This window comes from Triticum aestivum, chromosome 5D (genome assembly GCF_018294505.1).
Source record: "Triticum aestivum cultivar Chinese Spring chromosome 5D, IWGSC CS RefSeq v2.1, whole genome shotgun sequence".
Lineage (NCBI taxonomy): Eukaryota > Viridiplantae > Streptophyta > Magnoliopsida > Poales > Poaceae > Triticum > Triticum aestivum.
Window position 1 is genome coordinate 31,326,865 of NC_057808.1, and position 72,089 is coordinate 31,398,953.

Here is a 72,089-nt window from a genome sequence, read left to right on the forward strand (position 1 = left end):
GGGAAGACGCGGGAGTACATGGGTTGACTACTTCGGCTGCGGTGTGAGGCTGTCGTCGCCGGAGAATAACATGCGGTGTGGGTGAGTATAGAGGGATGACATGGCCAACGGTGGCAGCATAGCCGGACACGGGAGGCAGGAGCAGGCGGCACGACCGGCGTAGGTTTGGGCGGCTGGAGCAAGAAGACCAGAGGTTGAAGAAACACGACGGTCGTTGGATGGACATCGTACGGTCACTGCAGCTAGAATCGTTTATATTGACTAAGTTGACAAAGCCCTTGGTACGCGTCAACTTAGTAGGCCCACAGGTCAGCCTCCGAAACGGTGTTCCCCAGATGTCAGGGGGAGGGATCATTTTTTTGGCGGCTGAAGCAAGAATATCCGAGATTGAAGAAGAAGCACGACATCCGTTGGATGGACATCCAACAGCCACTACTGCTAGAACCGTGTGTCGACTATAAGTTGATAAAGCCTTGCATACGCGTCAACTTAGTTTTTTAGGGGACACGTCAACTTAGAAGGCCCACAAGTGTGTGGCAGTGAACATATAGCCCATTTGCAATTTGTAAGAATGTACAACCCATTTTTGAATTCTAATGGAATTTACTATAGCCCATTTACAGTTTGTTAAAAGTACAGCCCATTTTCTAGCTAGGACAACGATTAATAATTTCAACCAACCGCTCAAAGAAGAATTCAATAAAATTTCCCACATTTTGATGGGATCCGAAATATTTTTATCCCGAAATTTCTAGTCAGATTAAATATAATTTCAAAATAAAGTTGTATTACGTAAAAATCCAACGAAATATTGCGCGCGCAATAAGTAATGAAATTAAAATTTTGAAATTCCAAAAATAATATATTTTTAAACTAATTACCCATTTGGTGCATTTTTTTATAGTTACTACCCAGTTATTATAATTACATCCCATTTATTATTTCTTAAAGCCCATTTTCTTGTTAAGCCTAGTGCATCCCTCCTAGGAAAGATTTGCAGCCCAGCGGGGCGGAGAATAACAAGTTGACCCGGATATTGTGTACAACTGTCGGCCCAGTTGCATTGCTGATGTTGAAAAAAAGGCCTGTGTAGTACAGTACAACCTTACATGGCTACTCAGCCAACATTCAGCGACGCCGGGAAGGCCCAAACAAGGCTTCTGTACAACTTTTTGAAGTCACTGAGCTCAATTAATAACTTAAGAAAAAAGTTAGAGTACAGTGGAACCTAATTAAAAGCTGTCATGAGCAAAGAAATAATTCAATGGGTCCCACTTGTGCGTGTGTGCGTGTGTGTGTGTGTGAGAGAGAGACCCATCGGTCGATGCTCGTAAATACATCCACTACTGCAGGATGCTGCTAACACGACACTACGATCAGAGACCCTTTGAGAAACTGTGTGCGATGCAATAATCGCAAACGGTGGTGTATGAAAACCATCAAAAAGGTGAAAAAGTTTGCGATGGAGGATGCATCAAACACAGTTCAGATTTTAGTTGCGTGTGCGATGAAGGGCATACGGTTCAGTTCAATTAACTGTTTGCGGTGCGGAGGAACAAAAGAAACGGGCAGCCAGATGAAGGCGTGTGCGATACACAACATACAGTTCACTCGGATGAACTTTTTGTGATTATGCAACACAAAAGAAACGGGTAGCCAGATGAAGGTGTGTGCAATATACAGCATACGATTCACTCGCATGAACTGTTTGTGATTAGGCAACACAAAAGAAACGGTTAGCCAGATCAAGGTGTGTGCGATATACGGCATGCGGTTCACTCGGATGAACTGTTTGCGTTGACACAAGAGAACAAAAATGGTTCAACTTAACAAGACGTGTGTGTTGTGCGATGGGATTGCATGCGGTTCACTCGGCCCTTGTCGTAAGTGTGTGACCTCTGTGGCAACTGTTCGCTCCCCAGGCGCCTCTTCGTGTACCCTGGCAACCGTTCACCGACTCTTCGCCTTTCCCTCTCGATTTGGAACTGCTGTCGCACGCTAGCTCTTCCTCCCTCCTTAATTTGCCTTCACCCTTCCTTCTGTCATTGTTTGATCGTCTTCTCCATTGAGGGAACAAGCCGGAAACGACCCCGTTATTTTTGCTCCGATCTGAATGATGACGCGGTGGAGGTACTCATTGATCGGTGCGACGTCATCACCTCGGCTAGCATGGCAGGTTCGTTCAAGACCATTCTCAAGTCAACTAATAACATCATTACCAGGAACCCAAGGGTCCAGGAGCGGTTTGATCTCCCCTATCTTCTTCGCCGTGACCCTGCTGACTGGCGCGGAGACAAGGGAAGCCTCGCCTTGTGTAAGTTGATGCTGCTTGATAATGATACGTATGATGTTAAGATGCCATCGCTTGAGGGCAAGGCTTGGGCAGGCGCAAATGGAGATTGGGTACAACTGCGAGTGAGAACTAGTGAATGTGTACACTCATCACCGGGTTCCACTTCGAAAAATCTCAGATGACTGCCCAGAGGTTGAGTACACCAGTATTCTACATGAGTTCAAATACGATCATGCTGACTGTCGTCTACGGAAGATAGCAATTTGTCGAGTTCCCAACCGCTCTTGGGGTTATAGGAATGCTTATGTTGTCGCTATCTTGGACAACCTTGTTGCCGTCCTTCATGGTTCGACTCGATGGTATTGCTCAAAAATCAGTTTCTATACACGGATGAGTACTGTGATGCAATTCAATATGAGGGTCTTGTGTTTGCTGCCACCACTCGTGGCACTGTTTTTGCATGGAATCCTTCTGATTTCGGTACGTTTGTGTAACATTCCAATTTTTTTCAATTTGGAATGTTATACATAGGTCATCATATGCATATCATATTTTATTTGCATTTCGTTTGCGATCCAAGAAATTCTAAGCAACTCAATGACCCACGGAGAGAGTTAGGGATTTCATTCATTTTCATATTTGAATTTTCTCAAATATTGAAAAGAGGATCATTTTGGTTTTAATTATTTTTCTCTCCAAATAATATTTCCCATAATAAAAATAAAAGAGAGGAGATAATATGACTTCTCCAAAATAAAAGAAATATTGAAGGAAAAATATTAAAATCAAATAAATTATTTTATTTGGATTTTATTGCTATTTTATTTGAATTAGAAAAAACATGCAGTTTTCAAAATTGCATTTTTAGGCCAAGAAAATGTTCACTATGTTCTAAATATCTTATTTAGACGGTGAAAATTGTTTTTGGTATTTTTAGAATTTTTTTATATATTTCTTTAGGATTTTTCTTTCGGTGGAATTATTTAAAAAAAAAAGCTTCCCGGACTGCACTGGGCCGAAGGCCCAGCCGGCCCACTCGCGCCGCCGCCTCCCGCACCGGCTCGGGACCGGACTCCTGCGCCGCCGCCGCCATGTCCGAGCGGGGCACGCCTCCCGAGGCCGGCCCTCCCCAAGTCAACGCCGCCCCCGCCCCCTCTTAAATAGCCGCCACCCCCGCCGCTTCTCCCCTCACCCCGCACCACCGCCGCCCGCACCACCCCGCGCTGCTCGCAGCAGCGCAGCAGCAGCAGCCGCCGTCGCCGCCCGCACCACCCCGCGCCGCCCGCAGCCCCGTGCCGCTCGCCGGAGCCGCTCGCGCCCGCCGGATCGCGCCGTCCCACCACCGCCGTTGACCCCTCGTCGCCGCCGGTCTTTTTTTGGTTTTAGGTATAAAACCACCGGTTTTGTTTAAAACCCTAGAATGGTTTTTTTAGATCGGTTCGGTTTTTCCTCGGTTTTCTTCGGTTTAGCCTTTTCCACGAACGTTCGTTCGTTCGTTTTAACGAACGAATCCGTTCGTTAGTCTCTGCTAGCGGACGTTCGTCCGATAGATTTTTCTTTTTCTTTTTTATTTTCGCCAGGGACCTATCCGCGATTATCATTATCGCAAATTAGCCCCTGATCTTCAGACCCTCGTAACTTTTTAACCGTTTGTCCAAATCCAGTGAAACCAACGCCAAAATCTTCGTCTCGAACCCCTCTTTCTGTTTAAATAACTTGAACATGGTTTTGAGAATTTAAAATTTGGTTTCAAGCATATTTGAATTCGAAGCTCTTTTGATCGTAGTTTCAGTTCCTTAGCTCTGATTGATTGATTCTTTTTGCAAATCGAAGCTCTTCAGTGGAGTTTTCAGATTTGATCTTCTTATTTGAGTTTTACCCTTGCATCTATGCTGGAGTGCTTATGTATGCTATTGTTTGTTTGCGATAGAGTTCTCACAGTGTGAAGCGTGCTACTACGAGTCTCTAGGGTTTGCGGATCGTCAGCAAGGCAAGTAACACATTGATCATACTCTTTTCATACCAAGTTTTTATGCATTAGTTACAATCCTCAAACACTGCATGATTAGGTTGTGATTAACTTGTGGGATCTGGGAAGTAGATGATGAGGTAGAACCTATTGCCTTTTTATTATCAAACCCTGGGAGTTACTCTACGTTATGCTCTCGTTGCTATGTTATGCTCGTAGACGTGGATTGGGTTTAAGTGTATCCATGACAGATGTGAGATTATTAATTAATGGTTAACTTAAGGTGGCTACTTAAATACACATCTGGGTGGATTGGTTGCGGGCACCTGGGGATATACCAGTGCTGTCCTTTTTGGTTCGCCACCCAGGCTCAAAGGGATCATAAGATTATTCATGCTAGAAACTTTCGTGTGCAGCCACAAGCTATTATGGGCTCTAGCATAGTTGAGTAGGTTGCATGACCTCTTTCAGTGGTGGGCTAGTAGATGTAGGGGAAAGTAGGTGTAACTGTCCACCCAGAATAAAGAGTTAATGCTTCTGAAAGACTGTGTCTCGGTCATCCGTTTCTCAAACGCCATGTAGTGCGAGAAATCCAACAGAGGAGATCGAGTCTTGTGGGAAAAAGTGCGCAAACCTATGCATAGTGTATAAACTAATCATGGTTAGCCGTGTCCCCGATTATGGACATCTTGAGTATCTGGTACTTGAATTACTGATTTGATCTCATCACTCTATAATTTGTTGGGTTGTTAATTACTTCTTAATTGGGATTGAGATGGGGATTTACCTTTTCAATGTTTTCAACCACCACGATAGTTAAATAAAATTTATTCCTTTGTTGTAGGGAAAAATTGGCTTTTCGCAAAACATTATAACCATAGAGCTTCCACCAGCCATATATGCATGTAGTGATGGCATTTACCTGTTCATTGCTCTATTGTGTTATATTGCCAGCATATTCCATGTGCTGACCCGTTTCCGGGCTGCAACATATCATGTTGCAGACTTTTCAGACGAACAGTAAGGTGCGTTAGGTCGTTTGTCGTGCACTCAGCTATGCCGTTGGAGTTGATGGACTCACTTTATCTTCCAAGCCTTCCGCTGTTATCTTATTTAGATGGCCTGTAATAAGTTCTCTTTTGAGACATTCGATTTAATAAGGGTGTGATTGCACTCTGTTATAAATCCTTCAAGTACTATGTGTGTCAGCATTACCGATCCAGGGATGACACTTGTACACAGAGATTTGACCGCCTGAGGTCAGATCGCTACAGTTTGTCTTCCACCATAATTATAATTGTTTCATCCACATGCATGCGGGTTAGCTAGTTTCCCTTTACTAATTAACCTTCTTGTGTTTCCAAGGTCCTGTGAACATTCCACCACCTATACTTGAAAATTTTATTCACGAGCATGAGGACGAGCAGGACCCATATACTCAGTGGCGCCTGGCAACTTATTCCGATGGATCACCTCTTCTTGTCTGTATACGGGGCACTGCTGATGTTGCTAAGGAAGCAGGTGTTGTCTCGTAGGGTCGCACTCTCCGGACCTATTCCAACATCCGTTGCAGGGTATTCGGGATGGATACTAGTGTACTAGCGCCAACACCTTCTCCTTGGTTCAGTATTGAAAGTCTTGGAGGAAACTCGCTCTTCCTTGCACAAAACTATCCAATGATGGTGGAAGGCGATCCAGCTGCTGTTGACACAACGTTACTACCATTTATGAGAAGCAACTGTATATATACCTCGGACATTACTATGCTTCCCTACTGTCCCAATATGGGTCCTGACATAGGCCGCTTCAGCCTCGATGATCAGTCCTGCGTTGGTCTCGAGATTGAAAGTAGATGGCCCTTCCCAGAGAATCACTTCTAGTTCAAAGCAAGCGTTTCCAACGCCGACGAGTATTTGATCTGAAGTTCATTTCATCGCTTTGTTATTTGTTGTGTGAGAAAAACTTTACTAGAATGTTTTGTTGGAAATGATCTATAATCCAACGTGTATCCTCATTGTCGTTGTGGGTTGATGACTTGTTGTATGTAATCAATGGTACATTTGCATATGCGTCCATGAACTCACGCCTGCTAGTGGTGTCCATATGAACAGTGCTAGTGATTTTAGTTGCAAAAATTAGATAGTGCTAGTGATTTGTAGCTGCATATTTTGACAAATCGCAGTGTTACAAGGTTGACAAATGGCAATGTTACTAGATAAACAAATGTCAATCTTTCCAGTTTGAGAAATGGCAACATACCCAAAATGACAGATATGCAAATCTTACCCAATTGTTTGTACGTGGTTGCACACGGGTCATGCAAAACAACCGTTTGCCTTGAAGGGATGCAGAAATCCTGCTCGGCACATTTTCCCTTGGCTTCCTGGGGAAGCTGTCGGTTTGCATACGGGTGTTCTAACTAAAACGTTTGCGATGAGTGTTTTATATTTAAAAACCGTTGATGTTTTTTAAAAGAAAATCATTTGATAAGTCTGTACATTAAGAGAGAAAAACACAAGTTTGTTCAAACCATATCTTTCATTCAGTCACACTGCGAATTTACATTCATATGATCGAGAATTCGAGATACAGTATTAAACCCCAAAAAAATATTTCCGGCGGCGGCGGAGGCGGCGTGCCGCGCCGTCGTTGTCATTGTCGTACTCCGGGACGCCGTTGTTGAAGTCTTCAAGGCAGCACAAAATGTTCTTCACATGTAAATCAAACATCATGTCGTCGCGCGATCGACGGGCAGGGCATGGGAGGACGGCAACTGGCGCCATTGAGAGGTAGCGGTCGACAGCAACGTCCCATGCCGCTGAGGGGGGCGCACGGGCATGGGCACGGGCGCGGCGGGTGCAGCCAAATGCACGGGGACCGGCGCCGCGGTGGGTGGAGGGGCGCACACGGGCGCGGCGGGTACAGCCAAACGCACGGGGGCCGGCGCCACGGTGGGTGGAGGGGCGCGCACGGGCACGGGCGCTGGCACTGGCATGTACACGAGCTCGTGCGGGTCCGCGGAGACCTCGCTGACGCCCGCGGCTTCTAGCTCGCCGATAGTGCTCGGCGACCAGCCCATCAATGCTACGGGGATGGTCGCTGGCACGGTCGCGGGGATGGGAGCTGGGACGGAAGCGGGGGCAGCAACCGCCGCGGCCAGCTCGTTCTGGGCCATGTCCATGAGGCCCCATTCCTCCTTATTTTCTATCTCCTCCGGCTTGGAGTCAACTTCACCAAACTTGAAGACTAGTGGCAGATGATCATTCTGCGCCATGGCGGTGGAGGTCTGCGGGGGGGAGGGGAATGGGAGGCGAACAGTAAGGCCGCCCGTATTAAACAGCGGCTCGGGCGCCATTAACGGAGAGGAAGGCGGGCGGCCATGGAAGTCAAAGGGCTCGCTTCCCAGTGAGCCTGCACAGCGTACAGCTCGCACGCTTCCCGGTGAGCCTACGCATTGGAGGACAGCTTGCACACCTCTCGGTCAGACTGCGCTCGCACGCCTCCCGTTCAGTCAAGGTCAAGCAGCTGTCCGCACGACACCTCCTACAACCATTAAAACCAAGACACGTGGCATCACGTGAATGGTTAACAGAACGCACATGTTTTGAATTATACAAACGTTTGAGATATTAAAGTGGCAGCTATTTTTTCAAAATGCCTTTGCTGGCTATCATTATTTGAGTGCGCCTTCTCTCAAAATGGACACGAAAAATACCACATCATGTCGGGTGCCATTCCATGATAGCATGCCAAGTTTCATGAATTTCAGACGAGTTTTGGATTTACTAGAATTTAAAAACCAGGCATCTCAATGTTTTGTCGGCAATCAACGGTGCCTTGGTGTTTGAAATTAATTCCGATTTGTTGCATGGGACCTAAGCATGCACCCAAGGACACAGATTTGATTTTTCAACCAATATATATGCACTGGAGCATGTGCATGTAGTTCAAATTTGAATTATGCACATAAATGCATTGAAAACTCAGTTAATGCATAAAAATGTCCAAAAGAACCCCGAACTATCACAAAAATTGACACAACACTCCTGTTGTTCTATGTTGACACGAGAAACATTTTGGAAGCAATAAGAGGCAGTGGATATCGTTTCGTCCCCAAAGGTCGGACGTTCCCTACCGAAACCATGATGCTTGTTGTGAGAAGCTCTTGTTTGTGAGAAGCATATACCCAAACCTGCCCCAAACGGGACAAAAAATTTACCACGACATGTTGATGCCGCTCCATGAAAGCATGCCAAGTTTCTTGAATTTCAGACGAGTTTTTGATTTACTAGAATTTAAAAACCAGGCATCTCAATGTTTTGCCGGCAATCAACGGTGCCCTGGTGCTTGAAATTCGTTTCCATTTCTTGCATGGGACCTAAGCATGCACCCAAGGACACAGATTTGATTTTTCAACCAATTTATATGCACTGGAGCATGTGCATGTAGTTCAAATTTGAATTATGCACATAAAATGCATAGAAAACCCAGTTAATGCATAAAAATGTCCAAACGAACCCCGAAAAATCACAAAAATTGACACAACACTCCTCTTGTTCTATGTTGACACGAGAAATTTTTTGAAAGCAATAAGAGGCAATGGATATCATTTCGTCCCCAAAGGTGGGACGTTCCCTATCGAAACCATCATGCTTGTTGTGAGAAGCTCTGGGTTGTGAGAAGCTTATACCCGAACCTACCCCAAATGGGACAAATTTTTTACCATGGCATGTTGATGCCGCTCCATGATAGCATGCCAAGTTTCATGAATTTCAGACGAGTTTTGGATTTACTAGAATTTAAAAACCAAGCATCTCAACGTTTTGCCGGCAATCAACAGTGCCCTGGTGTTTGAATTTCATTCCCATCTCTTGCATGGGACCTAGAAATTCACCCAAGGACACACATGCGATTTTTCAACCGACCTTAGTGCATTGGAGCATGTGCTTGTAATTCAAATTTGATTTATGCACATAAAATGCCTAGAAAACCCAGTTAATGTATAAAAAAGGCCAAACGAACCCCGAAAAATTCCAAGATTGAACAAAACACTCATGTTGTTCTATGTTGACACTAGAATTTTTTTGAAAGCAATAAGAGGCAATTGATATCGTCCCGTCACCAAAGGTGGTACGTTCCCTATCGAAACCATCATGCTTGTTGTGAGAAGCTCTGGTTTGTGAGAAGCTTATACCCGAACTTGCCCCAAATGGGATAAAATTTTCATCACAGCATGTTGATGCCGCTCCATGACAGCATGCCAAGTTTCATGAATTTCAGACGAGTTTTGGATTTACTAGAATTTAAAAACCAGGCATCTCAACGTTTTGCCGGCAATCAACTGTGCCATGATGTTTGAATTTCATTCCCATCTCTTGCATGGGACCTAGAAATTCACCCAAGGACACACATGTGAATTTTCAACCAACTTTGGTGCACTGGAGCATGTGCTTGTAGTTCAAATTTGAATTATGCACATAAAATGCCTAGAAAACCCAGTTAATGTATAAAAAAGGCCAAACAAACCCCGAAAAATTCCAAGATTGAACACAACACTCTTGTTGTTCTATGTTGACACTAGAAATTTTTTGAAAGCAATAAGAGGCAACGGATATCGTCTCATCCTCAAAGGTGGTATGTTCCCTATCGAAACCATCATGCTTGTTGTGGGAAGCCCTGGTTTGTGAGAAGCTTATATCCAAACCTGCCCCAACTGGGACAAAATTTTCACCACGTCATGTTGATGCCGCTCCATGATAGCATGCCAAGTGTCATGAATTTCAGACGAGTTTTGGATTTACTAGAATTTAAAAACCAGGTATCTCAACGTTTTGCCGGCAATCAACAGTGCCATGGTGTTTGAAATTCATTCCCATCTCTTGCATGGAACCTAGAAATTCACCCAAGGACACACATGTGATTTTTCAACCAACTTTAGTGCATTAGAGCATGTGCTTGTAGTTCAAATTTGAATTATGCACATAAAATGCCTAGAAACCCAGTTAATGTATAAAAAAGGCCAAACGAACCCCAAAAAATTCCAAGATCGAACACAACACTCTTGTTGTTCTATGTTGACACTAGAAATTTTTTGAAAGCAATAATAGGCAACGGATATCGTCTCGTCCTCAAAGGTGGTACGTTCCCTATCGAAACCATCATGCTTGTTTTGGGAAGCTCTGGTTTGTGAGAAGCTTATACCCAAACCTGCCCCAAATGGGACAAAATTTTCACCACGTCATGTTGATGCCGCTCCATGATAGCATGCCAAGTGTCATGAATTTCAGACGAGTTTTGGATTTACTAGAATTTAAAAACCAGGTATCTCAACGTTTTGCCGGCAATCAACAGTGCCATGGTGTTTGAAATTCATTCCCATCTCTTGCATGGAACCTAGAAATTCACCCAAGGACACACATGTGATTTTTCAACCAACTTTAGTGCATTGGAGCATGTGCTTGTAGTTCAAATTTGAATTATGCACATAAAATGCCTAGAAAACCCAGTTAATGTATAAAAAAGGCCAAACGAACCCCGAAAAATTCATTCCCATTTCTTCCATGGGACCTAAGCATGCACTGAAGGACACAGATTTGATTTTTCAACCAATTTGTATGCACCGGAGCATGTGCATGTAGTTTAATTTTGAATTGTGCACCTGAAATGGCTAGAAAACCATCTTAATGTATGAAATGTCCAAATGAACCCTGAATAATTCCAATTCTTTTACGACACACATACAGTTGCATGTTCACTGCAGATAAAAGGTCTAGCAATTCAAACACCATCCATTGCCGCTGTGACCCCATTTTGTAATTCAAATCAAGTAGATCCCACACAGTTTATTCTCACCAACCGTGTGAGATGTAGTACAAAATATCTTGGAGCACCATCGGTGTATAGTACGCCTATGGCTTACGCAAGAAGGTGCATCGGCTATAGTCCACAGCCGGCGTGTCAAGCACACTAGCTCGCTCCCCAAAACTCCTGCCTCTGCATCCCTCGCAATCTCGAAAATATCTACCGCCTGGAAGGTTTTAATGTTTGATAGCACACGATTAGTATGTCCGGACCGTGTGCGATGTCTGTTACTCCCGCTCTGCTTCAGTCCCTTGATTCAAATTTTCAGTAGCCCCGACATTTTACTCCTGCCTCTGCATCCCTCGCAATCTCAAAAATATCTGCTCGCCCTTGATCGAAATTTGCAGTAGCCCTGCCTTGTTACTCCCGCCTAGTAAATTTTTCAGTTGCCGCAGTATTTCCTCAAACACAACCTCTACTCACACATACACACACAACCCTCAAAACAATTGGTAGGTCGCCGCCATCGCCGGCGCCTCCTTCCTCAACCTCTGCCTGTGTGCCGGGGAGCTCTAGTAGCCAATGGCCAAAAAGAGGTTTATCGCGGCCTTTTCGCCCGACGCCGGCGAGGTGGCTGCCGAGGTGTCCCCGTCATCCTCCGCGGGCCCGATCCGCCGTCGCTGGTCCCCCGATCCGCCCGCCGCCGCGCCCCTACGCCAGTTTGAGGACTTCCCTGTCCTCCCCCGGACCCGGCAGCCGACGAAGTCCTACCTCGGGGTTCAGTAGCGGTGCTGGGGGACGTGGATCGCTGAGATTACAGATCGAGAGACCCACACCCGCTAGTGGCTCGGTAGCTTCCACACGGTCGAGCTCGCGGCCATGGAGTACGACCGCTGGTAGGTCCACTACCACGGCGCGGCGGCTAGGCTCAACTTCCTCTTCGGCACACGTCCGGTCCACCTCGTTCCGCCGGAGCCAGGGGTGGTGAGCTCAGCTATGGCGCGGGAGGACCACGAGGCGTGGGAGTGTCTCAAGGCCGAGGCCGTTGACGGTGTCCTGGACTAGGGGGTACTCACCACGTCCTCTCCCGATCTCTAGATTGGGCCGAGGACCCCCATGGCCGTATACTCATGGGCCAGTTCGGACAGTTGCCGCATACAAGGAAGATTCCACAAGACTTGGTGATCAAGACAAGGACTCCTCCCCACCGGCGTATTCGGCTAGGACTCTTGTTATCCTAGGCCTCTGGTGCATTATATAAACCAGGGCCAGGCTAGTCGATAGATAATGACAACAATCATAATCATAGGCTAGCTTCTAGGGTTTAGCCTCTATGATCTCGTGGTAGATCAACTCTTGTAATACTCATATCATCAAGATCAATCAACCAGGAAGTAGGGTATTACCTCCATCGAGAGGGCCCGAACCTGGGTAAACATTGTGTCCCCCGCCTCCTGTTACCATTAGCCTTAGACGCACAGTTCGGGACCCCCTACCCGAGATCCGCCGGTTTTGACACCGACATTGGTGCTTTCATTGGGAGTTCCACTGTGTCATCACTATAAGGCCTGATGGATCCTTTAATCATCTGCAATAAGGCGATCCAGGGTGAGGTTTCCCCCTGGACAGATCTTCGTATTCGGCGGCTTCGCACTGCGGGCCAACTCGCTTGGCCATCTAGAGCAGATCGATAGCTACGCCCCTGGCCATCAGGTCAGGTTTGGAAGCCTGAACTACACCGCCGACATCCGCGGAGACTTGATCTTCGACGGATTCGAGCCCATGACAGGTGTGCCGAACAGTCACGAGGAGCATGACTTAGATCTGCCATCGGACGGCATTCGGGAGATCACGCCTACGGTTGCCCCGACTCTTCATCCGGAGTGCATCGTGCCATCCGAGGAGGGTGGATGGACCCCGCCACGGAGGCCGCACACTCTGCGGCGATAGAGCCGAACACAGACTTCGCCTCCAATGAGTCTGTGCCATCGGACCCTCGGACTCGTCTCCGGCCATAGGCTCCGAACCACGTGCATCCGTGCCTATAGAATCTGATTGGGCACCGATCATGGAGTTCACCTCCGCGGATATCTTTCAGCACTCGCCCTTGGGCGACGTGCTAAATTCATTGAAATCTCTCTCCCTGTCAGGAGACTCGTGGCCGAACTATGTCCGGCTCGAGTGGGAAGCGGACGACGAAGAAATTCAACACCTCGGCTGACATGGCAGCTGCAACAACTCCGCACCGACCTGCTCTGTCACCTCGGCTAGACCGGGGACTTGGCTATTTTCTTCATCAACATACTCCGGCGACTTCGACGTCACCAGCCGACCAGCTTCGCCACGTTAGCTGGACCGAGGGCTTTGCCTCGGCAAGCCAACCTTTGCCAGTTTTGCCATGCCGTCGCTTTATCGCCCATCAGGCAATGGGTGTGTGGATCGATTCCCAATTTTGGGAGTCGCTTTTCTTTGGACTGCTACAACAAATAAACCAGGTGCTATTAATCCTAACAATTTTTGCTTGTTGGGTTTATTTTTCTTAAGGAATTATTACTCTGGTTTGTTCTATCATCTGTACACAGGTCTATCAAATGGCGGCCACATTAAAGCCGGTCGTGCGGTGGTTCGGCCGGTTTCCGTACATAGTTCGGCGAACGCCGCATCCGGAACCCGGATCACCCTGCAAATTCAGGCTTTGTCACGCCTTCACTGTGTCACGCCGACGCCCTGCATCGACATTGGCTTCGGCGCCAGGCCACATCCATTTTATTTTACGTAAATTATTTATGCAAGGATTTTTATATATTTATATTATTATTGTTGGCCTGCACTATTTTACATGTGCAGGTAATGGACTTTGACTGCGTCACGTGGTCTCTTCGACGTCACTCTGCCGGCCTACATTGGCCGTGCTATGGCACCACTTTGGAGTGCCGAGCTCTTCGCTCCGCCACCTTGGGACCGGCTTGGGGGATGGAACCTTGTACTGCATCAAGCTCAGACCACGTCATCAATACCGAACGCATTAACCAGCTAAGTCGCTTTCATGCTCAAAGCTTTAAATTTTTAACCTGCGTTCAGTTCGACCAAGCATTATACCTTTTTGAAAAAAGTTGTTTGTGAAAAAATTCCTTGTCATTACTTTGTTTGTGACACACATACTCAAATACCCTTTTTATTTGGGGGCTTCCTTCATGGAGCTTTTCTTCTTGCACATGATTATACTTGTACGGCTTCGTTCCTTGTTCGTGTATTACACCATAATATGCACCATATTGACCTAAGCGATTTGCAAGCTGGGTTGCCTCGCTCCTGTGTTTACCCCTACGTTCCCGATTGTTCGGCTAGGGAGTAAAGGGAGCACCTCTGCGATTGTCACGATCGGGTCATCCGAGCCGAACCTCAGACTGGGTGAAGCCGAAAGCTAGCGCTCTTACTGTTTTCAATAATGGTCGGCACACAGCGGAACTCATGAGTACAAAAAATCTATTGCACAAGTCTCATAGTAATAATGAGCAACCGAAGAAAGGTATCGGTGGGGGTACTATTTTCTTCGAAGATGCTTCTTACACTTTGTCAGTAATATAGCATAAGTTCCCTGAGCGCGCTTTGTCTGTTACAGCCTTATGGCCTGATTGCCTGGTTATCGAAAACACTGTCGATATTCTCGACAGGGGGAGTACATAACACTTTTCGGTCCTTGACCGAAGAGGGAGAAACCGATGGTCGGTTAAGACGCGTATAAAGTTCGGGTGAACACATATACGATATAAGTACTTCGGTACATACAATCATTATACATAAAATCCTTTTACCCAAGTTAATTGGGGGCTCTAAATTTATACGAGCTGTTTATAGTAAATGTGTTTTCTTCTTGGTCGTTGCAAAGTCTTTCTCTACCGCTCCTTTTCTGACTCGAAGTCTTGAGATTGGATGTGTCATGTTAAAGCACGACAGAAGCACATTTTTTCCAATTCTAGGATTGGCACCGAACACTTGATCTTGTTCGGACGTCATGTTTTTACTGACGTTTTTTGGTTTTCCAAGCTTTTGGCACTTCTAAACTATTTGTGCGTTTCCAGCATAAGTCTCGCAGTGCAACGCCGGACATCTTTAGAGATTCGGCAAAAACATTCTCGGATGTTGCTATATATGCAACGGTCTCGAATTGTGTCTTCGGTCAATAGTTGGGTTGCCCGGCTCCTGTGCTTGACTCCTATGTTCCGCTTTGTTCGGCTAGGTGTGCAACGGGAGAACCACTGCGATTGTGCTTCCAGCTCGCATGGTTAAGCACCTCAGTGGAGAAAGCCGAAAACTGACTGTCACAATAAGCGCAAACTGGTCGGCGATCCGATGACCGTGTTAAATGATGGGCCGTTCATAACATTGGCCGAAGTGTTTACGGCTTGACCTCAGCTGTCGCCGAACACTAACCGGGGGCTCGTAGCTAGCTTCCCCAGTTTAAAGCTCCTATGACTAAGTGAAAGTTATAAAGCCAAGATATCTGATTGCCTCGTTTCCGCTAACACAACCGCCTCCGGGCACCGAGACGTCGGCTAAGGGTTGTCTGGTTATTGCAGAAACACCCTGCGTAGTATCTACAAAGGGGTAGAAGCCGACGATGGGCCACTTTCAACTGATAAACAGTCGCAATGGAGTCAAAATAAGTATATATCATCAGCATTTGTATTCATTATACAAGCACTGCCTTCCGTGATTATCGTTATAAAGCTATAAATATGCATCAATTTGACTTAAGATTTTGGCCAAGCTAGGTTGCCTGGCTCCTGTGCTTACCCCTATGTTCCCGATTGTTCGGCTAGGCGGTAAAGGGAGCACCTCAGTGATTGTTACTACCGGATCATCCGAGTTAGTACCTCAGACTGGGTGAAGCCGAAAGCTAGCAATCTTAAAGGACCACATTGGTCGGCAATGACGGAAATGAAAATTTTGGTTCATTAATACCATAGAGTTCGGGAACCTTCCCCGAACTAAATCCTCAATATTTTCCTCCCACATTGATCAGAGTTGAGGTTTCATGATCATGCTTAGCATGACAACCCAAAGAAAGGAACCGATAGCGGGACTATTTTCTCTGGAAGATGTTTCTTACGTTAAAAAGTAATATAACATATCTCTCCGTGTACCTTTGTTTATAAAACCGTATGGCTGGATTGCCTTGTTTGCCGTAAGTCTTTGCCCTTATAAAGGCTTTATAAAGTAGGACAAACACTCCTCAGCTTCTGCCCGAGGAGGTGGAAGCCGATGGTCGGTCAACGAAGTTCTGTACAATGCGGATCCGAGCATTAATGATGTAAAGTACTTGGATACATAGAATCATTACACATACTTTGTGATTTTACTCTGGATATCGATCCTTAATTCGGCCACCCGTGCCCACATTAAGGCTCGGGGGCTACTGGGCTTCGTGCTTATCTTTTACAACTATTAAAGGGGTACATCGATCCCCTGATCTGGTGTTGCCACCCGATCAGTGTCTCGGGGGCTACTGCATTGCCTATTCAATGCAGAAAATTCAAAGTGCTCAGTGTTTGGCTCGACCGAACGATGCGCAAATGCGTCTTCGAACAACAATAGGTATCATCTGGACCTATATAGCGTCAAGCTAATATATTGCGGCAACTTCTCAAGACCCTCTCTCAAGGGCCCGTTCGCCGATCACTATTATCTCTAATATATTACACTGCGTCTATTTCTACGTATGCTGCCGAGCTAGGAGTTGATCCTCAGGCCGATTTCGCGCATCGACCTGAGTCTCTAGGGCTACTAGGATCAGCGGTTTCATGTTTTCCTTCAGGTGCATCTCGGATATTAGGCCAACACGCACCTTGCGGGCTACTGGCTATACATCTCATCAGAGATTACATTGCACAATTCGGAATTAAATTCATAAAAATCAGCCCATGGCCAAGGTGGTGCACCACCTCGGAAGCAGTCCGGCATAAAGCTCGGGCACCAGTGGCTGGCTCCATAGAGGGCATTTCCGGTATTAAGCTTAGCCAAACTCTTTCAACTTTTTGAACCAAGGTGATCTATGAAACCTCGGATATAATCCGGCATTGGAGCTCGGATACATTCCGGCGTTGGAGCTCGGAAGCAGTCCGGCGTTGGTGCTCGGCTGCAAAAGACACCTCAAATGCAGTTCGGCGTTGGAGCTCGGACGCAAGAGGACACTGCCGCCCAGGAACAACTTCAAACCCGAGGTGTGGCATAAAAATAACAAGGCATTGATAAAGGCCGAGAACTTAAAGGGGCTCCTCGGATACCCGACGTGTAAACTCTTCGGATTTACTTTGGCGATCCTCAAGATCGAAGACGAGCAGATTTGTTGAACCAGTTTTCAAGACGACGGCCGAAGATGAAGAACAGTTCGGAAGAATCGAGGAGCGTCCCCAACTTGAAGACCGGTTCAGGGGGCTACTGGCGGTGCCCTGGACTAGGGGGTACTCACCACGTCGTCTCCCGATATGTTAGATTGGGCCGAGGACCCCCATGGCCGTATACTCATGGGCCAGTTCGGACAGTTGCCGCATACAAGGAAGATTCCACAAGACTTGGTGATCAAGACAAGGACTCCTCCCCACCGGCGTATCCGGCTAGGACTCTTGTTGTCCTAGGCCTCTGGTACATTATATAAACCAGGGCCAGGCTAGTCGATAGATAAGGACAACAATCATAATCATAGGCTAGCTTCTAGGGTTTAGCCTCTACGATCTCGTGGTAGATCAACTCTTGTAATACTCATATCATCAAGATCAATCAAGCAGGAAGTATGGTATTACCTCCATCGAGAGGGCCCGAACCTGGGTAAACATTGTCTCCCCCGCCTCCTGTTACCATTAGCCTTAGATGCACAGTTCGGGACCCCCTACCCGAGATCCGCCGGTTTTGACACCGACAGCCGCCGATGAGGCCTACATGCAAGAGCTCCGCCGGCAGCACCCGGAGCTCGTGGAGGCGGAGCGGGCGATCTTTGCCGGCGCAGAGGGCGGCGAGGTTATCACGCTCTCCTTTGATGATGAGGTCAAAGGCGGCGAGGACGGCGGCGCGGAGGGCGGCGAGGTTATCGCACTCTCCTCTGATGACGAGGTCGAAGGCGGCAGCGACGGCGGCGCGGAGGGCGTCGAGGTGGGCCCCGAGGACGAGGAGATCGACGTTGGTGAGTGGAGGAGTGCCTTCCCCAACGACCCCGACGACGGTACTGGCCCGGACCTGGCTCGCGGCACACCGTACATGACGAGGAAGGATTGGCTCGACCTCTACTTCGACCGAAAGTAGTTTAGCTTAGTTTAAATTTATGTTTTATGTTAGGTTATGCAAAACTATCTATGTTTATGTTTGAATGCATGCTACTTTCGGTTGAACCTGCTTTGAACTTCATCAAATTGAAGTTTACAACCTTAAGTTTAGGGGATCGAGTAGAAAAGGCAAAATTTTGCTGGAGTATATATATATAGACACACACACACATAAACACTATTCTGATCACGGGATCAGAATATTATTCTGATCACAACATGAACTTCCCGAGTAACGTGCCTGACCTTCCCCGAGTACTAGGTTGAACTTCAGCTAAAAAGTGTCCAAATGGGGCTTGCGATATACGGTTGGAAAGCAATGGACACGACTATCATGACCCAAGTTGAATTTTTGGCAAAATGTAAGTGGTTTAAGAGCTGTTTTGAAAACCGTTTTTCCTTCATACAAAAAACGTGAATCGTATTTTTGATCGCATGTCTAAACAGTTTATTGGAATGAGGCAAATAATATGGTGTTGGAAAGCTGCAGCAAAACCGCTCCTTCCACATGTTGATAGGTTTCTGTAATTCCTTATGGTTAAAGCGTAATTTGGAAAATCATAAAATTTTGTAAACCGAACAGTCGAGTTCGTATTTTCGATGACGGCTAATCCAATTGAAGCAAATGATATGGCGTTGGAAAGCTTATGAAAATGCGCTACTTTTTCATGTTGAAAGTTTTTTCTAATTTTCAACGGTTTAAAAGAAATTTAGAAAACAACACAAGTTCTAGCGAATTTGTATTTTCAAGCTAATCTTTTAACCGTTTGTCCGAATGCAGCAAACGATATGGCGTTGGAGAGCTTGAAGAAATGCGAAACTGTTTTGTATCTATTATTTCTCCCAATTCCTTATGGTTTTAAGTCAATTTTTAAAATGATTAAAAACGTATTTTTGTCGTAATTTCTACAAACTTTATTAGATTGGGGCAAATAATATACCCTTGAAAAGCTACGGAAAATGCGAAACTTTTTCATGTTGATGGTTTTCTCGGATTCCTTGCCTTTTTCAAGTAATTTCAAAAACGGCGAGATCATTCGTTCTGCCTCTATCGCGAAACAGATTCTTCGAAAATGCACCGCGTGAAGAACTTGAACTTCTCGGCATGCCTACTTGAACTTCACTCTGTTTTTCACGTGCTTTTTTTGCCTGTAGCTCTCCATCCACTCATCAGAATACTCACCGGAATTGAGCAAGTGATATATCAGTGGAAAGCTGCTATGAACACGCAACTTTCCCGTATTGATCGTTTTTTCATACCCACGACGATTTTAATAGTTTTTCATCTGAAATTCATCCACTGTAGTAGTTGAACTTCCTGCTGTTTTCAGTTGAACTTCTGTGACGTATTTTCGTTTGTAATTTTCTCATCCGTTCGTCAGTGTTACACAAATGATATTCCTTTTGTACAAATCCCTCTCGCAATAATTTTTTTAACTTTCTCCAATGAAGGCTTGAACTTATAACAACAAACATTTAGCCTTTGATTTTTATTCTTTTTTTAATACAAAATGCACACCGTGTAGTACATGAACTTCTCATAGTTATCAACCTGATTATCTCTCGGTTACGTGAAAATATTTGAGTTTTTTTTTATGAATTTTTAAGCGCTATATTTTTAATAGTTGAACTTTTTGTTATTTTATTTTTGAACTTATTGTTTCATTCTTTAATAATGAGGAAAATCTGAGTTTTCTATAATCATCGAACTTCTCCGTCTTTTTAATATGGACTTCCTGGTTTTTTATTAATCTTTTTTATGAAATTTTGAAGCGCTCTATTTTTAAAAGTTGAACTTCTTGTTATTTCATTTTTGAACTTCTTGTTTCCATTCTTTAATAACGGGGAAAATCTGAGTTTTCTATAATCATCGAACTTCTCCATTTTTTAATTCGTACTTTGTAGTTTTATTTCTATTAGTAACAGGAAAAATCCTGAACTTTCTGCGTTACACAACCTGAACTTCTCTGTGTAGGAACCCGACCTTCTTACAACAAAAATTTTAGACATCGCCTTTTACTCTTTTTTCTCGTATGAAACACACACCATGCACTACGTGAACTTCTGGCTGTTATCACTCTGAACTTTTTACAAAAAGGGGGAAATTCTTTTTAAACTTTTTTAGTTGTTCCTTTTTTTAATTTGAACTTCTTCATTCGATTCTATAGTAAGGAGAAAATTTTGAGTTTTTTATGTACTTCGGACTTCTTTTCTTTTTAATTTGAACTTCTTAGCCTTTTTTTTTGAAAAATATATTTTTAAATAAGCATCAAACTTTTTATAAAATTAAAATTCATAATTTTATTTTTCCTATATTATGAAATTATCTTAGTTTTCCATACACATCGAAGTACTTCGTTATTTTATTTGAACTTCTCGATTTTATTTGTTTAGTAGCAAGGAAAATCTGAGTTTTTTAATTCAAAATTCTTAATTTTTTAAATCTGGACTTCTCGCTTTTTTAAACTGTGAAAATCAAATGCACTGTTATTCAATTAAACTTCTAGTTTTTTACTTATTTTTCGAAAATGAAATTTAGGATTTGTTATAACTTCGAACTACACCATTATTTGAAATTGAACTTCTACGTGTTTTTATAAACGACCTTCTTTGCCAGAAAACTGCACTTCATCATATTGTTTTTTGAATTGCTTCCTGTATTCATTTCGAACTTATGTCATGATTTTTGTTCATAATTAAACATTAATTGTGCCATTTTTTTAAGTTGGACTTTCTTGGTTTTTATTTTTGAGTGTGAGGAAAAACTTTGAGTTTTGTAATTAATATCGAACTTCTCCACTTTTTTTGATCGAACTTCTTGGTTATATTTATTTAGTAACGAGGAAAATCTAAGTTTTTTATATAGATTGAACTACTCCTTTTTTTGAATTTGAACTTCTTGGTTATATTATAGAATTTTTTTAACTTCCTCATTTTTGTCTTGATGTTACTGAATGGAATAATGTGCACTCCCTCGAATTGTCATAGTTCACTCATCTACAATATTTTTTCTGTTCGCCTCTTTTATATTTTTGGACACCCATGGTGTGAATTTTTCCGAAATTGTTCATTTTGAATTTCCGCGGCAGAATATATGAACTTCTCATGCATAGTTTTTTTTTTGTGTATCACTCAATGGTGATACACATATATGATTTTTAATAGTTCTTTATAATTTACATATATGATTTGTAATTTACTTTTGTAGAGTACACACCCACTGGTTCAGAACTTCAACATCCACGGCGATAGGTTAGCCACATTTTTTTAGTGTACAAACTTTCTCATCAGACACACCTTGAACTTTCCAAGTTCTAAAAACGTATGAAATCTATGTGTTTTTTGTTGATATGTTCACTATCATGTACTGACAAAGAGATAAAAATCCAATAATCTCACAACACTTAACATGTTTAAGAAAGGATTGAAGGCAATTTTTAGTGGGACAACACCAAAACGAGGTTTTCAAACCCATTTTCCTCCAAGACGCATAGAACCAACACATTTTCACAGCACAACAATGTGGCATAAGGAAACTCGAATTTTCTTGATGAACAGAGAGGCCGTTGAGCATGTATAGTTGATGTGAGACACCGCAGTGGGTTGAGTTCTTTTGTCCTTACCTTCCTCAACACTGATGCCTGAACTTCTCTGTTCGTCACCCCGACCTTCCGAATTTCCTTTTCTCATATGCATGAACTTTCATGGGACGATACTTGATCATTTGTTTATTTCTCTTACTAAAAGACGCATACATTTTTATGTCTTGTGTTTGCACAAAATAAGCTATTACTTGTCTCCCGATTAAAAAAGCTAGTGAATTTCTCCACCACACACATGTTCTTCTGAACCTCACCATCACCACACACGTTTTCTGAACCTCAACCTCACCACCACACACACGCATACATGCTCCTTCTCTCCGTTATATTTTTGAACTTTATGTGCACAAATCTACAAAAACAACATCTTTTGTCAGAACATGAAAAGAACATAAGAAAGCTGCACCATGCAAATTTGTGAGCACTGTGTGATTTAAGTAACTACTAGATAAACAGCCTGGGTGCTGGCAGCCGGACTATATATATTACCACGTATTCAGTGTTGACAATTCCTCAACACTGAGTACTGAATACCGAACCGACTAGTACGAGTTCAGTACAATTCAGCCAACTAGTTTTCGATCGTGGTAACAAACAAAGCAGCGCTCGAGTGCTTCACATCACAGTAACAGAAGTGCTGTGCTGGGATGTACTGTACGTGTGCTGCTCCGGTTTTCTTCAGACCAACTCAAAAAGTTGCGCGCGGTTGTGCTTTGAAACTGAAAACTCATTACTTAAAGCTGAAAGCAGAAGTTATTATCCCACATTGTCTTGTTCCGCAACAATTGTCTTGTTCGGTTTGTGATTTGAAACTGAAAACTAACTTCTATCGAAAAGGGGATGCCCCAGGCCACGTGCGGTGTGATACGCCGGTGCAGAATTGAACGAGCAGAATGTGACGCAATTCAATCATTCAAGACGGCAGGAGCAGAGAAGCAACAGGAGGGAGGAAGGTCAGCTTCAGCAGGAGGAGGAAGGTCACCTGCAGCAGGATTAGGGAGGGCCGGTGGTCGTCCCGGCGGGTGGTGCCAGAAGCGGGGCGCGTCAGTTGAACCGCCCGAGGTGGCGGCGACGAACTTCGAGATTGCTGCAGCGGATCTGGGCGCGAGGGCTCGGCCTCGTCCGGTTCCCGGCCAGATTCGGGGCGTACGGTGCTCGGGGGACTTTGGTGGCGAGCTCCTGCCGCATGGCTGCTGTCCATGATGGCCATGGCGGGTACCTGCAGGAGAACAGAGAGAGAGGGTGTGAGGGAGAAGGAAGGAGAGGAAGAGAGGAAGGGAAGGTGCGCCGGAGGCCCCCCCTGTGGCTGCCGATGGAGGAGCACGAGGGCTTGGCATCCCCTCGTGCGGGCGTGGAGGCGGACAGGTGAGGAGCAGAGGCAGGCGGCGCGGCGGCCGGATCCAAGAACGGTGGCGGCGCGGCGGCCTGATCCGGGGGTCGGTGGTGGCGCGGCTGCCGAATCTTGAGGCAGGGCGCGTGGGGGCGGGGGCAGATCGAGGGCGGGGCGGCGAGCTCGTCGCAGGAGGAATCGGGGGAGAGCGAGCTGCGGGGAGGTGCGGGACTGGGTCGTTTTCTCACGCGTGCATTTTCTGGAATCTCGGGAATACCTAATCGGGCCTATATAGGGCCTGACCTGATCCAAATAGTTATTCTGATCCCAAGATCAGAATAATGCTGTCCTATATATTCACTAAGGATTTAGTCCTTTAACTTTTTAAGGATCGCCTAGAGGTGTCTTTATGACTTGTTTATTTCAGTTCTTCACAATGTGATGCTCTATATGTGCAATTATTTGCTGTGCAGTCCAATTTCATCAATAACGGTTTCAACAATACCACTATGAATTACGATATTTGGTTGCTGTTAAGGATATTGCAGTTAACATGCCTTTTCTTTTTTCAATTGTTGTTTAGCAACATGCATTGTACTGAATGACTAAATATGCAATTCCAGGCTACATAGCAATAAGGAAGAGTGTTACCTTAATGTTCTGACGATGTCTAGATATACATGTAATAAAATCTTATATAATGGGATGGATGGGTGTTGTACTACATCATTTTTCAATTGTTGTTTAGCTTCTAATATTAACTTGGTACTTTTAGGTACATATATCATTGCCAAAGATCCACACTTCGACCCTTTCTGCGTATGGGGCAATGAGATATTCATGAACCAGCATCAAGTGAGGAAACTGATAAAGATTGTTACTAAAATGGGTCAAAAGATGTCAATCGAACTATTTGTCTACACTTTATGCAAGACAACAGTGAACTGCAGGATGGTAAGTAAGAACCCTGTAGCCTTATTTTTACTGCCCGTAATGAGTTGTGTCAGATGACAATATCTGAATCTTTTTTCTTTTGCAGTGGATCCTGAAGCAGTTTACTCAAGATTACCTCTAAAACTACATGATTGGCGACCGGCCATCACAAGGGGTTGGACTAGAGTCCTGCATGCCTTCTGCATCCAGGAGAGCACAATAGGGCCATTCCGCTTCACCTTGTTCAGCAACTGGAATGTCTGTCGCCTCTTTCTTTACCATCTGTAGTAGTACAAGTATAGAACCCTGGTACATCATTCTTTATTTGGTGCTTCTGTAATTCTTAAACATACGTACCTGTGACTCAAATAATGCATTGGTTGTTTGAACCTGATGGATATGAATAAAGTTATAGCCTACTTTTAAGTTTAAATTAGGTACAATTTTAAATAGCAGCAATTAAATTAGGGAGAAATTACGTTGTGCGGGTCATTACGGCACACATGGTTGGTAAAACACAAACGTTTGCGATATTAACCATAATCCGAGACGGTTCACAGAGAGGAAACGTGTGCAAGCATGCACACAGTTGCCGTTCGCGAAGCGTGTGTGATGTCAGACACTATCACATACGGTGCGGGAAAACTAAATGTGCGTGATTGTCTACCTATCGTACATGGTTTATAATCATGAACTGTTTGTGATGTGCCAGGCATCGTAAATCTCCCGTGCTTGGAATCTGCCTGGAAAGCTCCCGTGCCTAGAATCTGCCTGGTTTTAGGCAGAACCACAAAACCCCGACTGCGATGGCAATGCGAGCACAAACGAGTAGCAAGGATGAAGCGTTTGGGATATTCAAGATATCAGAAACGGTTATATAGGGACAACTGTATGCATCAAGGCTCCCTATCCCCGACGGTTTCTGGGTCGTGTGGGAAGGACCCCCCTATCGCCCACACTCACTTGGCGACGGTTCCAAATGCCGTCGCGAAAATGGGTTAAAAATCGTTTGTTTAGGACTGACGCGCACCAGTGATCTTTCAGCCATATGCATTGTTGATGCTCAGTAAAAACTTATATAGTTGACACAATCATATAGAACATCATAGCACACTGAACTTGCATACAAAAATTTCACGCAGGCGGCACAATCAGGGTGGAAGCAGTGGATCGCTATGGGTAGGGCTATGTTGAAACCAACGAACTCGTACATAACGGTTCATTGTCTTTATCAATGACGGGGAAATATCTTGAATGCTGTGCAAAGAAAACAGACAGACAACACAATAAGTTCTGCTAGCACATTAAGTTGACGTACAACCCTTTCTAAAAAAAGTTCAGCTACAAAATTAGAACAGGTCACAATCAAATGTACTGGCACATCAGTGCTTCATACCCATTGCTCGGATTTAACTAGTATCTGACAAGACTCAGTTGTTACCTGAAATTAGAGCACATCCAGGCAGGCAGCCCTGCCTCTTCTCCCAAAGAAGCAGTGGCCTCCGCAGGTACAAAATTAGAATAGGTCACAATCAAATGTACTGGCACATCAGTGCTTCACACCCATAGCTCGGATTTAACTAGTATCTGACAAGATTCAGTTGTTACCTCAAATTAGAGCACATCCAGGCAGCCAGCCCTGCCTCTTCTCCCAAAGAAGCAGTGGCCTCCGCCGCGCGATGGAGTAGGCCCTGTGCCATCCATCATTCCGAGCAACACGGGGAAAGTCTGACGTTGACTCCTGTAATGGACGTCGTCGACGGACCCTGGCACCAGCGGCGGCTGCAGGACTTCGATTGATGGATTAACCACTTCTTCGACATGCACGAACACTCGATACAGGTACATCCCTAACATGGTCTGCGACGGCCATGGTGGCTACGAATAGTACAACCCCGGTTCCTGCACCGGTATCTCAACACCAATCACCTTCGGAATGGTGGACGGCTTCTTCATCCATGCCATAACCGTCAGAGCCCAGCTGTCTGGAGGAACAAGCATACTTACGAGCACACCTCCAAGGTCGTTGATAAGCTCATTCATGGGCTCGTTGTTCCAAGCACGTCGAGGCATGCCGTGGAAGGTAAGCTTTGTTAAAAACTCAAGCTCAGAGGGCACCGAGCCCCATCCTGGGTGCCACTGATCAAAGCTCACCAGCGCGCCATCGCAGAACAAACGCTGGGAAGATTCGAACACACGACTGCAGTCGAAAGTTGTCCGGAACCTGACGAAGAAATTAGCCAGTGGCGGACAAACTTCGACGAGCGAGTCACTTATTTGGATGCTGAAACGATCGATATGGTTGACTAGAGGGTGGGTGAATAGGCAACTAACAATTTTTAGCTTTTCTTTATCGAATTAAACTTTGCATCAAAGTAGGTTGTCTAGATATGCAACTAGGTGAACAACCTATATGATGCAACAACACCAAGCACACAAGTAAGCAAGGGATATAACACAAATAAACTTGTACAAGTAAAGGCAGGAGATAACCAAGAGTGGAGCCGGTGAAGACGAGGATGTGTTACCGAAGTTCCTTCCTTTTGAGGGGAAGTACGTCTCCGTTGGAGCGGTGTGGAGGCACAATGCTCCCCAAGAAGCCATTAGGGCCACCGTATTCTCCTCACGCCCTCACACAATGCGAGATGTCGTGATTCCACTATTGGTGCCCTTGAAGGCGGCAACCGTACCTTTACAAACAAGGTTGGGGCTCTCTCCACAACTTAATTGGAGGCTCCCAACGAAACCTCGGAGCTTCACCACAATGGAATGTGGCTCCAAAGTGACCTCTTCCTTCTAGGGTGCCCAAGCACCCAAGAGTAACAAAATCCACACACGAAAGTATGGGGGAATCAAATATCCTTTGGTGGAAGTGTAGATCTAGGTCTCCTCCTTCACTCCCTAGCAAAACAACAAGTTTGGGTGGCTAGGGAGAGAGATCGGGCAAGAAAGCTTTCATGGCAGTAATGGAGGAGAGAGAGAGGCAAGAGGTAGGTGGGAGGTAGGAGAAGCACCTCCTTAAATAGGCCCCCCAAGATCCAACCGTTATGTGCAGAAAAGCATGGGACCGGTACTTCCGCACTAGACACCGGTACAACCGGTGAATGCGGGGAACCCCTCCTAGGGCACCAGGGCGGTACTTCTGGTGGCGTACCCGGTAGTACCAGTTTATCGGAATAAACCGGAACTACCGCTCCACTACCGCTCAACTACCGCATACGTCCAAAAGGTTTACACCTCAGACCGGTAGTTGGAGCGGTAGTAGGGTCGGAGCTACCGCTGGGGCAGCAGTTCCTGGGTGATGGAGTCCGAGGCGGTACAACCGCCCTGGACACCGGTAGTACCGGTTTATCAAGACAAACCGCAACTTCCGTTCCACCACCGGTCTACTACCGCACCTTGTACAGAAGGGATTCACCCCTGACCGGTACTAGGGGCGGTGGTAGGACCGGAACTACCGCCCAGCGGTACAACCGCTCAATGGAGCGGTACAACCGCCATGGGTAGGATTGCACAGGTTAGAGGGCAGTGGGGAACCTCTCTCTCCTCGAAACGGAGGGTATATGGTGGGTGCACAGAATGTGTACATGAAGTGATTCACCCAATACCTTCCAATGGATTCCCTCTTAATAGTACGGATGTCCTACGACCAAAGGAAATAAAACGTCGGAAACTCCGTCTTTGATCTTTTCTGCATAGAGGGAAAACCTAACCGTCTTGCGCCACACCATGTGTACCTGAGAAAACTATGGCGCACGATTAGACCACGTGTGTTGTCATCATCACCAAAACCCTAAGGCAAATGATGCCCTTACAATCTCCCCCTTTTTGGTGGATGATGACAACCGCACGATTAGTCCGGGAGTTCTAAAAATAAAGGAGGGGCTCCCCTGAGTGTGAGTACTATTTAGAATTTGCTTTTGGAGTGCAAAGTGCACACACTAGGGAATGCTCCCCCTGGATTTTATAGACCAACCGGAGAGGCAATACAATCGAAATAGACGTAAAGCAGTAGAGACAACATATAATGAACCAACATATAATAAACTCTACTGAACGAAGAGTGCATAGATAAACCGAACAACGCATGTCTTACACCATGCACGAGAGCACAACATAGAAGAAGTACATAGAGCACTAGAAAGAAGCAAGCAAATAAACTAGAAAGACCAACTGCAAATAACCACCCATGCAACTCCCGTGACCTAATGGAGCTCTCTCCCCCTTTGGCATCGAGACACCAAAAAGGAAAAAAGCGAAGCTAGCGCCCCGGGGCTCAGTATACCTCCTCGCCAGTAGCCGCAGAGCTGTCAGACGCATCATCCTCACTATCATCGTCAGGATCCTGAGCCTCACCAGACTCCTCAGACTCCTCAGGCCTCGCAGCAGTTGCCTCAGGAACACGGACAGAGGAAGAAGCAGGTGCTTCATCAGACCACTGACAGTTCTCCAAGCACCAAGTATCCTCAGGAGTGATGGTCTTCTCGGAGCCACTCTTCACATCTGGCACATTGAGGTGCCTCATCAACTGAATCTGCCTGCGACGCGCCATCTTCTCAGCAACGTGGGCCTTGTAGAGCTTCTTCTGGATATGGGTCTGCAAGCAAAAGGTCTTCTTGATCTTGGAAGTCAGCTTCTCAACCCAGGTGGGCTGGACCCCAGGCTCCAACTCAAAGTCCTCGTCATCCGAGGTAGCATACACATCCTCCTGATTGCCCGTAGAAAAACAGGGAGTCTTATGCTTCTTCTTCCTTAGCTCCTTGACCTCATGCTCCATGAGGTTGGCAGGAGTGGTGAGAGGCTCTCCTGGCCTACAGACCGCCCAAATGGTGCTCAGAAACTGCATCACAAAAGGAGCATATATCGGTACCTTGCGGTACAACACCATGTTGTACATCTCCTCCCAGAGCCACTTAGAGACATCAAACGTGGCACCGGATCCCCTCTTGGTCTTCATGGACACAAGCAAATCCACCAGATAGCCATAGATATCATCTTGATTCCCAACCTTGGGAAGCAGCACACAGCGGAACACACGATGCATAATGTCAAAGACTGGCAGAAGATCATTGGACTTTCCCACAATACCATGTCCAGGGATGTACAGAGGGGCAAGCTTCACTTTGTCCATGGGGTGAGCACGGTCGTGAGGACGGATGCCACCCTGACCCTCAATCCCAGTATCCTCATAGCCAAGAGCATTGCAGAAAGCTCTCCACGGGACATGAAAGAACTCATCATGGCACATAAAGGAGAGGTGGCGTTCCTCATCAGAGCCGAAGTGGACTGTAGCATAGAACTGATGGATGAGCTGCACATCGAAATCACAATTCACGGTCATGAGTTTGATCAAATCAAACTCCTCACAGATCTCCAGAGCTTCTCCAAAGTAGTCAAGGTTGTTCCTCCAATGATCGATGTCGATGGACCACATCCGGGTGAACTTGTTCTTGTGATGCTCAAAAACTTCTGACACAATCCTCATTTGAGACTCATTCCGGAACTGAGGGTTGTTCCAACGGGGGTTCGGTGCAACAGTATAGGGATTCTGGAAACGAAATTTTGCCAATCCGGCATCTTCCACTTATGCATAGGCATGGCAACACGTTGCTTAGCAGCAGCAGACTTCTCTCGACGAGTGGTCTTGGTGGGAATCACCACTTCATGATCATCATCATTGTCACTCGAAGGTTTTCCCCTATGAGCCCTCTTCTTGGTATTCTGAGGCTTCCGAGCAGCACCAGAGCTAGGGCCACCTGCACACACACACAGAAAGCACACAGAGACCCCAGCAAAGATGAGAGGAGTGTACACAAGATTGGAGGAATATGTTTCATGTAAGTGGGTAGAAGAGAAACAGGGTGCATAGGTTCAGAGAAACCGGTTTTTCCGGTTGGACCACCGGTAGTACCACCCGGGCGGTAGTACCGCTTGCAAGGAGCGGTAGTACCGCTGGGGGCGAATCCGCCGAGTGGAAGAACGGGAACCACCCGTTCTCGAATCTATATGCCATATTCCTATTACTACATACGCACAGGAAGCAGAAGGAGGCTATACGGATCTCTCCCACCAACCATTTGGCCGAAAATGGGGGAGTACAAGCAATGCCCTAGGGTTCGATTCAAAACGAGGAACCCTAAAAAGGAGAAGAACAAGGCATTGCCGGTATCCATGGAAGAGATCGAAGAGGAGGCGGCCTCCACGGAGCGGATCCGATGGAGGGCCGACCGATCCGGAGAGCCTGAGAGCGCTCCGGGGCGAGGGACGAAGCAACCGGTGGCGAGGGAGAAAAGGGGAAGGACGAGCACGGAGGGGAAAAGAACGACCCCTTCTGCCCGCATCCCTTTTATACGCCTCAAATGTCAACCGGTAGTACCGCTCCTAGGAGCGGTAGTACCGGTCCTGTAGCTACCAGGTGGTTGAGAGCGGTACTTCCGCTGCAGAAGCAGCGGTAGTACCGCGTCCAAACATCGGTAGTACCGGTCAGCGGTACTGGTACAGGCAGGAGCGGTAGAACCGCTCATGCAGGACCGGAAGTACCGCTGAGACTGTACAGCAGAAGGGAAGACAGGTAGAACCGGTCTGACCGTCGGTTGTACCGCCAGGTTGCAACAGCCCAAGCACAAGGAGATCAACTTGTGTACATTTGGAAAAGATGGCTTGGGATGAGAAGGCTTAGGATAGAAAAATGTCACTGTAATATGATGAAGAAGACTCTCAAGAGTGCAAGAAGCAACCAAGAAAAGCCATTCTTTAGAGAATTCAAACATCTAGGCAAACGGAAACACCTAACAAGGAAAAACACCTAAGCACAAGGGCGGTGGCCGAAGCCACCTATGTTTGAGTTAAGAGGGTATGGCGCCGGGAAGAATTATCCTTGGGCCCATGACCACAACTCGTCTTTGAAGCACAAGTACCATCAACGATGGCTAATGTGAAAGAGTTGATCAATTTATGCATAATGGGGGGAGGAAGAGTTCATTGAGAGAACAACACTCCCCCTATGTCCATGCCTACACCTAAACAAGATAACAAGTTGAGTATGGTGGGGTGTGCAAGGGTTCAAGCACATTGCTCGAATCAATGATATTTAGCTCATGCCTTAACTCGCGAAATCTTGCTTCATCCAAGGGCTTCGTGAAAATATCTGCAAGGTTATCATGAGTGTTGACATAGTTGAGCTCGATCTCCCCTCGCCTAATGTGATCCCGGATGAAGTGATACCGAATCTCAATATGCTTCGTCTTGAAGTGTTGCACCGGGTTGAGAGAAATCTTGATGGCACTTTCATTGTCACACCAAAGAGGCACTTTGTCACAAATGACACCGTAATCCTTTAAAGTTTGCCTCATCCAAAGAAGTTGTGCACAACAACTACCGGCCGCCACATACTCCGCTTCGGTGGACGAGAGAGACACACAACTTTGCTTCTTGGAAGACCAACTCACCAAAGAGCAACCAAGAAATTGGCACCCTCCGGAAGTGGACTTCCTATCCACTTTGTCTCCCGCCCAATCGGAGTCCGAATAACCTACAAGCTTGAAGTTTGCTCCTCTTGGGTACCGTAAGCCAAAGTTTGGGGTATGAGCCAAATATCGAAAGATTCGCTTGACCACAACAAAGTGGCTTTCCTTAGGTGCGGCTTGAAACCGTGCATAAATTCCCACACTCAACATGATATCCGGTCTAGATGCACAAAGGTAAAGCAAGGAGCCAATCATGGAGCGATATACCTTTTGATCCACCGCTTTACCATTGGGATCAATGTCAAGTTGGCACTTGGTGGGCATTGGAGTGGAAGCCGGCGTGACATCACTTAGCTTGAATCTCTTTAGCATGTCTTGAGTGTATTTGGCTTGGTTGATGAAGTTTCCTTCTCTTCTTTGTTTGATTTCGAACCCGGGAAAGAACTTCAACTCTCCCATGGAAGACATCTTGAACTTTGAGGTCATGAGAGCGGCAAATTCCTCATTGAAAGCTTTGTTAGGGGAACCAAATATAATATCATCAACATATAGTTGGCACACAAACAACTCCCCTTTGACCTTCTTAGTAAAAAGAGTGGGGTCGATTTTCCCAACTTCAAATCCACGATCTTGCAACAACTCGGTAAGGTGGTCATACCACGCACGTGGGGCTTGTTTAAGGCCATAGAGTGCCTTATCGAGTTGATACACATGATCGGGAAGTAGGGATCCTCGAACCCGGGGGGTTGTTTGACATATACCAACTCATTAATAGGACCATTAAGAAAAGCACTCTTCACATCCATTTGTTGCAACTTAAAGTTATGATGAGAAGCATAAGCAATCAACAAACGAATGGATTCAAGGCGAGCAACGGGAGCAAAGGTTTCACCGTAGTCGATACCCTCGACTTGGGAGTAGCCTTGTGCTACCAACTTGCCTTGTTGCGAACTATGTCCCATGAGCATCTTGCTTGTTCTTGAATATCCACTTGGTTCCAATGACATTGTGGTTCCCCGTTGGCCTTGGCACCAATCTCCACACCTTGTTGTACTCGAAGTTGTTGAGTTCTTCATGCATGGCATTGAGCCAATCCGGATCTTCGAGCGCCTCATAGACCTTTTGGGGTTCAACACAAGAGACAAACGCGTGATGCTCACAATAGTTTGCCAATTGTCTACGAGTGCTTACCCCCTTTTGAATGCTTCCAAGCACATTCTTCATGAGATGACCCTTGGTAGAGAGCTTGGATGCAATCTTGGCGGCACGACGCTCCAATTCCTCCTCGGGGGTGAGTTGAGGAGCGGTCACTTGATCATCTTGAGCGCCGTCTTGAGCTTGTTCTTGATCTTGAGCTTGCTCTTGATCTTGAATTTGCTCGGAGGAGAGAACTTGACCTTGGGCATCACTTGGTGACACAACACCGTCTTGAGGTTGATCTTGCCCTTGGTCATGTTCATGAGGTTGAGGGCCTTCACTTTGTTCTTCGGAAGCGTGTGGGTCTTGGGTTGGTGATGGTTCCACTTGAGTGGAACATTGTCCTTCTCCTTCGGCCACAAGGGGTTCCTCAATGGGTAGGATATGACCAACACCTATTCTTCTTATGGCTTGGGGAGGAATTTCATCACCTACATCACAAGTACCACTTTGCTCCACTTGGGAGCCGTTATTCTCATCAAACTCCACGTTACACGTCTCCTCAATAAGTCCCGTGGACTTATTGAGAACACGGTAAGCATGGGAGTTTGTAGCATAACCAACAAATATGCCCTCATAAGCTCTAGCCTCAAATTTAGACAACCGAACACCTTTCTTGAGAATGAAACACTTACACCCGAACACCCGGAAGTACTTGAGGTTGGGCTTGTTACCGGTGAGAATCTCATATGGAGTCTTGTTCAAGCCCTTGCGGAGGTAGAGCCGATTTGATGCATGACACGCGGTGTTGATGGCTTCGGCCCAAAAGTTGTATGGAGACTTGAACTCCGCCATCATGGTCCTTGCCGCATCCATCAACGTCCGGTTCTTCCTCTCCGCTACACCATTTTGTTGAGGGGTGTATGGTGCGGAATATTGATGCTTGATCCCCTCATCACTAAGAAACTCATCCAAGGTGTAGTTCTTGAACTCGGTGCCGTTGTCACTTCTTATAGTCAAGATCTTTGCATTGTGTTGACATTGGGCTTCATTTGCAAAGTCAATGACGGTTTGTTAGGTCTCGCTCTTCCTCTTGAAGAAATATACCCAAGTGTATCTTGAATAGTCATCCACAATCACCAAGCAATACTTTCTACCCCCAAGACTATCAAAGGATGGAGGCCCAAAGAGATCCATGTGAAGGAGCTCCAAAGGCCTCTTCGAGTAAATGATAGTCGTGGGAGGGTGAGCCTTCTCATGTAGCTTTCCTTCGATACAAGCACTGCAAGCACGATCTTTAGCAAAACTAACATTTGTTAGTCCACGGACATGGTCCCCCTTGAGAAGACTTTGCAAAGATCTCATATTGACATGGGCTAGACGGCGATGCCAAAGCCATCCCACGTCAACTTTAGCCATTAGGCATGTCGCGGTCTTAGTGGGTCGCTCCGAAAAGTTAATCACATAGAGACCGTTCTCGACATGCCCAACAAAGGCTACTTTAAGAGTCTTGCTCCACAAGAGGGCCACGGTATCAATATCAAAGAAGGTGGCAAAACCCATGAGTGCAAGTTGACGAACGGAAAGTAAATTGTATGCAAGGGACTCAACAAGCATGACCTTCTCGATCGTGAGATCATGAGAAATGACAACCTTGCCGAGTCCCAATACCTTAGAAGACGAGGCATCACCCCACTCGACGTTGGTGGGAATGGATGGAATCTTGTGCACGTCCACCACCAAGTCCTTGCTTCCGGTCATATGATTTGTAGCTCCACTATCGAGCAACCATGATCCCCCACCGGAAGAAAACACCTACAAGAGATCAATGCTTGGTTTTAGGTACCCATTTTGTAATGGGTCCTTTGATGTTAGTGACAAGGGTCTTAGGAACCCAAATAGACCATTCAATGTACTCATAAGGAGAACCAACAAATTTGGCATAAACATGCCCATCACTAGCACAGCACAACACATAAGAAGGGTTAAAGTCGCCGGCTTTGTTGGAAGGGGTGGCATTGCCCTTCTTGACACCACCACCCTTCGCATTGTTCTTCTTCTCCTTGGAAGCACCCTCTCCCTCCTTCACAAAAGTTTGCTTGAGAGGAGGAGGTCGTTTGGTCTTGTCATTCTTCTTCTTGTTCTTGGGCTTGGGTGCGAACCCAATCCCTCCTTGGCTACAACTTCCTTTTGATTACTCAAAAGGTCGTTGAGGTTCTTCTCACCTTGTATGCATGACACAAGGCCTTTCTCAAGTTGCTCCTTCAACTTAGCATTCTCCTGAATAAGATGCTCATGCTCACAACAAGGGTTAGTAGCATTTGCATTATCAATTAAAACCATATGAGGAAATGTGGCTTTCTCCTTGGTTAGCTTCACTTGAAGTTGATCATGAGACTCTTTAAGACTAGCATGAATACCCTTCAAGGCCTTGTGAGCCTTGTCAAGTATATCAAACTCCTCCTTGAGTCTAGCAAGATCAATCCCAAGTTTGGCTTTCTCGGAATTTAGCACACAAGATACAACAAGAGCATGATCAAGATCTTTCTTTAGTTTAGCATGATCATCATTGTATGACTCCTCAAGAGCCAAACGAAGACCACACTCTTCCTCAAGGGCATTGGAAAGATCCGAAATCTCATCGGCATAGTGATGACTATGCCCCTCCATCTTAGAGATGGTATCTTCGTGAGCCTCGATCATGTCATTGGCTTCACCAAGTTGTTCCAAGAGAGCAACGAAGTGCTTCTTGGATTTACCCTTGAGTTTACCCATAAAGGACTCAAACTCATTCTCCTCCTCACTAGATCCTCCATGTTCATCAATGCAATCCGTCAAAGAAGGATTATTAATTATGGTAATTTTGATGTTGGGGGTTACCTTGTTGGTGGCTTTAGCCATGAGGCACTTGGCGGTGATGCTTTCATTGGGTGAGTCGAAGAGAGACACCCGTGGAGTTGTTGCAATGGCAACGGAGGCCATGCCACCCGACTCACCATCTTCATCATCATCATCATCCTCATTGTACTCTTCTTGTACCACCAAAACCTTGGGAGGAGTCTTCTTGGTGAAGTTGCTCTTGTTGGGGAAGAACTTGGCCTTGTCCTTACGGATAAGCTTGCCACCATTGTCTTCCCTCTTCTCATAAGGGCATTCCGCAACAAAATGGCTCACATTGCCACAATTATAGCAAGTCTTCACACGTTGCTTGACCTTTGCGCCACTTGTGTTGCTCTTGTTGAAGTTGGACCTTGAGTTCTTCTTGCTCCAAAATTGCCTTGAAGCAAGAGCCATGTGTTCATGATAGGCATACTTTGTGTCTTCGGGGTTGCTCTCCTCTTCTTCCTCTTCGTCTTCTTCTTCTACACTAACCTTGGCCTTTAATGCAAGGTTGGGCTTCTTTGCTCTTTGAGAACGTAGCACCGCATTGTCGGCGGTCTTGTCCAAGATGCTCATAGCCACAAACTCATCAACCACTTCACTTGAGGACAAGGTGTGGAAGTCCGGCCTTTGACGAATGACGGAGGACATGGCCTTGTGTAAGGCATCATTGCCTTGAGGAATTTGCGCTTGATCCAACTGTCATCCGTGTCCTTGCTCCCATGATCTCGGAGTGAGACCGCGAGTTTGGTTACTCTCTGATAAAGCTCACAAGGTTCTTCATCTTCTTTCATTGCAAACTCATCGGCTTCATCTTGCACCACTTCATAGTTGGAGCGTTGAATGCTTGCGCTTCCCCTGTAGAGGGAAACAACTTGGTGCCATGCATCTATGGCTATGCCGTAGGGCCGGAGATGAGGAAGATCTTCGGGTGGAATTGCATCTTGGATGATGAAGAGAGCATTCTCATTGAATTGGTTGTCCGCGGCTTCTCTAGGAGTGAAGTTGCTTCGGTCATGCGGATAGAAACCTTCTTCAATGATTCTCCAAAGATTAGTATTCACATGATTTAAATGACGCTTAAAGCGATAGACCCAAGAATCAACGTCCTCATTTTTCACAATCTTAGGGGGGAGGACCGGCATGATTCAAATGAGTGGAAGGAATTGGTCCACCATAAACAAGTGGAGGTTCCACATGGGCAAAGATGTCGGTGCCATTTTTACCACTAGAAGAAGGAGCCTTTTCACTAGTAGCTTCCCCCTTGTCGGAGTTAGCATCCGTCATCTTGTTAGTGGGATCACCCACTTTCAACGGCGCGGTGGATAGTTAAGCCCTTCTAGGAATTTATTAAACATGCTTTCAACCTCGGTCGTCATGGAGGTTTTCAATGTGTCCAAAGCCACATTGAATTCCTCACGCGAGACTGCGGTTCCCCCATCGGCCATAGACGAGAACGGATTCACACCAGAGTGCTCCTCCCCACTGTCTACCGCGTCAACCATACTCTTCGGACGGCAAAGTCCTTAATAAAGAGACGAGGCTCTGATACCAAATGAAAGGATCGATATAGTTGACTAGAGGGGGTGAATAGGAAACTAACAATTTTTAGCTTTTCTTTATCAAATTAAACTTTTCATCAAAGCAGGTTGTCTAGATATGCAACTAGGTGAACAACCTATATGATGCAACAACACCAAGCACACAAGCAAGCAAGGGATATAACACAAATAAACTTGCACAGGTAAAGGCACGAGATAACCAAGAGTGGAGCCGGTGAAGACCAGGATGTATTACCGAAGTTCCTTCCTTTTGAGGGGAAGTACATCTCCGTTGGAGCGGTGTGGAGGCACAATGCTCCCCAAGAAGCCACTAGGGCCACCGTATTCTCCTCGCGCCCTCACACAATGCGAGATGCCGTGAGTCCACTATTGGTGCCCTTGAAGGCGGCAACCGGACCTTTACAAACAAGGTTGGGGCTCTCTCCACAACTTAATTGGAGGCTCCCAACGAAACCTCGGAGCTTCACCACAATGGAATGTGGCTCCGAAGTGACCTCTTCCTTCTAGGGTGCCCAAGCACCCAAGAGTAACAAAATCCACACACGAAAGTATGGGGGAATCAAATATCCTTTGGTGGAAGTGTAGATCTAGGTCTCCTCCTTCACTCCCTAGCAAAACAACAAGTTTGGGTGGCTAGGGAGAGAGATTGGGCAAGAAAGCTTTAATGGCAGTAATGGAGGAGAGAGAGAGGCAAGAGGTAGGTTGGAGGTAGGAGAAGCACCTCCTTAAATAGGCCCCCCAAGATCCAACCGTTATGTGCAGAAAAGCATGGGACCGGTACTTCCGCACTAGACACCGGTACAACCGGTGAATGCGGGGAACCCCTCCTAGGGCACCAGGGCGGTACTTCCGGTGGCGCACCCGGTAGTACCGGTTTATCGGAATAAACTGGAACTACCGCTCAACTACCGCATACATCCAAAAGGTTTACACCTCAGGCCGGTAGTTGGAGCGGTAGTAGGGCTGGAGCTACCGCTGGGCCAGCAGTTCCTGGGTGATGGAGTCCGAGGCAGTACAACCGCCCTGGACACATGTAGTACCGGTTTATCAAGACAAACCGGAACTTCCGTTCCACCACCGGTCTACTACCGCACCTCGTACAGAAGGGATTCACCCCTGACCGGTACTAGGGGTGGTGGTAGGACCGGAACTACCGCCCAGCGGTACAACCGCTCGATGGAGCGGTACTACCGCCATGGGCAGGACTGCACAGGTCAGAGGGCAGTGGGGAACCTTTCTCTCCTCGAAATGGAGGGTATATGGTGGGTGCACAGAATGTGTACGTGAAGTGATTCACCCAATACCTTCCAATGGATTCCCTCTTAATAGTACGGATGTCCTACGACCAAAGGGAATAAAACATCGGAAACTCCATCTTTGATCTTTTCTGCATAGATGGAAAACCTAACCATCTTGCGCCACACCATGTGTACCTGAGAAAACTATGGCGCACGATTAGACCACGTGTGTTGTCATCATCACCAAAACCCTAAGGCAAATCATGCCCTTACAGATGCCGTGCGCAATGCCAAGAGCTTTGACAAGGTCGTCCAGTGAGACGGGAGGCCGGTCACCGTTGTTGGTTACCATCAGCACTTTGCCGGCAAACTGGTCGTCAAGCGCCGCCATGCCACTTTCGAGCGACAGCACGCAGCGACCAAAGGCAGGACAGACCTCAGGATCCCCAGCTCGGAGATCCGCGTTGACCGGCGACATGATAGTGCGCTTGAGTACAGGGAGTACAGGAGGGGGATTTGGGGGAACTGGAGTAGGAATCAAGATTCCAAAGGTGGGGGTGGGGCCGGAGATTGGGGATGAAAAGGTAGCATGAATTTCGAAGACGCGCCAATATGCTCTCGGCGCGCAATCGCATGAAAACACCGGTGGCGCCCACATGTCGGCGTAAGAGTCCTTATTCTTTCTTTTTTGGGGAGCCCGACCTTTTTTTTGAGGATATTTTGAGAGCCCGGCCTGAGAGTCATAATTGACCTGTTTGGCGTTGCGTTGCTACTCGGCCAATATTCAACGACACCTCACTGGCCCAAACAAGTGTACATCATCGAAAAGACACTGAGCTCAAATTATAACTTGAAAAAAGGAAATATACTCTGAACACTAGAGAATGGTGATGCCCTCATTTAGCCCACCAGCAGTTTGAGACAATAAACAGTTTGAAACAACGATATATACAACATTCAAACACTGACTAATGACTACTACTGACATAAACAGCAAGACATGATAGTTCATAAGAAGTCTTGCTACACCACCAAAACGCACCCATCTGCAGCGGTCAGACTCTCGTGATCCAGACGAGAATGACATTCTAAATAGAGGCAACTATTACATAGTAAGAGTGACATAGACGAGGATGACCAAATGACAAGGAATATGCATAACAAAAGAGAGAAGTACCCATCCAGAACAAGCAGCAAAGACAACAAGCCATTCGAAGAGGGATGATCCAACACCATCATAATTTGCAGCCCCGCTTCAGCGACCAGTGATCCGGAGACACCAGTACTCCACCCTTTCGACGCAACAGCCCAATTACCTATCAACCTGAAGACTTGAACCACATCACTGCATGTCGTACTTGAGACATCCAAGGATCAAATTTAATACATATGCCTTTGTCATTCTCACCTTCTTTTGGCTACAGGCTGTATCGTTGACAATCAGGGGAGTTTGCTTCCGAACTCCTAACTCGCCGTGTAGACACAGTTTTCCATAGCAAACGAGCCTCTCTACCATCAAGGTCCTTGCCAATGGTGATCTCCTGGTTAATCGGATAATTGAGTCCGAGAAACAGAGAGTGTGAACCAAGCCTGTTTACCCACCTCCAACTCAAAAATCCTGAAGGCCCCAACAAGCCGGTATCCTGCTCATAGACGTAACAGCCACTGTCTGGATACTCACGTATTTCACGGTGCTTGTATACAGTGGAGTTTTTGCAATATAACTTTTCTGGCTCATGTGTCCGAATGATCATCAGTCTTTTGCCGTCGTGTGGTCGAGCGAGGAACCAGTTGTGCTTCCCAGTTTTTGGCAAAGGTGGTGTGATTACAAAGGGCAGTAACTGTAGGGACACTGCATCATACAAAAAAGGACAGGCATTGTTGATGTAAGATCAGCATTGTTCGGAGTATGATAGGATAATGCAAGAAACATCATTGATATGTCCCTGTTGGAACTGGGAGGAAAATACAGGGAAATGTATACTGGGTTCGAAAATATAGAAGTGCCATGCATGGTTATACTCATGTTATCTCGCAATCGATTCTTCACAGGAAACTACCATGTCATGCATGTTATGTAATCATGTTCTGTCCTCACAAAAAAATTCTTCAAGGTAACTAACAGACCATGCATTGTTATATACTCATGTTCTGTGGGCAAAATTTTTGTGAGGATATTATTCTAGCCATTGATTGCTGAAGGGCGAATATAGGTATGTACACATGGTAAGCATTACAAGATTTGACTACTTCCAAATATAGAGTTCTCCATATGCACATTTACTTCCCTAATGTATGGTTAGATGAAACAAACAGTGTGATGCATGTTTCTACATCATGAAAATGAGGAAACTAATATGGCCATTGATACACACTCATATTTAGTAGTAGTATATAGATTACTATAAAATAAGGAGAATATCCATATCTTCCTAACCGTTTGATTATTCAGGGGTACAAATTGGCTGTAATGACATGGTCACAATCGCATGAATTAACTCATTCCAAATATAGCTGATTTACGACGTCTCTAATACATTGCCATAGTTCTACTCAAATTCCGCTCAAACAGGGATATGCCAATCATCACAAAAAGTCCAAACAGTGTCATGGCGTCATCATTAACATCAGACGGAAACAACTTACACGCGCCGTCCCAACAATACGTGGTGCCATCTGCTTTATCGATCGCGTAGATGATGCCATTGTGTTCAATAGCATCACAGAAGTGTGTATTAACTTTGACGATGATCCACTGCGAGCTGAGTTGTCTCCAGCTAAAGAAGGCACCGGCGTAAAGATAGGCGAGTCCGCGGTCGAACAAGGCAATTAGCTTGAAGTCTGCGTAATCCGCATGTCGTGTGGGCACTTGGCAGATTACAATCTTCTGCAAAACAAGGTCCATCCAACTGACGCCGTAATCTAGATGACTTGGACCGCGATGGTAAAACTCTATATAATCCAACGGAGGAAGGATAATCTCATGGGAGGTCTGGAAGTTCACGAGCACCAACTTTTTCCCGTCTTCTCTGATGGCAGCCATCCAGTGGGAGTTCATGCCGCCCAGTACATACCTACCAAGAAGTTTCGGGCAATGGTGATCGGATCGAAGTCGAGGGAAATGATGTACGATGACACACTACATACCTGCAAAGAAGTTTTGGCTAATGGAGATCGGATTGAAGTCGAGGGGCATCATGTACGCCTCCGTATCATGGTGAGAAAATCTCGCAAGACCGGATAGCAGCAAGCAGGGTGTCTTGAGAAGCTTAGGCCTCGCTTCGACGTTGGCTGTGTGCATGTCCCTCAAGCATGCAGCCAGCCGCAGGGCGCTCAACATATCCATACACGAACAACAAAGGTCGAGGATGTCACTGGGGAGATTGCTCCAATCGCGGCTCATATGGATGCTGCGCGGTTCGCATTCGGCCATGGTGGAGTTTGGAAGGTGGGGTTTTGGAGGGCTTGATTTACGGGGGAGAAGGCTCTTGGTGCTGGAGCGACTAGCGAGGGAATAGTGGTACTGGGGGAGGCGAGCGAGGCGAGGGTACGCGGGGGCACAGTGAGGTGATGAAGAGTGACCTTAGGATCTTCGGCGAGACGGAGATGGAGATGGAGTGGTGCTAGGGGAGAGGGAGACGAGGCGAGGCATGCTATACAGCGGTGGTGACAGTGACTGCATAGTGCATAAGGTGAGGCTGACTTTGGAAACCCGAACACGCCGCCTGGAGTGGTGTCAACTCGGGCGCAGGGTCTTGTCACTTCACTGTGAGGACCGGATGAATAATATTTTGACCATCAAGTGTACCACAGTTGTACTACTACTACTAGTAGGAGTAGTAGGAACATGAGTAGTACTCCCATGCTAGCATGCCTCTGGGTTCACTTCATCCTCCAGGTATCATCCATATTGCGAGCAGAACCAAATTCTCGTGCATGCGGAAGCGCGAAGAAGGCCTTTTCTTTTTTGAGGATAATCGCATATTCCTTAACTAGAGAATGTTGTGTCTCCCACGCATGCGCCAATATCCATCCGAACCAGCTACGACACTTTTTTTTATCCGTTTGCATAGGTCCCACCTGTCAGGAGGGGTGCGGAAATAAAAAGGAATCATAAAATGTCTCGCCACAGTGATTCGAAAGAGTGAACTCAACTAGACAGTGGCACATGTAGCGCTAGAAGGATGGGCACGTACAGGGACAGGTACCACCCCTCAATCTACCCGCGTAGCCTTTTCGTTTAGTCTACCTAGCCGTCTAATCAACTGCCTGCAGGCCACTTCTCCCATTTACTTCTCCATCGGGAACCGATTTTCCTCGGCTTCTTCACTACTCCTTGACTAGCCATCTAATCCTAATTCTCCAAACCATAGCCCTCCGGTCTAGCGGTTCCAAATGGCGAAAGAGATCGAGATGCGGGTTTTTAGCGTCCAACATGTCCTCGTCGAAGGCTCGTTGAGCATAGTTGCCACAGTCACCGACCACCCAAGGGTTGTTCGGAAGTGGATCAACAATGTATCCAACTCCCTCCAAAAGGTGGAGATGAAGGTCATCGGTCTCGACACAGAGTACACGGAGCGTGCCACTGGGAAGATCCAACGCGCCGCCGTCCTTCAGCTGTGCCTCGAAGATGATGTTTTTCTGTACCACATCATACACGCGCCCTCCATACCAGGTGAGCTTCATGATTTCTTGTCTCGGGAGGGCATATACTTCTATGGGAAGCCATCGCAGGGGACAAACAGAAGTTGGAGCCATACAACCTTGATTTGAAAAGCATCGCTGACGTACAAACCAAAATAAAAATTCCTGTAGAAGATTGTGATAAACCGACACCATCCCTATTCGACGTAGCAAATTTTGTGCTCGGACCAAATCTTCAGAAGGGTGACGAGACGCTGGCATTAAGGTCGTCTGGATGGGAGAATTGTCCCTTGACGTACGAGCGGATAAAATATGCTGCCCTTGATGCTCGTGTGAGTTTTGAGATAGCTGCAAGGTCCAGAGAGCTTGTTGCGAAGCCGTCTCCCACAGAAAATGAGAAGAACATGTCTTTGGAACAAGTAGTAGCATGGGTCCGCTTGACTATAAGGAACTATTTATCCTCCTAGCTTTCTCTACTACTCCTTCCAGTGATCGGTATGCAATGCATGTGTCCGTAGACATGACAGCTTGTCCATGGAAGTTCAACTACGGCGACCATCACGTTTCATCCACTGCCACTCGCGATTCCCACGATGCCGCTCCAACCTACGGCACCACGTCCCCCGACATGCGCCTCACCCCTCTCAGCCGCACCGCCCCTCTGCCTTTGTGTGCATGACATGTGGGCCACCTGAAATGCGGCGAGCATCAAGTTTCACTACACCACGGTAGAGCTTCCGTGACACACCTATGTGTCGGCATAGGGTACCTTTGCCGACAGATATGTTGTAGCTAACACCAATGCTGACAAAAGATGAAAGAGTCGGAGGACTTGCTGTGGGCAAAGGTATTGCCGACAATTGTTTACTTCCCGTCTTCCCGACACTTTTTCAGTCGGCATACACCCTACCTACGCCGGCAGATGGTATGTCCACATACACCCTAACTACGCCGACACTTTTTTAGACAAGATACACCCTACCTACGCCGACAGATAGCCTGTCCACATACACCCTACCTATGCTGACACTTTATTAGCCAGGTACACCATACCTATGCCAACAGATAGTATATCAACAAATACCCTACCTATACTGGCAGATATTTCCTTTGCCAACATATAAATTGCTGGTAAAGTGATGTGCAGCCAAAACAATATACATATATATATAATTATCCATATATACAAGCTCTAAACAGATTCAATTATTAACCTCACATCCAGAAGCAGGTTCAAGATTAACACATACTGTATAACAATGAAAATATGTTCACAAACATGCATATACATTGAACGCAAGTTGACAAACACATCAAATCTTGACAAAGCATAGTTTGACCATCTTAACAATCACCCAGAACACACAAGTCACAAAAGGATGAGCACTATTTGCTGGTACGAGAGACTTCAGCTAGATGGTCCAGAACACACAAGTATGCATCCACATGCACAGAGTGCAAGCTCCAAAATACTCGAAACATCAAATTGTCTAGAAGACACATAAGATCCATGATTACAGGTTGGTTGATCCATAAACACTGCAAAGTCATCACGTCCATGTGCACCAGTTGGCTAAGTGCCTGAAATTTTTTCACAAAAATTTGTCAAGAAAGTGGAATGAACTCAAGTTGTTCAAAGCTCATATGTGGATTAACACATATTTGATCAACAAATCCTCATGATATCATAGTTAACAATATATTGTCTACAAAAGTTATAATTGGATCACATGGTACTATATAGAACTATGTTCCTGTGCTTGCACTTTTATCAACAATGAAGGCATTGACCATCCGAAGCAGAATTCCTACAACCTAGTAGCTTATTTTATAGCCTATTACATAAGTATTCACTGAAGAAAAGACAACCTCTTTCGCAACCTCTCCAGATTTTCATGATTAAGAGCCACATAACTATGGATAGAAAAGGAAACCATGACACATATACACAAGCAATTTAGTGTTAACACATAGGCTGTGACAACCTTGTAAAGTGACATTTTAGAAACTGTTCTTATGCAATAGCGTGTGAGCTAATTACTACTGAAACAGAAAATGTACCTAGTAGTTGCCTACTACAAGTCGCGGTCCTGGTTCCCGGTGACGTAGCCTTTCCATCCACCATTCGTTTTCTGCTGCACGTGCGCGACCATGGTTCCCAGCGAGGTAGCCATCCGTTCTCTACCCATTGCTCATATTGCATGCTGGTGGTCGTGGTTCCCGGCTATTGTCGACAAGACTAAATGAATTAGTAACTTGTTTCTCATCAGGCATTGTAATTAATTATGACAACTATATGTAACTACACTATTTGCATCTATTTTTTACTCTAACCAGTGAGCGTGCACGTGCAATGCACGTATAACCAAATGAAGATATTTTTCTCATTTATCCTAGTCAAGAGGCAATTATTCAAATAAAATCAACAAAAATGTATAATAAATATACTACGCATTCACAACTCCCTAAATACTTCTTCCGTCCCAAATAAGTGTCTCAACTTTAGTATAACTTTGTTACAAAGTTGAACACTTATTTTGGGACAAAGAGTAATACGGAATTGCCATTAACCACAAACTACAAAGTCTACACTAAATAACCTAATCTTGGTATACAACCTTAGTGGGCTACCATAGTTTTTACACTGATGAAATAGCAGGTCTTAAGCATTTCCAGATAAGGATCTTCCTTACCTAGCAACACTAGTCATTTGAACCATTGTTTATTAGTTTGATAAAATAGCAGATGGTAAGCAGTTGTAGATAATGACCTCCCTTCCAGCTTATCCAAAAATAATATTCTGATTTTATCTGAAACGGTGAAAGAATAGTATACAGTTATAATTAACAAAAACATAATTTCTACAATATAAGCTTGAGAAAGATAGAGGTAACAGTCAAGGATGACATGTCAAATTACAATGTAGATAGAGCATACATGCAGTATGTAAAAATATTCTTATATGCAGAGTGATACCAAGAGAAATAATGGCAAAACACTGACTAGCAGGCGCTTGTATAACAAAGTAGGATCCCAGATCAAGCCACAGAGAAATAAAAAGTCTGGGCAATAGAAATTATGGAACGATGCGAGGCTGAGGAACCATCTTCCATTATCTAAAAAATAAGTTAAGCATATCAATAGAACAATTGGAAGTTTTGGAGCCATGACCATTGGTGAGATCTCCAGTCATTGCAAACTTCACACGTATCATGATAGCAGAAAAAAAAAATGTTCCGACAGAACAATTTGTAAGCATTGGAGCATGCTGATAAAATTTAATATGCTAGAACAAAGGTAGGCAATTTTGTAAAAGTAATGGTTTCGGTGAAGGTCATATTAGTCCATGGAGTAACCACAATAGCAACCAATCAGTCCATGGAGTAACCAAAATAATAACATCCACTACAGAGTGGCTGGGTAGGGAGCGAGAGGCATACCTGAAATAGTGTTGCCGGGCAATGGGGATGGCCTTGCGACATTGTGGTTGTCGAACCATCATGCCTGCTGAAGCTCCTTCTGCACTATCTCTTTTCCTTGCCTTCAGCAATCGCAAAATTAAGTCCAAACTGACAACAACATAATAAATGATTTTTTCTTCAATAACAAACTAACTTGCAGTACAGTTCTACAAGCAGTTAAGACAATAAAGCTATAGGAGAAGACTTGGAACCATAGAAGTACAGGGAGATTGAAAACACAAGCCTGACATGTTCTTTGTAACAGATAATTTTGATTAATTGTTCTAAAGCATACTTACTATGTCCTGAACTGAACCAAACTGAATTACACTGATTAATTTTGGACTAACAACGCTTCCAATACATCAAAGAGGGAACAATTCCAAGATATACAAATAAGAACAACCTGAGCAGTTTACTTGTTACTCACAAGAGATACAAAATTTCAAATTGGCTTCAAGAAATAACATCATTGGTACATCTATGCCTAATGGTGAAGGGTGCCGCTAATGGTCAAATATATTACACTTCATCGAGAAACTTCAGAACACCGAAGCAAAAATTTTTTATGATACCAGTTTGAAGTTCAGATATCATTTGTTGAAGAACTATCCACCTGTATGGCACTGCACATCAGAAAAAAAGAACCATCACATACTCTAAACAATTTATTAAAATGTCACATTAATTTAGGGTACACGATATAAAAACTCCCAAGTGTATGCCTAATTGACTTCAAGACCATTCGAAAATAAGGTGTGCGTCTCTTACACATCCTCACTACCATGAGAAGCCACCTCAATTTGACACTTACAGAGAAGGAAATCTCAGAACGATTTGATGCTTACCTCAGGGCATGGCGACGGCTGGCTTCGAGAGGGGCCCAGCTCGAAGGGGATGGATCCCCAGCAGCGGCAGGTCCGATTGCAGCAGGACCGGTAGCAGCGGGAGCCCAGAGATGGAGGCCCGACAACAGCAGGTGCGGCAACGGCGGGAGCCCGGAAATGGGGCCCCGGCAGCAGCAGGGCGGGATTGGCGAGGACGACGGCTGGATGTCGAGGGGGCGCCCGAGGACGGCGGTTGTATGTGGATCTCGAGGACGGCGGCTCGGTCTCGAGATGGAGCTCGGGGGGAAGGGGTGGAGTGCAAGGACGGGTGGATGTCGGGGTGGAGCTCGGGGGCGAGGGAATGCGAGCTCCGACACGACGGCTTGACGACGGGGTGGAGTGTGAGGCCGGCGGCAGGACTGTGGATCGAGCACGAGGGCGGCGACGGCAGCCAATGGTTAGGGTTGTGGAATCGGCTTCGAGTTGGGGTCCTTGGGGATATTCTGCACGGGGGTGAAGGATATTTTGCACGAACACCCCAAAAATTCCCCCTCGCGCGGAAATTGCGCGCCACAAGTTTCCAACCTTCAGTCCATTGACACGTGTCCATCTACGCCGACACTTAGTCTGTGTCCATACACCCTACATACGCCGTCACATTTTAGGTCGCTAAGTACATACCTACGCCGACTAAAAAAAGTCAAGGTCCATACATACGCCGACACATAACATGTTATTAAACAATTACTGACAGATACACCGTTGCTTCGTGATTGCTGACTCTTAGTGTGTCCACAGATGTACCTTTGCCGACACATGATCCAAAGACAAAGCATAAAAGCTATGGTGTCAGTTATTTTGTGGAGATTATTGGACCTTTGCCCACAAAAATGTGTCACGTAAGCTCTACCGTGGTGTAGTATTTCTACCACAGCCACACGCGATTCCCACGACGCCGCTCGAACCCATGACACCACACGTCCCCCGACCTGTGGCTCACCCCTCTCGGCCCCACTGCCCCTCTGCCTTCGGGAGCATTACATGTGGACCAACCACCTATCGGGTTCACATGTTATTGACTCAAAGGCAGGTGTAGTAAGGCGCTGAACCTCAGTCCCGATGGCCCCGAGAGGGAAATGTAACTCCTGCGCCAGGCCTTGTGGTGCTACCGCTGCATGAACTCGTGCCAAACTCGATATTTGTTTCTTTACTATACATGCACGCAACAATTTAATGGACATTGTAATCTCAACATGTGATGGGGAGCTGTAAATTTGAATTTGAAACTTATAAAACGAAAAAATTCAAAACAAATAAACTGGGAGAGAGGGAGTATACCGTAGGATGTGTCCCATACGAAACAAGTCCCTGGTTTGTCACCGCGAAGATGTGGTTAGAAAGGAGCACAGTGTCTTCGTACTCGTACAGCAATAAATCGGCCGCAGACAGCATGGTCCACCTTTGACCGCCATGTGCAAGGTTCGTGTTATCTTCTTCAATCTCATCGTGGTTCCATCGTACCAATTCAGGCGGTGGCCCATTGCATGGCTGATCCCAATGTTGGACAAAGGTTCTACGGGAACGGTGTCACCATTGTAAATGTTGTGCAAATTGATGTTGGTACCCTCCCGTACATATGCAAGCCAATCTCCACTCGCACCGAGCCTAACCTGTGAAACAATGGGCAGGGGAGAATTAGGAAATGGACACGGAAGTAGTCTTTAGAATGCATTTACTACGTGATCAAACTCATCTTACCTGCTCGTCGGACAAAATCCGAGTGCCCCTCAACGTCGGCATCTCAAGGGGCGTCAACTTGCAACTACGGCCACGCCGCACTGGAGAGACCCCCAAGGAAACATCCTCGTGCGTTGCACGGAACATCAAGATGCATTTGTATGAGTAGTTTATCTTGTGAGAGAAAAGGATGAACGAGGGAAGGCCTTATTTGCAAATGTGGAGAGGGGTGTAGGTATATTTTTGCAAAATTTGCCATACTTTTCTTCCTATCCGTCAGATATAAATCGGACGGCCTATATTGCAGGATGGCAGGCACACCATCATCACCAACTCTGTTTATTTATAAGACTAGCAAGATGCCCGTGCGTTGCACGAAACATCAAGATCTTGTGGGAGAAAAGGATGAACGAGGGAAGGCCTTATCCGCAAATGTGGAGAGGAGTGCAGGTAAATTGTCATAGTTTCTTTCCTATCCGTCGGATATAGATCAGACGGCCTATATTGCAGGATGGCAAGCACACCATCATCACCAACTCTGTTTTTTATAAGAGTATCCTGCTAGTATAAGAGTACTAGCAAGATGCCCATGCGTTGCACGGAACATCAAGATGCATTTGTATGAGTAGTTTATCTTGTGGGAGAAAAGGATGAACGAGGGAATGCCTTATTTGCAAATGTGGAGAGGGGTGTGGGTATCTTTTTGCAAAATTTCCATAGTTACCTTCCTATTCGTCAGATATAAATCGGATGGTCTATACTGCAGGATGGCAGGCACACCATCATCAACAACTCTGTTTTTCCTAAGTGTAGAGTAGAGATAGAGATAGAGACTACTACTACCAATGTGTTGGCCCGTGCGTTGCAATGGATCCAAAGTAGTAGAATAATACTTGTTCACGGGCTTGAAATATAAACACTCTAGTTTTGATATACATATATCAGTAAAAATAAATCATGCTTCACTCAAAATATATTCCTCGGGCTGTTTTGATGAGGTGAGGGACGGGTGTGGCTGGTTTGAAGATAACAGGTTTTAAAAAAATTGGAGCTATTTTTTTACACTTTGTAGCGTGACACGGCATCTGGTGCACCTAAGCGTCTGAAAAAAATTGAGTTTGGGTCGGTGGCACACCCTGCGGCAAGATGCCCATGTTGGCTTCCTCTATAACTAGCAAGATGCCCGTGCATTGCAGGGAACATCAAGATGCATTTTTTTACAAAACACCTGTTTTGATTGACCCTTGCAGGAGTAATCCCATGTGTAAAAACTAATGATATTTCGAGAATTTTATTTGAAAAATGGTATCTTTGGAACAAGTTTTCTCTACTACTGCTCCTTGAAGTGAGCGGTATGCAATGCATGTGTCAGCAGACATGACAGCTTGTCCATGGAAGTTGAACCACGGCGACCATCACGTTTCTTGTTTCTACCACTGCCACACCCACACGCGATTCCCACGATGCCACTCCAACCCACGGCACGACGTCCCCCGATGTGTGCCTCATCCCTCTCGGCCCCACCGCTCCTCTGCCTTTGTGTGCATGACATGTGGGCCAGCTGAACTGCGGCGACCATCAACTTTCTACCGTAGCCACACCCGATTGGACGCGGTTTGCCTTCTCCGCTCCTGGCTCCGATTCGTACTCCCGCACCATTGAATTTTCATCCAGCGGCCAGCGGCTATGACACATTTCGTCCCGGGCATCAATCCTCAGCAGGAGTACTTCTGTACTACAGGTAGTACCCGCCGGTGTGGCCATCTACGCCTCGTAACGCCCCGACGCCCAGTTGTGGCACCCTCGCCACGGCCACACCACCACCGGCAGGTCCATCTCGAACGAGTGAGTCGCGAACCACACCACCACCATGAGAATGACATGTGGGCCTGCCGCATTTAAGGTCCACATGTCATTGACTCATAGGCCGGTGCACTAAGCCACTGAAGCTCGGTCCCGTGGGCCCCGAGAGGGAAATGTAACTCCTGCGGCAGGCCTTGTGGTGCTCCCGCGGTACGAGCCCGTGCCAAACCCGGAATTTATTTCTTACTACTACCAACTAGTAAGGTACACGTGCATTGCACACATGAGATTCTGGTGGTTTGTGCATTATGCTTAAGTTCAACCATGGAGTCTTCTAGATTCTACATGTGGCAGAATCTGGTGGAATGTAGATGATATCCATCGGCAAGTAGTGCTCGGATTTGCCATCTTTGTATCGCCGGATTGGCTTCATCCAACGACCAACTTTCAAAGTTATTCACACACTATATAGGGGTATAGATATAGATGTGCCGGCTCGTGCATTGCAATGGATCCAAAGTATATCTATTTAGTGGAGTGCACTCTAAACACATTATCTATTTATTTTTCTCTAACCTTTCGTAGCCATGCAACCAAGCCACATAAGCTTCATGGGTGCCCCCCGCATCATATTATTCATACTACGTTGACTGAAAAAAGATAAATCACCCAAAACAAGATCTTCGCATTTTTTTGTTTCTATGATGTTGTGTCGTGCACGTACCTAGTTGTATAGTGGTAGTACTAGTTGTATAGTACAAACTTGGTACTAGTAGGAGTAGTAGTACGGAATGCTCCTACTCTATCAACGAGCCCCATCTGACACCAAATTTCTTGGCTTCCGTGCTACAACTAGATCTTCCCTTTGTTTTTGTTTTCCAACCCGGCGGCGGGAGGGGTGCGGTTTGCCAATAGTCGGTTTGCTCAATGGCGGTCCCACATGAAAGTGAAAATGCTAGGCAACACGCCTTCCCTAATCTATGTGGCGTGCTAGACGGGCCGTGGAGTACTCCCGATTCCCGGGCGTGTGGGGGTGCAACGCGAACGCGGCAGGCCTTTTCCTTTTACTAGCAATGTGCCCGTGCGTTGCGACGGATCCAAAGTAGTAGAATAGTAGTACTTGTTCACAAACTTGAAAGAAGTCACTCTTGTTTTGATATACTCCTAATATATTACTTTTCACTCAAAATATATTTCTCAGGCTGTTTTGATGAGGTGAGGGAGGGATGTGGTTGCTTTCAAGATAATAAGGGGTTTTCTGCAAATTGGAGCAGAGAAGTGGGCTATTGTTGCAAAAATGCCACAACTTACCTCACAGCCGTTAGATGCAGATCTAATGGTCAGAAACGACGGATGGCAGACACACCACCATCACCAACTGAGTCTTTTATAGGAGTAGGAGTAGAGAAACATGTATAAATTGTAACATTTGGTTCTGCTCCTTGGCACGATCGATAGATAGAAATAACGATTGGAAACGCTAGGGCGGGGCTATTTCCGCCAGATAAGCAGGGTACGTAGTAGCTAGGTTGGCGCATCGTCGGTTTGGTCACATGCGGTCCGACATGTTCTAGTGTTTCTAGCAAGATGCCCGTGCGTTGCACGAAGTTGATGGAAAAGGTAAGCACAACTTATAAATTGACGGATGGAGTACTAGTTACAGTGATGCATATAATTAAGCAAAGGGATCGCACATGTCGGTATTGACTGGAACGAGAATGCAATAGCACAATAAGAATTAAGGCCACGATGATGCGATCGTAGTGGTGGTTACAGGAGGCAAGAAGAAAGATGCATCCATCAACGTACGACCTCCTCCTCCTCAACTTAGTGCGCCGGGCCACCGACCGGCGGCTAAGGAGCGGCGGCTTTTGTGGCGAGGTCAAGGTGCTTCTCAGCAAAGGCATCCAAGGCTTCCAGCCGGTTGAGGAAGGCCAATGTCGTAACATCCTCACTGGCCTTGTAGATACCTATGTACACGATTTGCTCGTACATGTGGATGTGTAGGTCGACGAATTCTTGCAGGGCGAGGTGCCTCGCGGCGAGCGCGACCTCCAGGTGGACATTCTTTGTGGCGTCGGCGGGCAGTCGCAGGGCCACCAATGCTTGAAAGAGGTTCCGGACCTGGAGGCCGATTAGGGTGGCAGGCAATGAGGAGCCCGGGCGCGCGGGCTGGAGGAGTACGACGATGTCGTCCGCGAGCTTCTTGAGGACAGTGAACTTGTTGGTGGTGGCAACGATCATCTGGTCCAACTGAGAGTCGTAGTTGGCGTCGACAGCAGCCATCCACCAGCCGGTCGCCAACATCGTATGGAGACGATCCTTGGCGCCATGTCGCAGGCCGGCGTCGTGGACCATCTGGCACAGCCGCTGGCCGCTCGCGCGCATCGCCGCCATGGGTCTGGAGTGAGCACTTTTGCGCTTAGTGTAGGTGCTTAGGCAAATGCTTAGGTGCGTACGATGTGGTAGATGCATTGGAATGGAGGGGCGCCTTTATATGAGTGCAAACTGCGTTGCATTCACATCGTGCAGCCTCTTTTCCCGGTCCTCCTCCCATTACTTCCCTCATGCATTCATGATGCTAACTGAAGGAGGATGCATTGGCCGTTCAACATTTCGGGAACCGCTACCCCCTCCCTCGTCTGCATTAAAACCGTATCGGGAACTGCGCCGCCCGCTGTCAAATAGAATAGTACTACGCCACCCGCTGCACGCCTGGCTGAACACACCTCCTCGCCTCCATCAAACCCCTCCGTTAAACCTGCATGCAAACCGAGATACCTACTCCAGCCACACGTCTGTTCATGAGCGGGCCGGAATTAAACACAACACCGGCCGAGCTCCTCCCGTCCGCCCTCAGTTTAAACGAGGCCAGACGCCGGCCAAGCTCCTACCGTCCGCCCTCTATTTAAACGAGGTCAGACAGATAGTGGGCAAGAATCGCACCCCTCCGCTGCTCCCCCATCTCCTCCTTCACCATATTCTCCACTCTTCCGATGGCTTCCGAGGAGCCGTTCTCCGGCATACTACCCGGCTGGGTGGCCCGCTGAGCCCTCCGGATACGGGCGAGGCCGCTCGATGCTTCACCAACCTCGCTTGGCCCGACGGAGCCAGTTGCCGCCCCAAGCAGGTGCGTGGTTCAGCAACTCGCCGCTCCAGTTCAGCTCGATGAGGAGTGGCGAGTTACTCCATGCCGGCACGGCGGCGAGCACGCCGGTACGGGCGTCGTCGCTGCCGCGTCGTACTGGGCCACCAGTGTCTGCGGTGGCCACGCCTCCCGTGTCTGTGTGCGCGCCTCCCGTGCCTGCGGCAGCGCCATGCAGGCAGAGACAGAAGCCGGGGGCGTGGAGAGCGATGAGTCGGTGGCCAGCTTCTCCGTGTCCGATGCCATCATTGAGAAGAAGTAGAACACGGGAGGCCGCCGCCACTTGGGTCCCATGAAGGCCACCGCCGAGGCGACGACTGCGCATTCAGGTGGTTTCTTTGCTGTTTCGTCTCTTCCGAGGACCTTCGTCGACCCCGCAAGTGTCTGCCGGACATGAGGAAGACAAAGAGATCCACGGGCGGCCATTTAGATTAGGTACTCCCTCTCCGGATGGCAGGAAATATTTGTTCTAAGAATGGATAAATTTTATATATCTATAACTAAAATAAGTCTAGATACATCCATTTCTAGGACAAGTATTTCCAGACGGAGGGAGTATTAATTATACCAAGAGAGCCGGATTAGCACCGCTTAGTTCATGTAAATGTAATGAAATCCATCATGTTTATATGAAGATCCAGCTTTTTTATACGAAATCCTTCATGCTTATATGAAATCAGTCTTTGTTTGCACGAATTTCATCTGGTTGGTTAGAGTTGTGAAAATGTATGGCTGCCATTGGAGATGCTCTTATGCTGGAAATAATAGAGTGACATCCAATGCATTTGAGTTAATTGCGTGTATATGATTCTCCCTCTATAAAAAGTTAATTGCATGTACAGTGTACACGTGACTTGCAGGGTGGCTACAGCTTCGTACAGTCCATCCTTAATCTTGTATTCTAAGTACTCTATGGGTTCCACTGTCAGTACAGTAGTGAAAGAAGTATATATTAAATAAGTAATATATAATATAAAAATCTAAAGTTAAAGATAGAATTCGAACTCAGGTCATCGCGTTGCGAGCATCTGGCGCTAACCAGTCCAGCACATTTTTGTTGTAGACCATGCTGGAGATATATCTCCATGTCTTCTCTTATACTCCATCTGTTCCTAAATATTTGTCTTTTTCAGATTTCAAATGGACTACCACATATGGATGTGTATGTAGACATATTTTAGAGTGTAGATTCACTCATTTTGCTCCGTATGTAGTCACTTGTTGAAATCTCTAAAAAGACAAATATTTAGGAACGGAGGGAGTAGAAAACAGAGTTGGTGATGATGGTGTGTGTGCCATCCTGCAATATAGGCCGTCGGATTTATATCTAACGGATAGGAAGGAAACTATGGCAATTTTGCAAAAAGATACCCACACCCCTCTCCACGTTTGCAAATAAGGCCTTCCCTCGTTCATCCTTTTCTCTCACAAGATAAACTACTCATACAAATGCATCTTGATGTTCCGTGCAACGCACGGGCATCTAGCTAGTTTCTTTTAAAATAGTTACTGCGATAATTGGGTTGAAGTGATATATTTTATGTCTGCCCCGAATGATTTCAGATTCACTAGTAGTAACAAAGAAAAGGTTGCCTTGTTAATTAACAGAAAACAGGGTGAAAACTATCACATGAGGCCGGTAAAAACAAGGCACACTGGGTTCAGCGTCATCGTCACTACAGCTGTGCGCGCGCGAGAAGTCTACATATCGAGGGGCTACAGAGAAAAAGACGTATCGAGTGTGTCTGAGTGAGGCACAGAGACACAATGTTTGAGAGAGAAACAAATTGACAGATTAAGATCAGATTGTTGTCACCCTTCTGCTGTTATTGTTGGGGTGGGGGGAGGGGACGGAGAGAAAGACGTATCGAGAGTGTGCGCGGTACGCATAGAGGCACAACTAGCGAATGTGTGTGTGTATGTGTGTGTGTTTGAAAGAGGAGTAGATAGATTACTATCAAGATCGAGGTGCCACCCTACTCCTTCGGTGTCGGGTAGTGTGTGTGTGTTTGAGAGAGAAGCCAGTCGATAGATTAGTATCAAGATCGAGGTGTCACCCTACTCCTTCGGTGTCGGGAAGTGTGTGTATGTGTGGGTGTGGGGGGGGGGCAGTGACACTTACATATCTCTACTCTTATAAAGAACAGAGTTGGTGATGATGGTGTTCCTGCCATCCTGCAATATAAGCCATCCGATTTATATCCGACGGATAGCAAGGAAACTATGGCAATTTTGCAAAAAGATACCCACACCCCTCTCCACATTTGCAAATAAGGCATTCCCTCGTTCATCCTTTTCTCCCACAAGATAAACTACTCATACAAATGCATCTTGATGTTCCGTGCAACGCATGGGCATCTTGCTAGTAGGGAGAAGGAGTTTGTGTGACACATATCTATATTAAGGGATAGGTAGATAGCATGTGTGCAAGGCATACTTAAAGCATCACGAAGATAAACAAACGGTGTGCATGCAAGTGCCAGAAAAAATGAAGCGAGAAACAATGTGTACGCGCGCGCGCTCGTGTGTGTGTGTGTGTGTGAGAGAGAGAGAGAGAGAGAGAGAGTGAAATCTCAAGACAAAAGGTGCTCTGCTGGAATCCCATTGTATGTATTCATATGGTTCCAGAACTCGAGTTAACCTTAGGCATATGTGTGAAAGACATAACTATACTTTGAGACATTAGTGGCTGTGGGTGGGCGGAATTAAAGGGGTGGGCGTGTTCGACAAAGAGAGCGTGTGTGTTTCTGTGTGAGAGACTTGTAGGACGGGGTAGAAAATGAATTCTAACCTTGACGGAGGGAGAGAAATACACGAAGTGCGCGTGTGTGATTCCGATGCCCACGGGAAATGAGATATGTATACGTGTGTGAGAGATTGCACAATGCATTCACGTATCACTATCTAGCGATCGTGGACGTGCATCGCTTGAACATAAATCAATATCTACTTCGTATCGTGGCCAAAGGTACAATATCGGTTCAACGCTATAAAGATTGGACACTCACATATCACATTTTTTCTATCTAAATAAACCTTTTCAGTTGTGCATGCCAAAGTTACAGTGATGTTTCTTCAAACAACCAATGTAGCTATCATGTACATGCACCATTGTTACTCTTGCATTCAAATTCATTAGTCTTGGATGATTTAAGGTTCTATTATGAAGTAATATATGTAATATTCATATATGAATTCAACGTGTACGCAATTTATGAAATGGAGGCTATGTAATCATATGAGGTAACACTTTTAAGTAGCGGACTACAATTTCCATTTCTTTTGTGGGACTGCAATATCCATTTCTTTTTGTGCGCCTCTACACTAACACGTCAATGCATTATGTTTAAAGTAAATAACCAATGGCACTAAATTGTCTATTTACACGAGAAATACATAGGCTGAGCGTTTGATCCCTTTTTTCGTGAACGCGCCTCTACACCCGTACGATTGGCCGCGCCCGTGTGAATGTCCAAGTTATCGGCACATCATCCCGAGTTATTGTCTTTTTTCTGGGGTGGACTTCACACCAGTTATTAACTGCTGACGCGTGCCCCGTGTAAACAGTCTTGCATGACCTTCCCGCTAGCACGGTCGAAAATTAGTTGAAACTGGATACGAACGATCCCGCGGGCGGCAAAATCTCCCGCCTCCTTCTAAAATTTCCGCCACCTAGTCTTTAGCATGCGAAATTCCCCTTTTGTTCTTGGTGCATGGAGACCAACAGTTACAATACCGCCCTCATCTACATAATAGGTCGGGGCTGCTTTGGTAACTTCCAGTTCCCCCCACCACATGGCACCCCCATTTCCTCTCCCCCTCCTGCAAAAACGACTAACTCCACAGCACCAGAGCATCTTACATCACGCCATCCATACTTCATCGGCCTTTCTACGCCTCCCCTGTCGAAACCCTAGATTGCTCATCCACTAGCGTACCAGAGCCCATTCACTGCCAGCGGCGTCCACCTCGTTGGGTTTGCTTCTGCGACCGCATCTACCCCTCCCACCTCCCCTAGAAACAAGTAGACTGCTAATCCGCCACTGTACCATAGCCCATTCAGTGTCGGCCTTGTCCACGGCGCCGGATCTGCTTCGCCGGTACTCTCGTCAACCGCAGCGCATCTGCAGCGGCTCATTCGTACTCCCCACTGAAGACGCTTCGTCCACACCCCCCGGAGCCGCCCCACCGACGCCCCCGTCGACGACCTCTGATCCTCTTCGCCGACACCTTCCTCAACCCTACCGGAGCCGCTTCACCGACACCATCGTCAACCCTACCGGGGCCGCTTTGCCAACTCACAAGTCCACGGCCTCAGATCCGCTTCATCGCACCCTCATCCAACCTGCCGGAGTAGCTTTTGATGCCCCGTCCACGGCGGCAGATCCGCATCGTCGACACCATCCTTAACCCAACCACCGGAGCAGCTTCACTGACGCCCTCGTCCACGGCCACAGATCTACTTCGCCCACACCGTAGTCCACCCTACCGGAGCCACTCCACAAACACCTTACTCGACGGTTCTAGATCTCCTTACCAGACCCCGATAGCCAGCGCAGCGTCATCACCCTTGACGTTTCTAACCTGATTCCCACCGTCTGGCAAGATGCCAAGCACCCGCCACGACCTAGGTACTTGTCACCTTTAAACCCGTCCAGCATCACCTGCCCGATGTACTTCAAATATACTAACAGGTCGTTGTTACCTGTTATGCAGCTGGCAAAAGCTACAAGGACGATGTTTCTTCTGGATCTAACAGCTTGGCCAACCAAGATCCTGGACTGAGTCATTGCTATGATCTTGTAAGTGTGTGTGTCTCTCTCTCTTGTATTGTTGTGTGCCTGCCAGCGTGCTTTGCTAGGATTTTCGACCAGTAATCCCTTTGTGCAGACAATGATTTCTACTACTGGCTGCTAAATTAGATATGTAGATGTCATACATGATACAACCTCGTACCTCCGTTCCTAAATATAAGTCTTTCTAGAGATTCCACTATAGGCTACATACAGAGCAAAATGAGTGAATCTACACTCGAAAATGCATCTATATACATGTGTATGTGGTCCATACTGGAATCTCTACAAAGACATATATTTAGGAGCAGAGGTAGTACATTACACAAAATCGTAGGTGGCATGTAGGAATTCCAGTGCACTACATTAGGCTCCCTTAGAGTGCCTGCTAGTCCAGCACACAGAGTCATGGCTAGTTTATGCTACGCACACAATCCTTAATTGGTGGTTTAAATATGCGCAAGGGATATGCAATGTATTATCATGTAGAGATGTCTGAAATTAGCCGTGTCAACTTGCAGATAGGGTTACACAATGAAAAAGTACAAGATGTATGTGGCAATTTCATGGAACATTGCAAAAAAGGAGAGGCATCGGTGAGCCTATACAGTGTCCTATGGTAGGTCACTCCTCCATTGCAATCATCATGACATGTTATTTGTATGTCAGTTCTATTGGCCAAGTTTTTAGGGACAGTTATTACGAGTTATCCTAAGAAAATAAGCACCTGTGAATATAAGCTCCAGGTAATAAGCCAACCAGTTCTTTTCATTGCCTTCCTTTTCAGCTTATCTTTGGTATGATCAGTGAAAAGTCTAGATTGCATTATATTTCTTCATTTTGGTGCCCATATGAAAATTAATTTGACTTACAAACATCACAAATTGAACCCAGTGCAGTAATTAATATGATAGGAAAACAAACCATCACTATTTGTTCAAAATGCAAATACAAAGATACCATCTACTTCGCACAATCTACTTTGGTCAATGTCTTCCATAGAGATCCCATTGCCTAATTTAAACGAAGAACGCATGACCCACATTTAAATGAAGAACAATTATTTATTGAAATTCGATGGTCTAAGTGGCTGGTTATTATCATATAGCAGCACCACCTGAAAGCATCATATAGCAGCAGCAGCAGCAACTCATAGCAACTCATCATACAGTAGCAGCAGCAGTGTGCAATTCATCATATACCGGCAGTAGCTCATAGCAATTCATCATATAGCAGCAGCAGGAGCAGCTCATAGCAATTCATCATATAACAGCAGGAGGAGCAGCTCATAGCAATTCATATATAGCAGCAGCAGGAGCAGCTCATAGCAATGCATCATATAGCAGCAACAGAAGCAGCTCATAGCAATTCATCATATAGTGGATCAGAATGAAAATTTGGCAAAAAATCAGAGGAGATCCTCACCTTGTTGGATGAGCTCATCCTTCAACAGCACCTCAAGACCACGACCTGGGAGGAGGGGAGGGGGAATAAGGTGCCTTCTGTCGCAGTGTAGCATCGGCCGTAGTTGTGCGGCACCCGTCGGAGTAGTGCGTTGGACGGACCACAGTGGAGCAGCTGCTAGAGACCATGAGAATGAGGGGCGTCGCCAGAGGGAGGAGCAGCCGGGGAGATTTGCCCCTACCCGCCGGCCATGTAGCCTAGCTGGACAGAGCATCGTCGAGGACCAGGCCAGATGGGACCAGTGGCAACGGCTCGCTAGAGGAACCCTAGCGCTGCAGGCAGGGGATCGAGGCAGAGGGAAAGGGGAGAGGAGATGCAAGCGGGCAGGGCAATGAACGCTTGCGTGTTTGTTTTTACTTGAGGGTCAGGTGTGACGCGGGCGTGAGCATTTGCATTTTGAGTGTAATATAGGCAGACAACAGAGTCATTTCACTATTCTCCTTCCCTTCAATTTTTAGTGAGCTTCTACCCGAAACACCCCCTCCAAAGCGAAATAAGTTAAGCCCAAGCCCATAACTCAAAAATGACTTCTTTACATCTTTTATGGCTTATTTTGACAATAAGCCCTGAAAAGGCGGAATCGAACTGGCCCTTAACCTGCAATTCAATTGTGCGTGCAATGATGAATCACTCCTGCCTGCTATAGTGTACATTTAGGCATCATCATACATGGCATAACCTAATACATGTGCATTCCATTGTAGAATCTAGAATATGCAATGTTTATGTTAGTTCATACGTTGCACATGATGTTTAAATGCCCCTTAAATCTGGTCAGTCAAGTGATGGTATTTAAGCCTCCTTCTTTGCTTCTTTTCTTGATATGTAAGATTTGCTCACACATCTGTTCAATTGCTTGTTTGCATCAGCCAGCCATACTAAGACTGTTTGCTTTGATTACTTGCTGTTCTTGACCTAACACTCTAACAGAGCTTGTCAACGATTTAAACACTAAGGGCTGCTGTAGTGGGGCCTTGTCTAACTCATGGGTGACATAAAGGTTTGGCTGTACACTAAAGTAGGCTCTCCAAGAGTGCCTGGAGATCCAGTTCGAAGGTATGCCTAGTTTTTACATAGTGCACACATAGTAAATGCTCATTTCATTGTGTGCAAGTGCAAGAGATGTGGCATGTTTCATTATGTGGTGTTGTTTTGTTATAATCTCATCCTTTTGTGTTGTTCACAGACTGGAAAGTATGCATATTTATCTTCCAAGAAGACAAGTAACTAGTTTGTGTCACCTTGCAGAGGGGGTGCAATGAAGATAAGATTGAGGATTTCCAAGTACAAGATGTTAGGAAGGAGCCTTGCAAGAGAAGTAGGAGCTGCGCTGAGCCTGTTCAACCAGTTAAGGTAAGTCACTGTATCCAACTCAACGGTTCAATTCCTTGTTTCTTTCAGGCATAGTTAATTTGCACTTTCAATTGCTTTAATTTGTCCTCAGTTAATGAGATGCCCAAACAATGATGCCTGATGTTGGGTACTTGTATAACTATTAGTTGACATAATTAAAGGCCTTACCATTTAATTACTCTAGCGAAGTGTGCCTGAAGCTTTGAAGTCTATTAACCAACTATTATTGCATGAGGCTCACAATCTAGTTTATACTAGGCTAATGATTGCATAGTTTTGCTTGTTGTAGTAGGTTTGTATGAATCCCTCTGCTGTTCATTATGCTCCCTAAGACTTTAATTGAGCTACAGAATGGCCAACTGCTTGCTTACTTATACGCAACGTGCTGTCTAAATTTGTAACTTGTCTGTGTTTTGGATTGGGCCCCAACATCATGCTCCTCTGGTGAGCTAAGAGAGATTTCTGTATGCAGGCTGCACAAACTTCCATTTTTTTAATTTTTAAAATATCACCTGCTTATGCTTCATGACGTGTAACATTATTGTTAGTCCTGTTTTGCCATGTACAAAATAGTCTGTCTTGCTCGCTTCACTGTTGTAACTATATTTTTGCCCTAGTCATGTGTACTTACAGAAACATTTCAGGATGAAGTGACATCAACACAAAGATCTGCGAGCAGTGCGGCATGGCCATTACCGAATGATTATGGATTAGAATTGGAATGTGTTGATGTTCTCGAGCATCAACTAGAGGTGGCAAGACAATGTGTACATGATTCTCAACGTACAATCACCAAGTTGAGACTGGACATGCAGGTATTAGATGCAGGAGTCAAAAAATGAAACAAGACACTAAGGTAACCACGAAGGAATTGGAGATTTTGTAGACTGAAATTTGTGCTATCTGAATCCGGCCAATCCTATTTTCTGAAGAGATTATAGTTCAAATGGTAAGTTCTGTTGATGCGTGTCCATGATGTATGAGCTTTATTTGTCCAGTGTATGTAATTTGTTGTTTGTGTATGCTTTATTATCACTGGTGTCGAACTATAATGCCCATTGGGTATATTCGTCTGTAATTTATTTATTGTATAGTGTAGGATTAGTCTACGTTTCTATGCCTTAGTCTTTTTATTGTATAGTGTATGTTTTTTAGAGGCGATAGTATAGAGTAGGATAATTCTTGAATATGCTATATCGTTGAAAGGGGGGCCAACACGCCCAAACATTTCCTTGACGCCATACAAATGAACAAACATGTGTACTCAAAGTGGGCCTTAATTGGGCTGGTCAAAATAATATTAAGTGGATCCTAAATGATGTGGCCCACCGTAACAATGGCTCTTAGCAGGCCGTCAACAGGCCTAAAGCTCGATAGGGCCATATAAATGGAAATGGCCCGCGGGCCTTTAGCAGGCCAAAATAAATGTCAATTTTGTCTCGGCCCTTTTACTTTTCGGGCCAGTAAGAGGCCGAAAGTATTATGGGCCAAAGGAGGCCCAATTACAAACTAGGCTTTTAACAGGCAAAAAGTCGCGTTGGGCTGAAATGAGGCCATGCGGAACGTCGGCCCCTAATGGACCTAAATTCAAAGGCCCAACTGTTGTGCGGGCCGTTAACAGGCCGAGAGACAAAATGGGCTAAGAGTTGGCCCATTTACCGAATGGGCCAAGGACAGGCCTAAAGTCACAGCGGGCTAGAATTGTCCCAACTGCAGAATGGGCCGAGAAAAGGCCGAAAGACGTTCCGGGCCATTAATGGGCTGGAACTGATGATGGGCTGCTAACAGGCCGAAAGAAGCTCGGGCCGCAATTGGGCCCAAAGACGTAGCGGGCCGTTAACGGGCTTAAACTGACGATGGGCTGGAAATTGTCAAATCTAGAATGGGACTTTGATGGACCGATTCTGTGTAACTTGTATGGGACGTACTTGTAAATGGGCCTGACTCAAGTAGGCCGCTAACGGGCCGGCCCGCTTATTTTGACAGACCCGGCCTTTTAACCTGAATGGGCCACTGTTGGGCCGAGACATGTGTCGACGTAACATAGGCGCGTTCCGTCCATTCGCTGGATGACAACTGTCCGAACGCTGGGCCGACACGTGGATCTACCGGCCAATGAGAATTTTACACGTGGAAAATCCCCATTGGTCCGCGCTGTTAACGGGTTATCGGATCCAAACGAGAACCCGATAGCTTAACGGCGACCCGTTATGGTGGATGCTGTTGGGGAACGTAGTAATTTCCAAAAATTTCCTACGCACACGCAAGATCATGGTGATGCATAACAACGAGAGGGGAGAGTGTCGTCCACGTACCCTCGTAGACCGTTAAGCGGAAGCGTTATGACAACGCGGTTGATGTAGTCGTACGTCTTCACGATCGACCGATCCTCAGTACCGAACGTACGGCACCTCCGCGTTCAGCACACGTTCAGCTCGGTGACGTCCCACGAACTCCGATCCAGCAGAGCTTTGCGGGAGAGTTCCGTCAGCATGACGGCGTGATGACGGTGTTGATGAAACTACCGATGCAGGGCTTTGCCTAAGCACCGCTACGATATTACCGAGGTGGAATATGGTGGAGGGGAGCATCGCACACGGCTAAGCGATCAACGATCAATTGTTGTCTATGGGGTGCCCCCTGGCCACGTATATAAAGGAGTGGAGGAGGGAAGGGCCCGGCCCTCTCTATGGCGCGCCCTGGGGAGTCCTACTCCCACTGGGAGTAGGATTCCCCCCTTCCATGTAGTAGGAGTAGGGGAGAAGGAAAGGGAAAAGAGAAGAGAAGGAAGGAAGGGGCGCCGCCCCTCCCCCTAGTCAAATTCGGACTAGGCCTTGGGAAGGCGCGCAGCCTCCCATCTCTCTTTCCCCTAAAGCCCAATAAGGCCCATATACTCCCCGGCGAATTCCCGTAACTCTCCGGTACTCCGAAAAATACCCGAATCACTCGGAACCTTTCCGATGTCCGAATATAGTCGTCCAATATATCGATCTTTACGTCTCGACCATTTCGAGACTCCCCGTCATGTCCCCGATCTCATCCAGGACTCCGAACTACCTTCGGTACATCAAAACACATAAACTCATAATACCGATCGTCACCGAACATTAAGCATGCGGACCCTACTGGTTCGAGAACTATGTAGACATGACCGAGACACGTCTCTGGTCAATAACCAATAGCGGAACCTGGATGCTCATATTGGCTCCCACATATTCTACAAAGATCTTTAGCGGTCAAACCGCATAACAACATACGTTGTTCCCTTTGTCATCGGTATGTTACTTGTCCGAGATTCGATCGTCGGTATCTCAATACCTAGTTCAATCTCGTTACCGGCAAGTCTCTTTACTCGTTCCGTAATGCTTGCAGGGCTTATAGTGATGTGCATTACCGAGAGGGCCCAGAGATACCTCTCCGACAATCGTTGTGACAAATCCTAATCTTGATCTATGCCGACTCAACAAGTACCATCGGAGACACCTGTAGAGCACCTTTATAATCACCCAGTTATGTTGTGAAGTTTGGTAGCACACAAAGTGTTCCTCCGGTATTCGGGAGTTGCATAATCTCATAGTCATAGGAACATGTATAAGTCATGAAGAAAGCAATATCAATATACTAAACGATCGTATGCTAAGCTAACGGAATGGGTCAAGTCATTCACATCATTCTCCTAATGATGTGATCCCGTTAATCAAATGACAACTCATGTCTATGGCTAGGAAACACAACCATCTTTGATCAACGAGCTAGTCAAGTAGAGGCATACTAGTGACACTCTGCTTGTCTATGTATTCACACATGTATTATGTTTCCGGTTAATACAATTCTAGCATGAATAATAAACATTTATCATGAAATAAGGAAATAAATAATAACTTTATTATTGCCTCTAGGGCATATTTCCTTCAGTCTCCCACTTGCACTAGAGTCAATAATCTTGTTCACATCGCCATGTGAATTAACATCAATAGTTCACATCTTTATGTGGCTAACACCCATAGTTCACATCGACATGTGACCAACACCAAAAGGGTTTACTAGAGTCAGCAATCTAGTTCACATCGCTATGTGATTAACACCCAAAGAGTACTAAGGTGTGATCATGTTTTGCTTGTGAGATAATTTTAGTCAACGGGTCTGTCATATTCAGATCCGTCTGTATTTTGCAAATTTCTATGTCTACAATGCTCTGCGCGGAGCTACTTTAGCTAATTGCTCCCACTTTCAATATGTATCCAGATTGAGACTTAGAGTCATCTGGATCAGTGTCAAAACTTGCATCGACGTAACCCTTTACGACGAACCTTTTGTCACCTACATAATCGAGAAACATATCCTTATTCCACTAAGGATAATTTTGACCGTTGTTCAGTGATCTACTCCTAGATCACTATTGTACTCCCTTGCCAAACTCAGTGTAGGGTATACAATAGATCTGGTACACAGCATGGCACACTTTATAGAACCTATGGCTGAGTCATAGGGAATGACTTTCATTCTCTTTCTATCTTCTGCCGTGGTCGGGCTTTGAGTCTTACTCAATTTCACACCTTGTAACACAGGCAAGAACTCTTTCTTTGACTGTTCCATTTTGAAATACTTCAAAATCATGTCAAGGTATGTACTCATTGAAAAACTTATCAAGCGTCTTGATCTATCTCTATAGATCTTGATGCTCAATATGTAAGCAGCTTCACCGAGGTCTTTCTTTGAAAAACTCCTTTCAAATACTCTTTTATGCTTTCCAGAAAATTCTACATCATTTCTGATCAACAATATGTCATTCACATATACTTATCAGGAAGGTTGTAGTGCTCCCACTCACTTTCTTATAAATATAGGCTTCGCCGCAAGTCTGTATAAAATTATATGCTTTGATCAACTCATCAAAGCGTATATTTCAACTCCGAGATGCTTCCACTAGTCCATAGATGGATCGTTGTAGCATTGCACACTTTGTTAGCACATTTAGGATTGACAAAACATTCTGGTTGTATCATATACAACTCTTCTTTAAAATCCATTAAATGTAGTTTTGACATCCATTTGCCAGATTTCATAAAATGTGGCAATTTGCTAACATGATTCGGACAGACTTAAGCATCGCTACGAGTGAGAAAATCTCATCGTAGTCAACACCTTAAACTTTGTCAAAAATCCTTTTTGACAAGTCTAGCTTTGTAGATAGTAACACTACTATCAGCGTCCGTCTTCCTCTTGAAGATCCATTTATTTTCTATGGCTTTGCCGATCATCGGGCAAGTCAACCAAAGTCCACACTTTGTTCTTATACATGGATCCCATCTCAGATTTCATGGCCTCAAGCCATTTCGCGGAATCTGAGCTCATCATTGCTTCCTCATAGTTCGTAGGTTCATCATAGTCAAGTAACATGACCTCTAGAACAGGATTACCGTACTACTCTGGTGCGGATCTCACTCTGGTTGACCTACGAGGTTTGGTAGTAACTTGATCTGAAGTTACATGATCATCATCATTAGCTTCCTCACTAATTGGTGTAGGAGTCATAGGAACAGATTTCTGTGATGAACTACTTTCCAATAAGGGAGCAGGTACAGTTACCTCATCAAGTTCTACTTTCCTCCCACTCACTTCTTTCGAGAGAAACTCCTTCTCTAGAAAGGATCCATTCTTAGCAACAAAGATCTTGCCTTCAGATCTTTGATAGAAGGTGTACCCAACATTTTCTTTTTGGGTATCCTATGAAGACGCACTTCTCCGGTTTGGGTTTGAGCTTATCAGGTTGACACTTTTTCACATAAGCATTGCAACCTCAAACTTTAAGAAACGACAGCTTAGGTTTCTTGCCAAACCATAGTTCATACGGTGTCGTCTCAACGGATTTATATGGTGCCCTACTTAACGTGAATGTACCTGTCTCTAATGCATAGCCCCAAAACGATAGTGGTAAATCGTTAAGAGACATCATAGATTGCACTATATCCAATAAAGTACGGTTATGACGTTTGGACACACCATTAAGCTGTGGTGTTCCAGGTGGCATGAGTTCGTGAAACTATTCCACATTGTTTTAATTGAAGGCCAAACTCGTAACTCTAATATTTGCCTCTGCGATCAGATCGTAGAAACTTTATTTTCTTGTCACGATGATTCTTCACTTCACTCTGAAATTCTTTGAACTTTTCAAATGTTTCAGACTTATGTTTCATAAAGTAGATATACCCATATCTGCTCAAATCATCTGTGAAGGTCAGAAAATAATGATACCTGTCGCGAGCCTCAACACTCATTGGACTGCATACATCAGTATGTATTATTTCCAATAAGTCAGTAGCTTGCTCCATTGTTTCGGAGAACGGTGTTCTAGTCATCTTGCCCATGAGGCATGGTTCGCAAGTATCATATGATTCGTAATCAAGTGATTCCAAAAAGCCCATCAGCATGGAGTTTCTTCATGCGCTTTACACCAATATGACCTAAAGAGCAGTGCCATAAATAAGTTAAACTATCATTATTAACTTTGCATCTTTTGGTTTCAATATTATGAATATGTGTATCACTACGATCGAGATTCAATAAACCATTCACCTTGGGTGTATGACCATCGAAGGTTTTATTCATGTAAATAGAACAACAATTATTTTCTTACTTTAAATGAATAACCGTATTGCAATAAACATGATCAAATCATATTCATGCTTAACGCAAACACCAAATAACTTTTATTTAGGTTCAACACTAATCCCGAAAGTATAGGGAGCGTGCGATGATAATCATATCAATCTTGGAACCACCTCCAACACACATCGTCACTTCACCCTCAACTAGTCTCTGCTTATTCTGCAACTCCTGTTTCGAGTTACTAATCTTAGCAACTGAACTAGTATCAAATACTAAGGGGTTGCTATAAACACTAGTAAAGTACCCATCAATAACATGTATATCAAATATACCTTTGTTCACTTTGCCATCCTTCTTATCCGCCAAATACTTGGGGTAGTTCCGCTTCCAGTGACCAGTCCCTTTGCAGTAGAAGCACTTAGTCTCGGGCTTAGGTCCAGACTTGGGCTTCTTCACTTGAGCAGCAACTTTGCTTGCCGTTCTTCTTGAAGTTCCCTTTCTTCACTTTGCCCTTTTTCTTGAAACTAGTGGTCTTGTCAACCATCAACACTTGATGTTTTTCTTGATTTCTACCTTCGCCGATTTTAGCATCGCGAAGAGCTTGGGAATTGTTTTCGTCATCCCTTGCATATTATAGTTCATCACGAAGTTCTAGTAACTTGGTGATAGTGACTAGAGAACTTTGTCAATTACTATCTTATCTGGAAGATTAACTCCCACTTGATTCAAGCAATTGTAGTACCCAGACAATCTGAGGACATGCTCACTGGTTGAGCTATTCTCCTCCATCTTGTAGGCAAAGTACTGTCAGAGGTCTCATACCTCTTGACACGGGCATGAGTATGAAATACCAATTTCAACTCTTGGAACATTTTATATGCTCTGTGGCATTTCAAAACATTTTTGAAGTCCCGGTTCTAAGCCGTAAAGCATGGCGCACTTAAACTATCAAGTAGTCATCATACCGAGCTTTGTCAAATGTTCATAACGTCTACATCTGCTCCTGCAATAGGTCTGTCACCTAGCGGTGCATTAAGGACATAATTCTTCTGTGCAGCAATGAGGATAATCCTCAGATCACGGATCCAATCCGCATCATTGCTACTAACATCTTTAAACTTAGTTTTCTCTAGGAACATATCAAAAATAAACAGGGAACAACATCGCGAGCTATTGATCTACAACATAGATATGCAAATACTACCAGGACTAAGTTCATGATAAATTAAAGTTCAATTAATCATATTACTTAAGAACTCCCACTTAGATAGACATCCCTCTAGTCATCTAAATGATCACGTGATCCAAATCAACTAAACCATGTCCGATCATCACGTGAGATGGAGTAGTTTTCAATGGTGAACATCACTATGTTGATCATATCTACTATATGATTCAAGCTCGACCTTTCGGTCTCAGTGTTCCGAGGCCATATCTGCATATGCTAGGCTCGTCAAGTTTAACCTGAGTATTTCTGCGTGTGCAAAACTGGCTTGCACCCGTTGTATATGAACGTAGATCTTATCACACCCGATCATCACGTGGTGTCTCGGCACGACGAACTTTGGCAACGGTGCATACTCAGGGAGAACACTTGTACCTTGAAATTTAGTGAGAGATCATCTTATAATGCTACCGTCAAACTAAGCAAAATAAGATGCATAAAAGATAAACATCATATGCAATCAAAATATGTGACATGATATGGCCATGATCATCTTGCGCCTTTGATCTCCATCTCCAAAGTACCGTCATGATCTCTATCGTCACCGGCATGACACCATGATCTCCATCATCTTGAGATCTATCAACGTGTCGTCACATGGCCGTCTCGCCAACTATTGCTCTTGCAACTATTGCTATCGCATAGCGACAAAGTAAAGCAATTATTTGGCGCTTGCATCTTATGCAATAAAGAGACAACCATAAGGCTTCTTCCAGTTGCCGATAACTTCAACAAAACATGATCATCTCATACAACAACTTATATTTCATCACATCTTGACCATATCACATCACAACATGCCCTGCAAAAACAAGTTAGACGTCCTCTACTTTGTTGTTGCAAGTTTTACGTGGCTGCTATGGGCTGAGCAAGAACCGTTCTTACCTACGCATTAAAACCACAACGTTATTTCATCAAGTTAGTGCTGTTTTAACCTTCAAAAGGACCGGACGTAGTCACACTCGGTTCAACTAAAGTTGAAGAAACTGACACCCGCGAGCCACCTATGTGCGAAGCACATCGGTAGAACCAGTCTCGCGTAAGCATACGCGTAATGTCGGTCCGGGCCGCTTCATCCAACAATACCGCCGAATCAAAGTATGACATGCTGGTAAGCAGTATGACTTGTATCGCCCACAACTCACTTGTGTTCTACTCGTGCATATAACATCTACGCATAAACCTGACTCGGATGCCACTGTTGGGGAACGTAGTAATTTCAAAAAAATTCCTACGCACACGCAAGATCATGGTGATGCATAGCAACGAGAGGGGAGAGTGTCATCCACGTACCCTCGTAGACCGTTAAGCGGAAGCGTTATGACAACGTGGTCGATGTAGTCGTACGTCTTCACGATCGACCGATCCTCAATACCGAACGTACGGCACCTCCGCGTTCAGCACACGTTCAGCTCCGTCCCACGAACTCCGATCAGCAGAGCTTTGCGGGAGAGTTCCGTCAGCACGACGGCGTGATGACGGTGTTGATGAAGCTACTGACGCAGGGCTTTGACTAAGCACCGCTACGATATTACCGAGGTGGAATATGGTGGAGGGGGGCACCGCACACGGCTAAGAGATCAACGATCAATTGTTGTCTATGGGGTGCCCCCTGGCCACGTATATAAAGGAGTGGAGGAGGGGAGGGGCTGGCCCTCTCTATGGTGCGCCCTGGGGAGTCCTACTACCACCGGGAGTAGGATCCCCCCCTTCCATGTAGTAGGAGTAGGGGAGAAGGAAAGGGAAAAGAGAAGAGAAGGAAGGAAGGGGCACCGCCCCTCCCCCTAGTCAAATTCGGACTAGGCCTTGGGGAGGTGCGCAGCCTCCCATCTCTCTTTCCCCAAGCCCAATAAGGCCCATATACTCCCCGGCGAATTCCCGTAACTCTCCGGTACTCCGAAAAATACACGAATCACTCAGAACCTTTCCGATGTCCGAATATAGTCGTCCAATATATCGATCTTTACGTCTTGACCATTTCGAGACTCCTCGTCATGTCCCCGATCTCATCCGGGACTCCGAACTACCTTAGGTACATCAAAACACATAAACTCATAATACCGATCGTCACCGAACGTTAAGCGTGCGGACCCTACGGGTTCGAGAACTATGTAGACATGACCGAGACACCTCTCCGGTCAATAACCAATAGCGGCACCTGGATGCTCAGATTGGCTCCCACATATTCTACGAAGATCTTTATCGGTCGAACCGCATAACAACATACGTTGTTCCCTTTGTCATCGGTATGTTACTTGCCCGAGATTCGATCGTCGGTATCTCAATACCTAGTTCAATCTCGTTACCGGCAAGTCTCTTTACTCGTTCCGTAATTCATCATCCCGCAACTAACTCATTGGTCACATTGCTTGCAAGGCTTATAGTGATGTGCATTACCGAGAGGGCCCAGAGATACCTCTCCGACAATCGGAGTGACAAATCCTAATCCTTATCTATGCCAACTCAACAAGTACCATCGGAGACAACTGTAGAGCACC

The 72,089-nt window shown here is 45.8% G+C and overlaps 2 long non-coding RNA genes across 4 annotated transcripts; both read right to left on the minus strand.

The window, feature by feature from the left end:
* Nucleotides 1-21,903: 21,903 nt before the first annotated feature.
* On the minus strand, nt 21,904-23,569 carry LOC123124186 (uncharacterized). Its single transcript, XR_006461009.1, has 2 exons — nt 22,967-23,569; nt 21,904-22,336 (listed from the first exon to the last, which is right to left on the minus strand). It is a non-coding gene; the product is annotated as an uncharacterized lncRNA (long non-coding RNA).
* A 20,837-nt stretch (nt 23,570-44,406) lies between these two features.
* Nucleotides 44,407-47,975, minus strand: LOC123119237 (uncharacterized). Of its 3 annotated transcripts, none has more exons than XR_006458549.1 (6): nt 47,484-47,975; nt 47,252-47,261; nt 46,615-46,743; nt 45,868-45,984; nt 45,236-45,398; nt 44,407-44,755 (listed from the first exon to the last, which is right to left on the minus strand). It is a non-coding gene; the product is annotated as an uncharacterized lncRNA (long non-coding RNA). The 3 variants fall into 3 exon arrangements; XR_006458551.1 differs by having other exon boundaries at nt 47,211-47,261; XR_006458550.1 differs by having other exon boundaries at nt 46,615-47,261.
* Between the last annotated feature and the right edge of the window lie 24,114 nt (nt 47,976-72,089).